Source organism: Nicotiana sylvestris, chromosome 5 (assembly GCF_000393655.2).
Source record: "Nicotiana sylvestris chromosome 5, ASM39365v2, whole genome shotgun sequence".
NCBI classification, from domain to species: domain Eukaryota; kingdom Viridiplantae; phylum Streptophyta; class Magnoliopsida; order Solanales; family Solanaceae; genus Nicotiana; species Nicotiana sylvestris.
In genome coordinates, this window is record NC_091061.1 from 38,787,408 (window position 1) to 38,859,496 (window position 72,089).

General features: G+C 37.4%; 1 protein-coding gene and 2 long non-coding RNA genes across 3 annotated transcripts; 2 read left to right on the forward strand and 1 right to left on the reverse strand.

The window, feature by feature from the left end:
* The first annotated feature begins 10,039 nt into the window (after positions 1-10,039).
* On the forward strand, positions 10,040-11,415 carry LOC104240980 (uncharacterized). The gene is made up of 2 exons (XR_714597.2): positions 10,040-10,472; positions 11,264-11,415. It is a non-coding gene; the product is annotated as an uncharacterized lncRNA (long non-coding RNA).
* Positions 11,416-29,650: 18,235 nt separating this feature from the next.
* On the forward strand, positions 29,651-31,194 carry LOC104220655 (uncharacterized). Its single transcript, XR_709555.2, has 2 exons — positions 29,651-30,095; positions 30,885-31,194. It is a non-coding gene; the product is annotated as an uncharacterized lncRNA (long non-coding RNA).
* A 1,866-nt stretch (positions 31,195-33,060) lies between these two features.
* Positions 33,061-35,490, reverse strand: LOC104220656 (chlorophyll a-b binding protein 6A, chloroplastic). The gene is made up of 4 exons (XM_009771549.2): positions 35,191-35,490; positions 34,522-34,624; positions 33,697-33,985; positions 33,061-33,296 (listed from the first exon to the last, which is right to left on the reverse strand). Exons 1-4 carry the CDS (start codon positions 35,382-35,384, stop codon positions 33,145-33,147), a joined length of 738 nt encoding a protein of 245 aa, XP_009769851.1. The 5' UTR covers positions 35,385-35,490; the 3' UTR covers positions 33,061-33,144.
* Between the last annotated feature and the right edge of the window lie 36,599 nt (positions 35,491-72,089).

Below are 72,089 nucleotides of genomic sequence, written 5' to 3' on the forward strand. Positions count from 1 at the left end.
CCTATTAATATTGAGTCCACCTATATTTAATTAAAGGAAAACGCAGTACAATACTGCGTTTAAGGAAAACGCAGTATTATACTACGTTTTCCTTTAATAAAATAAAGCCCTTCTTCCCCAAGGCAACGACAGAACGTTGTCTCCGTTAAAAAACACCCCTGCTCCACTGCTGGTCCCCCCTCAAATTAAAAGAAAAAAATTGGGCCCCACCCGTCACCCAAAAAGCAAAGAGTGTAGGTCTCGCATACAAGACAAGCTTTGGATTCCTTCATTCGGGTGCAAAAATTCGATTTGAATCAATTTCAAAAAACTTAAATCGAGGTATTTCGATTTTGTTTATGTCGAAACTCGTATAGTACATGCATATTTGTATTGTTGAATATGTTTCCATGTTAATTTGTGTTATGTTTGTGTTTAAATTTGTATCTTATTTATACCTAGATTGATTTATTAGCTTTGGGACAAAAAATTGTTAAAATTTGATAAATAATTTTTATTGTTAATGTTATGTTTTTATTTTCTTAAATAATAAATAAATATTATTTATTTAGTTTGTTGTTCATATTTGTATGTTATATTTGTTATTTTTATATGTAATAGAGACCTTTTAGCGTAGTAAAATATAGAGCCTTTTAGCGTAGTAAAATATATAGTCTTTTAGCGTAGTAAAATGTAGAGCCTTTTAGCGTAGAGTCTCTGTAGTTTAAGTATGTAGTAACTGCAAACTCTATCCAATTACACTTTACAAAATTAATTATTTAATTTATAAAAATAATCTTACAAAAGTAAAAAAATAATATATGTTGTCAAATTAACTCAAATATCGAGCCTGAAACTCATAGATAATTACTCAGTCCAATTCAATAATTAATTATTTAATTTATTAAATTAATAAAATTGTAAAAATGCTGAAATTGACACGTATAATAATTAAGGATAACTTGGTGCTACCGGGCGTCAAGTAGCGAGCCTGGAACCCATACATAATTATTCAGTCCAATTCAATAATTTTTAATTTAATTCCTTAAACTAACAAAATTCCATCGGTAACTGAAGTTGACACACATAATAATTAAGGATAACTTGGTACTACCAGGCCTCAAATATTGAGCCTGGAACCCATACATAATTATTCAGTCCAATATTAAAAATAATTAATTATTTAATTTATTAAGCTAAAAAAATTCTAAAAATGTTGAAATTGACACACATAATAATTAAGGATAGCTTGGTGCTACCGAGCCTCAAATATTGAGCCTGGAACCCAAAAATAATTACTCAGTCCAATTTTAAAAATAATTATTTAATTTATTAAACTAACAAAATTCTAAAAATGCTGAAATTGACACGCATAATAATTAAGGATAACTTGGTGCTACCGGGCCTCAGATATCGAGCATGGAACCCATACATAATTACTCAGTCCAATTTTAAAAATAATTATTTAATTCCTTAAACTAACAAAATTCTAAAAATGTTGAAATTGACACGCATAATAATTAAGGATAACTTGGTGCTACCGGGCCTCAAATATTGAGCCTGGAACCCATACATAATTACTCAGTCCAATTTTAAAAATAATTATTTAATTTATTAAACTAACACACACCATTAATTTTCTTTAAATTATAGTAGACGACATGGACTTTCCGCCTGTGCATCGTAGACCAAGCGAGGATCAGCTATTAGTGCTGCAGGGCAACCATAGGTCCTCCTTTGTATGAGAGGGATATCTATCGGATCAGCCTCTCCGCACCAGGAGACCTGACGATTTGTGGGACTTCATGGCGCATCATCATTTCTATGCCCGCGTAGTTGCGCGCCTACAGGCTACGGGCTTCTATACGATTTTTCGGATTGGACGGATGCAGCTTGATTGGTCTCTCATCACGGCCTTGGTAGAGCGGTGGCGACCGGAGATGCACATTTTTCACTTGCCCACTGGAGAGGCCACCATCACGCTAGAGGATGTTCAGGTTTTGTACGGGCTGTGCGTAGATGGACGGGCCGTTGCACTGCCCCAGTACATTAGATCCATGATGCGTAGACAGTATTTGGATATAATGGGGTAGTATACTGGTTACAAACCTCAGGGGTGACGCTGTACAGAGAGGGGGCAGTAGCGTTACTTCCTCCTCATCATCACCCTCATCATGGAAGGGTGTGTCATCTCCAGACTCATCCGTATTGTTGTCATAATCACTATCATCTTCCTCACTCTGCGCATCTGCCAAATCACGAGTCAATACGTTGTCTATGGGCAACTGTGTGAGGTCAGGAACATCAAGAAGCTCGTTTTCACTTCACAAAAAGAACAAAATGATAAGTTACCCAACTAGATAAATACTTTAGAAATAGATATATCACTTTACTTACAAGTCGTACTGTCTTGACGTTTCATGATGGATATTTTCTTGTTGGTGATGACTCCCGAATGGACCACCGTGGTCCAATACTAGAACTACGTATATTCCAACTAGGGGTGGGGTCATAACTTGTAAAATTCATATCCGGACGGTACCCCCTATGAAAAATATGAGTGTTAATACAAATCCAATTCAAACATAAAATAAACATCGCTAAAGCGTAGAAAAATTGAAGTTTACCAATCGTCTAGTGGATTATATAAAGTCGAAAAATTATTTTGTGGCTGCTCATTCGCCAGTGGTGACAAGTTTAAATCAAGGCAAGCTCTTTCATCGGCAACCTGTCCGGCAAAAACTGCTCCAAAATAACCACCCGATGATTGTGGGGTATCCCTACTATGCACGCCCTCATTATTGGGAACGTCTTCCACCTTGACGCACATTTCCAATAATTTTATTACAATAAATTCCCTGTATTCATCCGGAATTCGCAAAAAATCTCTAAGAGTTTCATCATCTTCGATGTTAAACTCAGAGTAATAAGCAAACCCCTGCGGAGTCACTGAATACGGAAATCTACCGGTTACTTTAAGTAACCGAATGCTTCCTCTGACTCATTTTTTTACGTAACAACGATACCAATTTATCGTACTCCATTGTAAGCGGCAATTTAACATGACACTGTGGAGGTGAGCTATACCTCACAGAGTTATTCTCCAGCACAACCTCACCCCCCCTCCCAATATAATGAAACCCTTAATTTTGGCTCTTCAAACATTGTAAAAAAATGATTGATAAGAAGAAGAGAGAAGTATGAACGGAAGTTTGAAGGAAAGTATTGAATGGATTTTCATAAAATTCAAACGCCTTTAAATAAGCTTGGGGTGCAGAATTTTTTTATGTAAAACGCAGTACAATACCACGTTTTATGTATTTGAATTATTGGTATGTCAGTTATCCGCAGAACACTTATTGATGGGCCCAAATTTTAAAGCAAAACGCAGTATAATACTGCATTTTCATTAAAAAAATTATTCCCAGCAGGTTTTGCAGAAGTGGGCCCAATATTAATAGGGAAACGCATTATAATACTGCATTTAAGGAAAACGCGACATTATACTGTGTTTTCCTTTAAAAAAATAATTTTTTAATAATATGCAGTATAGTACTGCATTTTACTTTAATGGCTAACTTTCCGTTAAAGTAAAATGCAGTATTATACTGCATTTTAGTTATTTATATAACTTCTTTTTTTAAGTAGTAGAAATGTATTTTTTGCCCAAAAAGACATTAGAAAAGTTTCGGACGCCCACACTTTTTGATTTAGTTCCCAATGATTGCTGTCAGCCTTTTTAACTTCTTTTTTTAAAGTGTCAATTAAGCCTTAAATATTTGAAAATATAAAGAAATTTAAAACAAGTACCTTGAATTACTATTATTATTTGGGATCTTCACGGACGAAAAAAAATTGCATTCAATTTGATAATGATCGAGTAATATTGCTTGTTCGACCCTAATATGTAAAACAACAAATGATTTATTTCGATAAATTTGGACCAGATTAACCCCTTTGAATTAGCTGATCTTACAAGAACGATCCAACGGGCTAGTTGGGAAGGGGTAATTTGTGGAGAAAAAGAATTGATGATAGATAAATTTACCATTTGGTTATTTTTTTTTTCTCTTTCCATGACCATAATTTAAGCTCCCATTTGGTCATAGAATTTGTGAGTTTTTTTTTTTAAATTATATTTTCAAATGTCAGTTTGTTTATAGATTTTAACTATTTTTTGGCAGATTTTGAAAACAAAAATTTCAATCCCAAAAACAGCTTTAGAGTAGTTTTTGAATTTTTCCACTCACAAAACCTCAAATTCTTTTCAAGTAAAATGCATGTCCAAATATAATTTTAATTTTTAATTTTTTTTTTTAAAGTTTCAAGCAAATCTATGTCCAAACGCTAGTTAAGTTATTAATTTTACAAGTTTATAGCAAAACTTAGAAGTTTGCTCCAGTTCTAAAGTTTATTTCTTTCTTCTTTACTTCTTTTTCTCTTCCATTTCTAGGTAATCTTTCGTGCTTTCACCAACCATTTAAAATCATCATTCCTTTCCCACTCATATTATTTGTTTCTTTTCGTGCAGTATAATTCATTAAAAAGGATTTTCCTTTAGTTTTGAAAGCAATATTACTCATAATTGAAACAAAACGAAGTTATTAAAAGAAGCGGAACAGGTAAACGTAAGAAGACGCTATCAAGATTCAACAACTAGGTGATAAGAGAAGATGTGATTTGAGTTATACCCAATCGTTCAACTTTTTCATTAATTAGTTATTTATATGCATCAATTAATACTATTTTATCTTGGGTTAGTTTCATGAAAGGTCACTCAAACTTCCACTTAATTAAACAAAAGTTACTAAATTATTTTTTGTAACGGTAAATTTATTTAATTTTAACTAAGTATCACGAAAGTTACTAGATATTTTTATAACAAATAAGTTATTCAATTTGCCTAAATATCATAAAAGATCACTAGGAAAAAACAAATGAAATATTTTCTGCGATAACTGGACAAACTTTAGTGATATTTTTGTTATAAAATATTTATTTGGTAACTTTTTGTTATAAAAAATTATATAGTGATAACTAGGGGTATACATAGGTCGGGTTGGTTCGGATTTTCTAATTATCAAACCAAACCAACTGTATCTGGTTATTAAATCTAAATACCAAATCAAACCAATAAAAGTCAGATTTTTTAATCTCGGGTTTTTCGGGTTTTCATTTTTTTTTTGGTTTTTTTGGTTTTTTTATAAGGTCTTCATAGCACAAAACGTAAAATTTGTGCTCCAAATATTTCTTTAATCCTAGTAAGACAGAATATGAGAGGAGTCATAGCATTGTACTAAAATATTCAACAATAAAAATAATAAAATCGCATAAAATAAATATTATTAATAAGTCATAATGAAAACAAATATAATTTAAAATTACGACTAATAAGTACTATTATTTATATGACTAACCACTAAAAGAAAAATAAGTTATAGTACATTTTATGTAAACAATGGAAAAACTAAAAAATAGATATCCAATATTATTTTCATTCATGGTACAATTGAATTCAATGTCTTTATTAGCATTAGTATTGATTTGATTTTGGTTTGAGATTTATTTAAGTTACTAACATTTATGGACTATAAAACTTATTGGAGCATCCAAAAATTACAAGCATAAGCTTGAAATAATACGTTAAAAGATAAAACTATGAAAAAGCTTAAGAAATATTTATAAACTACACTACAATAAATATTTTTATGTATTAAATATATTTAAAACTTTTATACATATAATGTCGGGTTGGTTTGGTTTCGATTTGATTTTTTGTAGTTAAAATCAAACCAAAACAAATATGGTCGAGTTTTTTTTTCAACACCAAACCAAATCAAACCAAACCATAATCAATTTTTTTTTTATCGATTTAACTCGGATTATCGGGTTAATGCGGTTTGTCGGTTTCATTTGTATGCTCCTAGTGATAACCTATGATACTTATAGAAATGTGATTTGGCTTTTTTATACAAAAGCATTACAATGACTTTTTTCTAATAAAATGAAAGTCGAGTGACCATTCGTGAAATTGCCTAATTTTATCTTTATAACACAAGAAAGCAAATCTATGTATGGAAATAAACGCAGCTGCCTAACTACTATACCGATGTATTTTGGGAATTTTATTTGATAAAATTGGAAAATAGAATAAACAAAATACATAAAAAGATTTATATATTTAAAGCTAAGAAGGGGACAATTTGTTTGAAATTACAAATGTTATTTTTATTTTTTTAAAATTTAGCTTGACCATATACTTAGCACAAAATAGGATAAGTTGCTCCGGCGTTCTAAAAATAAATTGGTGATTGGTCCGAATCGGACGACTTACAAAGAAAAAAATATCGACAATTCTGTGCGCATGGTTAAAGGAGTAAGGCTTTAAACTTATTAAAATCATAAGATATATAGTAACTAAGAAGATTACATAAATGAAACAGAACTTCAACAACTGATGGTAGTCTTGTGGTATAAATTATGTCATCATTTCAGACACAAACTTTGTACAAAAGAAACACAAATGGATTTATTTCGAGCAGATGGTCTATATACCATCTCTTAAGGCCAAGAGCAAACAGACTTCGGCATAGACGGGATTGTGCATTTGTTTGTTGAATAGCTCATTGGTAGGGCACGCTCTTGATAAATGATAATTGCATCGTTATACCTATGCCTATTATATACGGTCAAAATTAGGAATGCCTGATTTTCCGGGCTCGAGGGATCGCCTTAAGCCCGAGTTCAGGATAGATCGAGTTCGAACTCGATGGACCAGGCTCGAGCTCGATTGCAGAGTACAAGGCTCGAAGAACTAAGTGTTCGAGGAACGTCAAAGCCTAATATGGCTGACCTCGAGATAATGCAGTTATGGATTTGTAACAGAATGAGCAAGATTCCTGCCACGTCCCCAAGATCATGGCGTAAATCCCGGAATAGATTTGTACGAATTCGTACTAGGCGGTTAGACAGCTGTCCCAATAAGATTCTTTACTGTAAATAGAAATGTACCTTATTTAAGGTTCCCCTATTATATAAAGGGGACCCCAATCATTTGTAAACATCATGAATCTGTCACGTTCCCGGTTCGCCCTCCGTGAACCATCGTGACAAAACCTAGTCTCTACGACTAAGTAAGCCTATCAATGCGGAAAATAAATAAAATTGCGGAAGAAATAATTAAAAACGAAATAGTGAAATAAAACAGTGTTTAAAATACCGCTCGACATACACAATAACAACTCTCGAAACTAATAACATTTTCCAAAATCCGGAATCTCATGATCACAAGCATTTGAATGTCTATAAGCATCTAACTCCAGAATACCTAACAAAGAAACAAAAGTACATAAGGACTAATACAAAAAGGGAGAGTAGAAATGGACTCTTCAGTCTGCGGACGCGACAGATATACCTCGGAGTCTCTACAAGCGCCTCGTCTCACGCGTGATAGGTCTGAGTGGAGGTACCTGGATCTGCACATAAAAAATATGCATAGAAAGGGCATGAGTACACCACAGTGGTATTCAGTAAGTGCCAAGTCTAACCTCGATCGGGTAGTGACGAGGAAGGTCAGGGCCCTACTGAGATTAAATGAGATATAAGGTATAACAGTATAAGATAAAACAGTACAGTTGAAAGATAACAGTAAGCATTAATACAGGATAATAAGGATAACAACAACGAAAACAAAGGCAAAAGCAATCACAAGGAATACCACTCTGCACAAAGATAATAACCGGGGATCTCTCAATATCCCAAGGATCTCTTAGTACTCTCAATATATGCCAGAGATCTCTTGGTATCCCGAGGATCTCTTGGTATCCCGAGGATCTCTTGGTTTCCTCAATATATCCTAGGGATCTCTTGGTATCCCGAGGATCTCTTGGTATCCTCAATATACGTGTTGGGGATCTCTCGGTATCTCGCACTTCAGTTCAAACCATAAATACGTACAGGGGATCTCCCGGAATGTCGTCCCGTAGTCCCAAAGTAAAACACACAGCAATAGCACAAAGAATACTCAATTAAACTCAACTTCATACCAAGGTAAAATAGGTAATTCTAACCTAACATGCTTCACGTAATACAAATAAGGCAGTTTAAGCAAATAAAGCAATTAAGTCAATTAGACATGCTTCCCTAAGCCAGTAGGCTTAAATTCCAAGTAGTATAAGCACGAAAGGAAAAACACATTTAAAGCTACTTTAGTGAAAACAGGATTTTCAACAATTAACACAAGTACGCACTCGTCACCTCACGTACAAGGCATTTCAATTATCACAATACCAAATTCTAAGGGGAAAGTCCCCCACACAAGGTTAGGCAAGCCACTTACCTCGAAACAGCTCAAAATTAATCTGAAACCACGGGATTGTCATGAGTACTCGACTCCAAATGACCCAAATCTATTCAATTCAATTGCATAATGTAAATAACACTTCAAGTAATTGATTCTACAAATAAATTCTAAGCTTATACGCGAAATTAGGTAAAAATGACCAAAATGTCCCTTGAGCCCACGTCTCGAAATCGGGTAAAATTTATGTTTTCAGAATCCTCATCCTCTTACGAGTTCATGCATACCAAAATTATCCAAATTCATGGTCAAATTTCCAGTCAAAATTCGAATTCTAGGTCTAAGAACTTTCTTCCATTTTTTCCCCAATTTTCATTTCCAATCCGAAATTAAATGGCAAAACTAACAATAGATTAATGGAATACAACTAGAAAGGGTTAAGGAATTGTTACCCACTGATTTCCTCTTCAAATTCCTCCCAAATCACCCTCTCCCGAGTTCCAAATCAATTTCTAACTTTTGAAACTAAACCCTCGAATTCTGATTATTCTGCCCAGCAAAGTCGCATCTGCGGCTCAACTTTCGCATCTGCGATACCGCTTCTGCAGTCAAGAGAACCGCTTCTGCGGTTCTCGCTTAAAATTCCTCTCCTCACCTGTGACCCATACGCCGTATCTGCGGTCACGCAGGTGCGGTAACACATCCGCTTCTGCAATTCCTGCTCACTTTCCTCTTGGCCGCTTCTGCGGTTTGGTTCCACATCTGCTGGAGTCGCATCTGCGGCCTCTCAACCGCAGATGCGGTTATGACAATAGCCCAAAGACTTCAGCTGCAAACTCCAGCTTTTCAACTTTCCATTAACCACCCGAAATCATCCCGAGGCCTCCGAGACCTCAACCAAAAGCACAAACAAGTCATATACCACTATCCAAACTTATACAAATTTTACAAACACCTCAAACAACATCGAATCAACCAATTCGCATCGGATTCAAGCCTAAGAACTTTAAAAACTCCCAAATATGCTTTCGATCAAAAAGTCAATCAAACCTCGTCCGAATGACCTGAAATTTCGCACACACGTCACATCCAACACTAAGGAGCTACTCCAACTTTCGGAATTCCATTCCGGCCCTCGGATCAAAATCTCACTATCTAACCGGAAACTTCAAAAATTCAACTCTTGGCATTTCAAGCCTAAATTAGCTACGGACCTCCAAAACACAATCCGAACACGCTCCTAAATCCGAAATCACCCAACGGAGCTAACGGAACCATCAGAATTCCATTCTGAGGTCGTCTTCATACCTCCTAAAGTTATTAGTGTTTTATTATTTTAATTATTTTTCTCAATTTTTGTGACTTTAATTGCATATTTCCTATCATAAAATACTAAAAAAAAAATATAGTTCTTTCTTCATTTGTGCATTTTAAGAATTAACTAGCTGTTCAGTTGGTGAATTAATCTAGTTAATTGATCATTAGAATAAGTTATTTAATTAATTTATTTGTGTAAAATTAGTTTAATAAGTAGGATTAAAGAAGAAATTTGGCCAAATTTGAAAGAAAAAGTGTCCAAGAGTGCAAGATAAAGGGCTGTCATTGAAAGGGTCTGAAACTACGTAGTTTTGCCTCAAAACTACGTCGTTTCACTAAGTGAAACAAGATCAAATCATACCCATTCATTCCATCTTGATCCAATGGATCTCATTCACTCTTGGCCTAGGTATTTAAAGCCTCAAAAATCTGAAAATTATCCTCATTTTCACCCATAATTCTTTTCTCCTTCTTCTCTCTTCACTCTCTCTACGCCGCCCCAGCTCCGCCCACCGCCGCCGACCGGAAATCGCCGCCGGCGGCGGACCACCTCCAAACACCTCCAAATTCACACCATGTAATCTCCACAACTTCCTCCTTCCATATATCCAAACCAAATCCTTCAAAAATCCCTCAAACTCCTTGAATCTTAGATCTAGGAAACTGTTCCGTCACTTTTTTGCCCAAATTCTTGAAGCTCCAACCGCTACCACCCCACAATACTTATATCAATGGATAGAGTTCCTCAAGACCTAGCTATTGATGCCAATTTCACCATGAAAATCCTGCGATCAAAATCCGGCCAAATTTCGGCGACCTCCCCGAACACCCTCTTTTGACATACCACCATTTTTTCGGCCACTTGAATTATAAAATGGTAAAAATTCTATTATTTTTCGTGGCTGATTTTTTATTTTATTTTTATTTTTTCAGATCTTATTTTTGTCTATTATTAATTATTTTAGCATTAGTTTTTGAAGTTTGAAATGTCAAATTTTCTGTTTTTGCACTTGTTGAAGTAGTAAAATAGTTTTGTGTTGATAAAAGTGAGGTAGTGAAAAATACTTAAGAGTATATGGTACTTGTTTGATTGTTTATTTACTACTTCAAGACTCTTTGAGTACAACACTCAAAAGTCAAATTGTTTGGTAAGAAAATGTAGACCTTTGGACAGTGTTTAAATAAAAGTTTGTCTTTGAATAGTGGAGAGCAGATTTTGTTTGAAATACTTGACAAGATTTGAACCAGAAAGTCTGGCATTTTGAATTTAAGAGCAGATTTTGTAGAAAATTTTATCAAAAAGATTGATTTTTAATTTTTTTTGAAATAGCTGATTGTTTTGATATAAAAGGAGGACACTCCATGTTACTTTGGGAGCTAGACACACAAAAAAAGTGAAAAAACCAGTAGCTATAATATCCCTTAGCAGCTTTTATGAGTTTATTCTTAAGTGAAAAACTTGTTTAAGGAAAATAGAGTAGTCTTGAAAGATTTTTCTGGAATTACATAATTATACTGTTTTACTGGGGTATTTCTAGTTTATTTTCTTGGATTTGAATCTGCCGGTTGTCGCTGTCTTTTGCTGTTGTTGCTGCCCGTTTAATTGTTTTGTTGTTGATTTTGGAAAGAGCTGACTCTGATGTATTTGTTCTTCTTTCTGCTGTCCAGGTAATTTTCGGACCATGTAAACTCATAAAATCGAGTTGGAATGAAAGATAATGACGCTGGAAAATATTAGTAGCTTTATCCTTCTATTGTAATTCATTTTTATATGCTCTTGAATGTTTGATAATGTTATAACGATATGTTAGTTAATTAAATTGTGTTAAGCATCTTTAATTATTTTTATTTTTGCAAAGCATTAGATATAATTCCACTGAAATTTGGTTGTTTGAAAGGAACATATATATTAAAATTTGAACCCTTGTAGCCATGTTTGTCCCTTTGTTATCACCAAGCTAAGTTTTTATTATTATTATTATTATTATTATTATTATTATTATTATTATTATAATAATAATATTTTAGAGTCCCAATAATCTTTTTTTATCTCTTAAAAAATACTTATTTAGTAAGGTAGTTAAGTTGTAGATTAGAAAGACAATCTGTAAATTTATTTTTGTAAATAGTTGGCTACGGATTGCAAATAGCAAGATATGACCAAATCTGTAACATAGCTTTAAAAGGCCATATCTGCAGATTTAAAGTCCAAAAGCATATGGGCTTTTAGATTTTCTCTTGGACATGAGCCCATTTGACTCCATCAACCCAATAGTGGGTTGTCTCATTCAATGTCAAGACAAGCCCACATCTTACTAGTTTTAAGCAATGTCAATTGATAATTTTCTCTCATTACTCTCATCTTTTAAATTAGTATTCATAACAATAATTTTCTCTTATTAGTTAAGTTGTAGATTATTATTCAAATCTTTTCTTTAATTTTTTTAAAATAAATAAAAACGGACATAAGAAAAGCATAAAAATCAAATAAACCACAGTTTATCCAAGTTTAATTCAAGCCAAATGTAGTCAATAAAGTGACCGTGCTAGAACCACGGGACTCAGGGAATGCCTTATACCTTCTCCCCGGTCAACAAAATTCCTTACCCGAACTTTGTTTTCGCAGACCAATAATAATAGAGTCAAACCTTCCTTTGAATAGGGATTCAAATAAAAGGTGACTTGGAACACCAGTAAAAATTAATTCCAAGTGGCGACTCTGTAAATAAAATAATCCATACTTCAAATTTGTCACTTTAATTGGAAAAGCTCTTTAACCCACAATTTGTTACATTTTGCACACTTATCTCTTGGAGGGGTAAAAAGGGGTGACACTCATTCGACTCTGCTGGGGAAAACCAGAATTCGAGCTTGTACATGTTGACTTTTATTTGGTTTTATTAATTTTGTATATACTGTGATTTATTTGGATATAATGTGCTACTTGTTTGCTTTTTACCGCTTTGATATTTTTGAACGGTACATATAAACTATCTTCTCACGCACCCCCTCCGAGTCTTCTTGAATTAAAATTGGGCATTTGCTTGACATAGCCCACTTTCTTTGAGATAGCCGAGTTGTTTGTTACCCGGTGAAGGATTTTAGTCACACCTATTTTAGGCGGGGAGCACCACCAGTTAAGCCGGAAAGCAATGTTATCGGTACACTGATCCTCCTCGGCTCGAGTTGTCCGCTCGAGTAAGCCAGTCTAGATACCTATTCCACCAAGATTTAAACCTAGGAGAACACCTCATACCAGATTTTCCTAGTAGGTTAGCTCTATGTGCATCACATGCATTTAACTTAGCGAAACTCGACACAAGGGTCGGATCTGTATAAGACAGGTATCCTATTTGAGTCCATCATGTTCACGTATGTGCTACTTGATACATCATTTGGAAGACTTACTTGCATTGTCGACCGGCTTTAGAAAATTAGTGTAGCAGAATTATTAAAAAAAAGGTACCCAGTTTTACCGAACTACGCAGGTCTGATTCTCATCGGATGTGAGATACGTAGGCAAACCTAATCGGTTCCGGCCCCCAATTTTCAAAAAAAAAAAAATCAAATATATTTCCCTTTACTTCCTTCTTTAAAAAATAATTTCTAAGAGACCCCAATTTTTGAAAAAAAATTCAAAAATATTTTTTGCTTTTTTATTTTATAAGTCTTTCTTCTACAAAAAAAAAAATCAAAATCAGATTTTTTTTCCTCAAATATCACAAAAAATAAATAAATGAAAAAGAAAAAAAAATCGAAAATTCCAAAAAAAAAATTGTTGAATTCCAAAATATTTTTTTTTCTACTTCAGAAGTTTTTTTTTTTCAAAAATTGAAAAACAAATATTTGAAATTCAAAAATAATTTATTTCTTCTTTAGAAGTGTTTATTTCAAAAAATTCAAAAAAAAAGAAACTTTAAAAATGAAAAAAAAATCTTTTTTTTAATTCTTTCTTTCAACAATTCCAAAAACAAAATGAAAAAAAAATCGAATTTCAAAAAAAAAAATTGCTTTCTTTAGAAGTCTCACTTTCAACAATTCTATAAAAAAATTGAAAAAAAAAATTCTTTCTTCTTTTGAATCCTTTCTTTCTACCAAAAAAAAATCCAAAATTATTTTCCTTGTTAGGAGCTTTCGTGGAGTTATTTGTATATGAGTAAAAAACGAGAGTTAGTTTGTGTACTCTATTCCTGATTTTTTCTGAACTACGTAATGATCTGATTCATACGGCGTCATGATACGTAGGCAATCCCCATCGGATTCGATCATAACCATAGAATTAATTGGGGGGAAAATAAACTAAAAAAAAGAAAGAAAAGAAAAAAAAAAGAAACAAAAAAGAGAGAGAAAAAAAGAGAGTGACAAAAAATAAAAGAGTGACCAAAAAAAAAAAAGAAAGGAGAATGCCAAAAAAATAAAAAGCGACAGAGACGAAAAATAATCAAGAGTGATTAAATAAAGGTAGAAATAAAAGAAAAGAGGTACATACTTAAAGGGTTAGTTAAGGCCGGGATGAAATATGCAACCGTTCAAACGCATGGTAGAAATGTTTAACTATTAGGTGCATTGCATCCCCAACGTGCGATTTCCTATGTGTTAAATGTCTCAAAACTAACGAGGTTGTGGTGTGAGCAAATTAGTCAGGTTCTGTTCAGGTGGTTGGTTTTGTTGGTATACAGTGATGAACACGCAACCTTGCACGCGGCCACAACATTATACACAAAACCGAGCTCCACCTCCCAGAAATGCACATCCTTACCCAGCTCCATATAATCCTCAACCAAATGATCTCCGATACAATCCTCGCCCAAGAGAGCCTTTCAGAAAGAATCAGTTTACCCCTATTGGTGAATCGTATTCAAGCTTGTTCCAAAAGCTAATCAGGCTAGATCTATTGCAGCCAGTGGCCCCGAAATGGCCGAACCCCGAGTCCCCCTCGCACCGAGCTGATGCTAGATGTGAATATCACTCTCAAGCAGTGGGACACAGTACATAGGACCGTTGGACCCTCAAAAGGGTAGTTGAAGATTTGATTGAAACTGAAAGAATCATTTTTCGGGATGAAGAAGCTTCTGATGTGATGAACAATCTGTTGCCTGCCCACAACATTGGGCCAATGGTCAGAATGATTTGTGAAGCTGAGGAATTTGATCCGGCACCGAAAGCCGTTGCAGCCTTTGCCGAGATAGAAGAAAAGCCAAAAATGATCGCCAAGCATGAAAGTTCTCCATCAAACGGGAGTCTTAGTGGCCAGTCTTGCTATCCTTTCTGCATCCGGATTATCTTAGGGTGTGATCTGGATATTTTACCTTATTGTCTTACTTTCTGATGCAAACCCTTCTATCTTCAAAAATTGAAAAAAAAATCAAATAAAAAAATCAAAAATTAAAAATTCAAATGAAATTAATATTTCATTTTCCAGGAATATCTCTTTTCTTAATCTTGTCATTTTTCTTTCTTATTCTCTTTTTAGTTTTGTTAAATGCAGATTTCAATAACATGACATGCTTGCGTACTTCATGCCCAGATCCTGAAAGCTGTCAGGCCTCGAAATAATGAATCAAGGATTAGATCGAAATGAAGATAAAGTTTAAGGAAATAAAACAAAGAGTTGGAACAACTGAAGCAAAATTGGTTCCCAGATTTGAAAAGTCCATACATTACAACAAGAGTACTGCCAAAAGAGTGTGTTGCACTTGGGACACATCGAAAGAAATGTCCCTGAAATAACTGTCAATGAAAATGCAGTCAAAAGGTACTATGTTGGATCCTCCATATAGTACTAATATTCTCCAATTGGGATGACAAAGTCTTTCATTCTCGCTAACCAAACACTATCAACCCTTTGCAAACCCTTTGAGCCAGCTCCCATTCTTTGATCAGCCTCTTTGGAACCTGAAAGTGTTATTGAAAAATGAAATGAAAAAAAAAAGAAAAAGAAAAAGAAAAAAATGTACAAAAAAAAAGAGGAAGAAAAGACAAAGAAAAAGAAAAACAAAAGAGGAAAAGGAAAGGAAAAAGAAATAGCAAACAAAACAAAACAGAAAAACGAAAGAAAAAAAAGTTCCCTGAACTACGTTCGACTTGATTCCGAAAGGATACGTAGACAACCTCTCTCTGGGGTTCAGTCACACCAAAATAAAAATTCAAATTGTCACACCCCAACCTTGGGAGGTGTGGCTGGCACCCGATGCCCGAAGGCCCGAGCGAACCAACCATGAGATATGATCTGAAATATAATAACCTGCAGGCAGAAGAGCCCAACACGACATAAATATATATATATATATATATATATATATAAACTAGGCCAACAAGGCTGCAACAACAGTATAACAGCTATCCAGAAGGCCGATAGGGCGATACGAAAAATATATATATACAATGACCGCTAGTCTGCAAGCCTCTAAGAGTGTAAGACAATCTCAACAGGGCGGGACAAAGCCCCCGACATGCCCAAAACCACACATATACATCTGTAATAGTACCTATGGACTCAAAGTCAGCAACTCCGAAGAAGTGGAGTGCGAAACCCAACGCTGATCCTGGGGGTCCTACTGAGGAGGCACACCACTCTGTCTATTCGAACCTGTGGGCATGAACACAGCGCATAAAAATGCGTCAGTACGAAATATGTACTGAATATGTAGGGCGACAAGTGTAACATGAAAAATGTAATTAACAAGAGAAGAGACATAGAGATAATTTAAATTCTGAAACTAGCCTCGGTAGGAAACTAAAATTCAACATGGATATAAATGTATGCTCGTGAAATCGTCGTTCACTATCGCTACTTATAATATATCACATTATATAATAATAAATCCTTCTGTGGGGGCTATAATATCCATAACATACCCAGCCATAATAAAGGCTCGGTAGAATCGTACCCGGCCACGTGAAGCTCTGTAATCCCAACTGATTAGTGATTACACAATATGTGTCATACCCGGCCGTCTATAGTGCGGCTCGGTAATAAAAGTAAATACATACATATACTAAATCATGAATTATATAGGTGCAATGCGAAACCAACCTTAAAAGACGTATTCTAAGAAGAGTCAAAGTGGCCTACCATCATTATTCCTCGACTATCATGGTTGTTGCTAAAATATTTAATTTTCAACTACGAGCCAACAAGTACTAAGAACATGAGAGTTATGTATTATGAATACCTTTGAAGTAAGTGTTCCTTATTCATGATTTATATGAATGTCGAAATGAGAACGAGTAAAAAGGCTCTAGTTCTTTTTAAACAAGGAACAAGGAAAACCGAGAATTCATAGATATTCTCTGAAGTAAGCACTCTATGAGAAAGGATCAGGTCTAAGCATCTTTATAAGTTGAAGGTGAAATAACTCGAATCCGATGAAACAATTCGATAAACATTTATTCGAATTCTAGTCATGCCGAAAAGTATAGCGAAAGCCCTACATACCTTGTCGATGGAGTTATATACTGTTTCCGAGACCTCGAAAGCCTTAGGAATGATTTCCTACATAATACGAACCATTCAAAATCAAATTCAAGCTCATAGCTTATATAATTCTTCATTTAGACATTTACGCGAACAACTTGTGGCCATGAATTTGTAGACTCTTTTGTAGATTAATTTCCCCCCAACACACCACCAAATTTTACTTTACTACATCTCCTCATCGACAGGATTCCACCCATGTCTTCACAGATCCAAACAACACAATAAAACCATATAGAACAGCCCCAACAATCAAGCCATATTAAGAGAGGTTTCTTAACAAAATAAAGAACATTTCTATAGAGGTTTCAACTATTTCTTAAGAATTCTTATGGTAGAAGTTTACAAAGATCAAAGAGGAAGTTAAATCATACCTTATGTGACTAGAATTACTCAAAATTCGAAATTACTTCAAGGCGGAGTCTTGATATGAAAAGTGAAACACCGAAGAATTCACGATTCCGAAGCTACCATGGTGTTCTCCATCTTGAGGATGACTAAATTATTGTTATGCTTGGCTATATGGATGGGAGGAGTTTGAGAGGAAATCCCTAGGTTTTTGGTTCTGTTTTGGAGAGGATAAAACGCAGAGGTTCTATTTTAAAAATTGACTTAAATAAAGAAATTTTAACAAACCCGACTAGGCACACTGTTCCCGTAACAGTGTGCACCCCTGTACGAAAATGTTAATATCTCTCTACTTCGAAGTTGTATTAATGAACGGTTTGTTGCGTTGGAAACTAGACTCATAGACCTTCGATTCGGTAGGTAGAACACACCATAGCTCCCAGTATATTGAGATAAAATCTCATCAACATTTTATCCAAATTTCAGTGAAATTTAAACCCGTAACTTGCGCGCGATCTTTGTCGAATTTTTTTTAATCACAACTCAAATGACTTCCAATCTTGAGGTATAACTATCACATCATTTAAATATCTCATAGAAATTATCTTCCTATCGAATTAGCCCCTTTATAACATGATAACGTCGAATACACAAGGTGTAACATTCTCCCTTCTTTAAGAACATTCGTCCTCGAATGTTTGCAGTTAACTTAACTTCTGAACTTTTTTTTAAAAAAAAAATTTCGCCAGAGTTTCCCCTATAAATAGGAATATCCAAAACCTGTCATCAGCCTAAACATACATATCTAAGGCCACACAGGGCTACACATCATAATAATAACATCAACTTGGCCTCACACGACCATTTACTTATACAATAATGATAATAAGAAGGTTAGCCATAACTTAATTACCTCAACTGTCACTGGTTGATATATGTGCAACACCTATCATATTTGTCTCAAGCATATCACCTGAAGACTCAAATAAATGAGGGTACCTGGACTTCATATCCTCCTCGTCCTCCCATGTCATTTCCTCTACATTATTGCTCCTCCAAACTACTTTTACTGAGGCTAACTCTTTAGTCCGTAGCTTACGGATTTGACGGTCAAGAATGGCAACAAGCATTTCTTCATATGAAAAGTTCTCGAAAATTTCAATATCCTCAATAGGGCTGATGCAAGAAGGATCACCTAAGAATTTCCGAAGCATGGAAATGTGAAATACCGGATGGATTGCTTCTAATTCTGGTGGCAGGTCAAGTTTGTAGGCTACTCGCCCAATTCTCTGAACAATCTGATATAGCCCAACATATCTAGGGCTGAGTTTTCCTTTCTTACCAAATCTCATTACACCCTTCATAGGCGACACTTTCAAGAATACCCAGTCTCCCACAGCAAATTCCAAGTCTCGACATCGGTTATCTGAATATAATTTCTTTCGGCTTTGAGCTGTACGCAACCTTTCCTGGATCAACTTTACCTTTTCTACAGCTTGCTGTACCAATTCAGGTCCTAGCAACTTTGTCTCGCCAACATCGAACCAGCCAATAGGAGATCTGCATTTCCTCCCATATAGTGCCTTATAAGGTGCCATCTGAATACCGTCGTGATAACTGTTATTGTAGGCAAACTCAATAAGCGGTAAATGATCTTCCCAACTTCCCTTGAAGTCTAAGACACAAGCTCGCAACATATCTTCGAGTGTCTGAATAGTGCGTTCGGCTTGTCCGTCGGTCTGCGGATGAAATGTTGTACTAAGGTTAACAAGAGTACCCAAACCTTCTTGAAAAGACCTCCAGAAATTAGCTGTAAATTGGGCACCTCTGTCAGATATAATAGAAAACGGAACTCCATGTAGCCGAACTATTTCCTTGATATACAGGCTCGCATAGTCTTCAGCTGAATAGGTGGTCCTAACTGGGAGAAAGTGAGCTGATTTCGTCAGCCTATCCACAATGACCCAAATAGAATTGAACTTACGGCGAGAATTGGGCAATCCTGTAATGAAATCCATATTAATCGATTCCCATTTCCAAGCTGGAATCTCAATATTTTGAAGTAGCCCTCCAGGTTTTTGGTGTTCAGCTTTAACCTGCTGGCAGTTGGGACACTGAGCCACAAATGTGGCTATATCTTTCTTCATGTCGTTCCACCAGTATAGCTGATGAAGATCATGATACATTTTGGTTGAACCAGGATGAACTGAGTACCGAGACTGGTGCATCTCTGTCATAATTTGCTTACGAGGCTCCCCAACATAGGTACACACCATCGACCTTTATATTTTAGAATTCCATTATCAGATTGCTCGAACAACTACTTCTTCTGGAAAGGGATGCTCTCTTTAATATTAACTAGCTCTGGATCCTCAAATTGATGCATTTCCACCTCAGCTACCAGTGATGACCCCGCAATATTTTGTACTACTACACCCTGGTCACCTGTATCATGTAGCCGCACACTCAGGTTAGCCAATCGATATATCTCCTTAGTCATTTCTAATTTCCCAACTTCTACATGCTTCAAGTTGCCCATGGATTTGCGACTCAATGCATCAGCTACCACATTCGCTTTGCCCGGATGGTACAAAATATCCACATCATAGTCCTTCAGCAATTCAAGCCATCTCCTTTGTCTCAAGTTCAAGTCTTTCTGCTTAAATATATATTGTAAACTTTTGTGATCTGTATAGATATCCACATGAACACCATAAAGATAATGACACCATATTTTCAAGGCAAATATAACGACGGCTGCTAACTCAATATCATGAGTCGGATAATTATGATCGTGCTTCCGCAACTGCCTCGAAGCATATGCAATAACTTTTCCATGCTGCATTAGAACACATCCCAATCTAACCCTGGATGCATCACAATATACCACATAACCTTCAGATCCTTCAGGAAGTGCTAGAACAGGTGCTGATGTTAAGCGTTTCTTCAACTCATGAAAGCTCATTTCACATGCATCAGACCATTGGAACTTAACGGCTTTGTGTGTCAATTTTGTCATGGGAGCAGCAATAGAAGAGAAGTTCTCAACAACTCTCCGATAATAACCAGCTAAGCCCAAGAAACTACGAACTTCCGTAGGAGTTGTGGGTCTAGGATAGTTTTGTACTGCTTCAATTTTCTGACCATCTACCTTAATACCTTCATCGGAAACGATATGCCCAAGGAAAGCCACTGAATTCAACCAAAATTCACATTTGGAGAATTTAGCATATAATTTCTGATTTTTCAAAGTTTGCAACACCACACGCAAATGATCCTCATGTTCTGCTTCTGATCGAGAATATACCAGAATATCATCAATGAAAACAATTACAAATATATCTAGAAATGGCTTGAAAACCCGATTCATTAAATCCATAAAAGCTGCTGGCGCATTAGTAAGACCAAAAGACATCACAAGAAATTCATAATGGCCATATCTAGTCAGGAAAGCCGTTTTCGGAATATCTCTCTCCTTAACTCGCAATTGGTGATAGCCAGATCGAAGGTCAATCTTTGAGAAATATTTGGCACCTTGCAACTGATCAAACAAAGCATCAATTCTGGGTAGGGGTACTTGTTCTTGATAGTCACTTTGTTGAGCTGGCGATAGTCAATACACATTCTTAACGAACCATCCTTTTTACGAACAAACAACACTGGTGCACCCCAGGGAGATGTGTTGGGTCTGATAAAGCCCTTATTCAGAAGATCCTTCAACTGGGCTTTCAATTCTTTTAACTCAGCAGGAGCCATTATGTATGGAGGAATAGATATTGGTTGAGTATCTGGAAGCATATCAATAGCAAAGTCGATTTCTTTTTCTGGAGGAAGACCAGGAAGTTCATCAGGAAATACATTAGGAAATTCATTCACGACGGGAACCGATTGAAGAGTTGGAGATTTCACCTCCATATCATGCACTCGTACCAAATGATAGATGTACCCTTTCAAAATCATCCTTCGAGCTTTAAGGTAAGAAATAAACTTTCCCTTAGGCGCTGCAGCATCACCTTTCCATTCAATAATAGGCTCACCTGGAAAATTAAAATGAACAATCTTTGTCCAGCAATCTACATTGGCATAACAAGAAGCCAACCATCCATACCCATAATGATATCAAAATCAACCATTTCTAGCTCATGCAAATCAGCTAACGTATGGCGGTTATGAATCTTCACGTCACAACTTCGATATACCCGTCTAACTACAATAGACTCACCCATTGGCGTAGATACCTCAAAGGACTTATGCAACAATTCAGGCTCTCTATCCCATTTACTAGCAACGAAGGGGGAGATATATGACAATGTAGAACCAGGATCTATCAAGGCATACATATCGATAGAAAAGACGGATAGTATACCTGTAACCACGTCCGGAGATGACTCTAAATCCTGACGACTCGATAAAGCATATATGCAATTCTGGTGACCTCCTGAACCAGAAGCTCCAAATCTTCCCCTACCCCTGCCAGCTGATGTCTGCATACTCTACCTAGGAGGACGTATCGAAGAAGAAGAAGAAGCCCATGCAGATGCCGTCGGCTGAGCCATACCCCATCCACCTGTCATCGGACAATATCTCATAATATGACCTGGCTGTCCACATGTATAACATGCATCAGAACCCTGGAGACATGGTCCAAAATGATTTCGGCCACATCGATCACATCTAGGAAATTGAGGCCTCATATGACTGAACTCGCCTCTAAACTGTGGACCTGGGGTCCGTGAACTATGACCTGGACAGAATAAGTGGTCCGATCCTGTCGATGTCCCTGAAACTGTGGTGGTGCACTGGCTGCCGGATAAGACTGACGCCGGGGAAACTGTGGCCTAAATCCACCTCGAAACTCTCCTGTGTTACCTGCGAACCACGCCCTCTTCTGCTGCCCTCTATCATGCTCTCGATTGGCTCGTTGTTGCCTCTTGTGATCCTCTAGACCCTGTGCATATGCTTGAATACGGGCAATATCCATTCCTTGGTTTAGAGAAGCTGTAGTGCACTCATTTATCAAGTGTGCTCCCAAACCACTAACAAACTGGTGTACCCGATCACTCATATAAGCAACAATCGTAGGAGCATACCTAGCCAAAGAGTTGAACTGCATACTATATTCTCGAATGCTCATATTACCCTGTTCTAAGTATAAGAACCTATCTCGTCGGGCTCTTCGAAGCTCGATTGGCAAATATTGCTCTAAAAATGCCTCAGAGAATCCTTCCATGTCACTGGTGGCACATTAGGCCCCCGAGTCTGCTTCCAAGTCTCATACCATGTCACAGCAACATCACGTAGTCTATAAGAAGTAAACTCCACTGACTCAACATCTGTGGCATGTATAATTTGTAAGGTTTGTTGCATATGATCCAGAAAATCCTGTGGGTCAGCATTAGGATCAACCCCTGTAAATACTGGAGGATCCAAGTTGATAAAGTCCCGAACTCTCGCACTCACGGACCTATCAGCAATACCGAGGGTCTGGTGTTGGGCCTGGGAGGCCACTATTTGAGTCAGCAATTGTACAACACTCCGCATGTCTAGGTCCTAATAAGGAACAACTGGGAGAGGGACGGGAGGTATGTTAGCTCCTCTGCGCCCTTCCGGGGGTGGTAGGGGTACTGCCCCGGAAGCCTGAGAATCAGCCTCATTCTATGGCTCATGTTGATCTACATTAGCAGGTGGCATCTGACTTGTGCCCTCTCCCGCCTCCTCATCCAACCTCTGAATAAATTTCATAACCACTTGTCGTCTCCTAGTGTTAGGCATCACTGAAAAGGTAAACAAAAAGAGAATTAGGAATGAACACTTATGATTAGGCTCTATTGCACGATCAAGATCAAGAAGAAAGTAATAATCCTAAATGCCCAATAGCCTCAGGTTTATAAGTGTGGTGCACAACACACCATAAACAAGACTCTACTAGACACGGCTTGTAGACTCCCTAGGACTGACCTGCCTGATACCAAGTTTGTCACACCCCAACCTTGGGAGGTGTGGCTGGCACCCGATGCCCGAAGGCCCGAGCGAACCAACCATGAGATATAATCTGAAATATAATAACCTGTAGGCAGAAGAGCCCAACACGACATATATATATATATATATATATATAAACTAGGCCAACAAGGCTGCAACAACAGTATAACAGCTATCCAGAAGGCCGATAGGGCGATACAAAAAATATATATATACAATGACCGCTAGTCTGCAAGCCTCTAAGAGTGTAAGACAATCTCAACAGGGCGGGAAAAAGCCCCCGACATGACCAAAACCACACATATACATCTGTAATAGTACCTATGGACTCAAAGTCAGCAACTCCGAAGAAGTGGAATGCGAAACCCAACGCTGATCCTGGGGGTCCTACTGAGGAGGCACGTCGCTCTGTCTATCCGAACCTGTGGGCATGAACACAGTGCATAAAAATGCGTCAGTACTAAATATGTACTGAATATGTAGGGCGACAAGTGTAACATGAAAAATGTAATTAACAAGAGAAGAGATATAAAGACAATTTGAATTCTGAAACTAGCCTCGGTAGGAAACTAAAATTCAACCTGGATATAAATGTATGCTCGTGAAATCGTCGTTCACTATCGCTACTTATAATATATCACATTATATAATAATAAATCCCTCTGTGGGGCTATAATATCCATAACATACCCAGCCATAATAAAGGCTCAGTAGAATCGTACCCGGCCACGTGAAGCTCGGTAATCCCAACTGATCAGTGGTTACACAATATGTGTCATACCCGGTCGTCTATAGTGCGGCTCGGTAATGAAAGTAAATACATACATATACTAAATCATGAATTATATAGGGGCAATGCGAAACCAACCTTAAAAGACATATTCTAAGAAGAGTCAAAGTGGCATACCATCATTATTCCTCGACTATCATGGTTGTTGCTAAAATATTTAATTTTCAACTACGAGCCAACAAGTACTAAGAACATGAAAGTTATGTATTATGAATACTTTTGAAGTAAGTGTTCCTTATTCATGATTTATATGAATGTCGAAATGAGAACGAGTAAAAAGGCTCTAGTTCTTTTTAAACAAGGAACAAGGAAAATAGAGAATTCATAGATATTCTCTGAAGTAAGCACTCTATGAGAAATGATCAGGTCTAAGCATCTTTATAAGTTGAAGGTGAAATAACTCGAATCCGATGAAACAATTCGATAAACATTTATTCGAATTCTAGTCATGCCGAAAAGTATAGCGAAAGCCCTACATACCTTGTCGATGGAGTTATATACTGTTTCCGAGACCTCGAAAGCCTTAGGAATGATTTCCTACATAATACGAACCATTCAAAATCAAATTCAAGCTCATAGCTTATATAATTCTTCATTTAGACATTTACGCGAACAACTTGTGGCCATGAATTTGTAGACTCTTTTGTAGATTAATTTCCCCCCAACACACCACCAAATTTTACTTTACTACATCTCCTCATCAACAGAATTCCATCCATGTCTTCACAGATCCAAACAACACAATAAAATCATATAGAACAGCCCCAACAATCAAGCCATATTAAGAGAGGCTTCTTAACAAAATTAAGAACATTTCTATAGAGGTTTCAACTATTTCTTAAGAATTCTTATGGTAGAAGTTTACAAAGATCAAAGAGGAAGTTAAATCATACCTTATGTGACCAGAATTACTCAAAATTCGAAATTACTTCAAGGCGGAGTCTTGCTATGAAAAGTGAAACACCGAAGAATTCACGATTCCGAAGCTACCATGGTGTTCTCCATCTTGAGGATGACTAAATTGTTGTTATGCTTGGCTAGATGGATGGGAGGAGTTTGAGAGGAAATCCCTAGGTTTTTGGTTCTGTTTTTGAGAGGATAAAACGCAGGGGTTCTGTTTTAAAAATTGACTTAAATAAAGAAATTTTAACAAACCCGACTAGGCACACTGTTCCTGTAACAGTGTGCACCCCTGTACGAAAATATTAATATCGCTCTACTCCGAAGTCGTATTAATGAAAGGTTTATTGCGTTGGAAACTAGACTCATAGACCTTCGATTCGGTAGGTAGAACACACCATAACTCCCAGTATATTGAGAGAAAAGCTCATCAATATTTTATCCAAATTCCAGTGAAATTTAAACCCGTAACTTGCGCGCGATCTTTGTCGAATTTTTTTAATCACAACTCAAATGACTTCCAATCTTAACGTATAACTATCGCATCATTTAAATATCTCATAGAAATTATCTTCCTATTGAATTAGCCCCTTTACAACATGATAACGCTGAATACACAAGGTGTAACACAAATTCCCCCAAAAGTGAAACTGGGGCAGATGTTGTAATGGTCCGGCGATGATCCCGCCTGAATGGTTCCAAAGTTGTAATTCGATCCAAATCATTTTTACCCAAATCCTTTCAAGTCCTTCCGATCAATCGGTGAGAATGTTCAAGGATCAGAGAATACAACTACTTGGATCCGATGCAATAAAAATGAGAGAAATAAAATGAGAGAGTCTTATTGGTGAAAACTCACACGGGTATCATGAGGCGATGGTAAGAAGAGAAATGAAAAATAAGAGAGTCTTGTTAGTGAAAACTCGTAAAGAGCACTATAAGGCGAGAAGAAAAATGAGAGAGTTCAGCTTGTGAAAACCCGCAAAGGGCGCCCCTGATCGAAAAGGGGATCCTCACAGCCATCGGCACCGACAGAGTCCTGGCAAGGTTTCTCGATTTTGAGGAAAATATTGTGATGCATTTCTGAGAGTCGGACGGTTTACACAGATTAGGCATCCAGTCCAAAAGGCATGTCATGTTCATTAAAGTCCGCATGTACTCCAGATAAGTCCTTCTTTCCTTTCCCCGAAAGGGACACTTCTTGTTTTAAACTCATTCTCCATTCCATTGTTTGTTTTCTTTGAATCCCTTTCGGTCTAACACTGTTCCGAAACTAAGACAAAGAAAGGATGGCAAGACTGATTTATAGGGTTCTCATTTGGCGCGAGCTAATGTGCAGAAAGGCACCCAGCCTCGTACGGGCATCAAGTCGACCCCGACTAGCCATGGCGGCCGATGCTTCGAAATCAAAATTGTTGGAAAGAGAAAATCAAATGGAGTGCCTATAAAGGCAAATAAAGTTAAAAAGGTTGAGTCCCACGTGGCTAACCGTCTCGGCAAAGAGTTGAAAAAAGCCAAGCCATCCCAAATGCTCTGAATTTGAAGTTGGGAGAAAGAAGTCAGAAAAGAAATGGCAACGAAGGCGAAATAAAATTGGAAAAGGTTAAGTCCCACGCGACTAGCCGTTGCAGCAAAGTTTGAGGAACCGAAAGTTCCCCAATGCTCCGAAGAAAAGAAAAGAAAAAAAATGATGAAAAAAAGAATATAAAAAAAGAAAAGAAAAAAAGAGAAATCAGAAGGAAAAGGCCTACGAAGGCAAGATAAAGTCGAAAAGGTTGAGTTCCACCAACCAATCATCATGACAAAGTCTAGATAAGCTAGAGTTTCTCCAGAGTCAAAAAGGCAATCGGTATTCAGGAAGCAACCAGTTTCAGTTGAAAGGGCTGAGATCAAGTGATCAAAACAATCAAGGCCACAAAACCAACCACCACTTTGAAAACTCACAAATTATTCTTTTTGAAGCAGGAATAAAACATGCAGAATGGTGATTCTAAAAGAAGGAATGTCACCAAACGTAAGCTCCTTAAAATCTCCATTTTTCTTTTACTTTCGGCATACATCTCTATTGTTCACACCTCCTATTTTTATGTAGCTTAACCCAGGTAGAACCGTTTTGCCTAGGGGGATCTAGCTCTTAGTTTCCGAGTAGAAGTACTCTCCGCTCAGGTTATTTTTACGTAGCTTAACCCAGGTAGAACCTTTTTCTCCTAGGGGGATCCAACTCATAGTTCCGGGTAGAAGTACTCTTCCCTCAGGTTATTTTTACGTAGCTTAACCCAGTTAGAACCTTTTTCTCCTAGGGGATCCAGCTCATAGTCCCGGGTAGAAGTATTCTTCGCTCTGGTTGTTTTACATAGCTTAACCCAGGTAGAACCTTTTCACCTAGGGGGATCCAGCTCATAGTTCCGGGTAGAAGTACTCTTCGCTCCGGTTGTTTTTACGCAGCTTAACCCAGGTAGAACCTTTTCACCTAGGGGGATCCAGCTCATAGTTCCGGGTAGAAGTACTCTTTGCTCAGGTTGTTTTACATAGCTTAACCCAGGTAGAACCTTTTCACGTAGGGGGATCCAGCTCATATTCCGAGTAGAAGTACTCTTCGCTCAAGGTGTTTTACGTAGCTTAACCCAGGTAGAACCGTTTTGCCTAGGGGGATCCAGCTCATAGTTCCGGGTAGAAGTACTCTTCGCTCAGGTTGTTTTATGCAGCTTAGCCTAGGTAGAACCTTTTCGCCTAGGGGGGATCAAGCTCATAGTTCCGGGTAGAAGTACTCTTCGCTCAAGTTGTTTTACATTAGCTTAACCCTGGTAGAACATTTTCGCCTAGGGGGATCCAGCTCATAGTTCCGGGTAGAAGTACTCTTCGCTCAGGTTGTTTTTACGTAGCTTAACCCAGGTAGAACCGTTTCGCCTAGGGGGATCTAGCTCATAGTTTTCGGTAGAAGTACTCTTCGATCAGGGTGTTTTACGTAGCTTAACTCAGGTAGAACCGTTTCGCCTAGGGGATCCAGCTCCTAGTTTCCTGGTAGAAGTACTTTTCGCTCAGGCTGTTTTACGTAGCTTAACCCAGGTAGAACCGTTTCGCCTAAGGGGATCCAGTTCGTAGTTCCGGGTAGAAGTAATCTTCGCTCAGGTTGTTTAATAAAGTTTAACTCAGATCGAACCTTTTTTCACCTAAAAGGATTCAACACTTTATCAATAATACATGGTGCTAACACTCGATACTATTTCCTTCTAGTAAGAGAAAGTACCAGCCCCTAATTACATTTCCTTTCAGTAGTACGAGATACCGATCCCTGGTTACACAATCATTCGTTACCAAATTTTATCTCTTTTAGCTAGTTTATACTACTATTTCTATCTGTCTTTTAAATAAATTAGACAATTTACAGATTTCTCTAATAACTCACAAAACATTTCTAGTGCCAGACTGAGGCAGAATTTTTTTTTGTTCGTTTTTGATGGTTTTGCAGGCTCGGCCGTATAGCACAAGTGAATATTAAAGCTTGCAGTTTCAGTTTCTCATCAGAAGGAAGAAGTTTTTCGATCACAGGATAGTTGGAGTTAACTTTGAAAATGTGTCAGTAACCTAGCTTCTCAAGATTCATCTTCTCAATTTCAGATCAGGAAAGCAAGCAACTGAAATTGAGTCATAATCGTTTCTTCAAAGAGTATCAAAATCCAATCTAAGGTCAACGCAAGTGAGCAGGTCAAAAATCAAGATTTGACTCCAGAAGACGCATAGATAGGAATTTTGTACTCTTAGTTTGCAGACATATATAGTACTCTTCTCTTTTTCTTTTTTGATGTAAGAAGCGAGTAACAGTAATAGCAACAACGACAGCAACAACAACAACAGTTTTAACTCTAGTGTCCGGTAGTCCCAGCTACCAAATTTTTCCAGAACTACACTGACCTGATTCCTTTGTAGCCAAGGATATGTAGGCAGCCTCAGAAGCAAGGTTCGGTCACCTTTTTTTTCAAAAAAAAAAAAATTGCTTCTATTGGAGTGACATGTGAGCAAAAATTAGCTATGACATTCACTTTTCTTTGCACGAAAACTCTTCATGTTCTCGAGCAAAGAGGGGCAGCTGTGAACTATTTTAACACCTCCTAAAGTTATTAGATTTTTATTATTTTAATTATTTTTCTCAATTTTTGTGACTTTAATTGCACATTTCCTATCATAAAATACTAAAAAAAATATATAGTTCTTTCTTCATTTGTGCATTTTAAGAATTAACTAGTTGTTCAGTTGGTGAATTAATCTAGTTAATTGATCATTAGAATAAGTTATTTAATTAATTTATTTGTGTAAAATTAGTTTAATAAGTAGGATTAAGGAAGAAATTTGGCCAAATTTGAAAGAAAAAGTGTCCAAGAGTGCAAGATAAAGGGCTGCCATTGAAAGGGTCTGAAACTACGTAGTTTTGCCTCAAAACTACGTCGTTTCACTAAATGAAACAAGATCAAATCATACCCATCCATTCCATCTTGATCCAATGGATCTCATTCACTCTTGGCTTAGGTATTTAAAGCCTCAAAAATCTGAAAATTGTCCTCATTTTCACCCATAATTCTTTTCTCCTTCTTCTCTCTTCTCTCTCTCTTCACTCTCTCTACGCCGCCCCAGCACCGCCCACCGCCGCCGGCCGGAAATCGCCGCCGCCGGCGGACCACCTCCAAACACCTCCAAATTCAAACCATGTAATCTCCACAACTTCCACCTTCCATATTTCCAAACCAAATCCTTCAAAAATCCCTCAAACTCCTTGAATCTTAGATCTAGGAAACTTTTCCGTCACTTTTTTGCCCAAATTCTTGAAGCTCCAACCGCTACCACCCCACAATACTTACATCACTGGATAAAGCTCCTCAAGACCTAGCTATTGATGCCAATTTCACCATGAAAATTCGGCGATCAAAATCCGGCCAAATTTCGGCGACCTCCCCGAACACCCTCTTTTGGCATACCACCATTTTTTCGGCCACTTGAATTATAAAATGGTAAAAATTCTATTATTTTTCGTGGCTGATTTTTTATTTTATTTTTATTTTTTCAGATCTTATTTTTGTCTATTATTAATTATTTTAGCATTAGTTTTTGAAGTTTGAAATGTCAAATTTTCTGTTTTTGCACTTGTTGAAGTAGTAAAATAGTTTTGTGTTGATAAAAGTGAGGTAGTGAAAAATACTTAAGAGTATATGGTACTTGTTTGATTGTTTATTTACTACTTCAAGACTCTTTGAGTACAACACTCAAAAGTCAAATTGTTTGGTAAGAAAATGTAGACCTTTGGACAGTGTTTGAATAAAAGTCTGTCTTTGAATAGTGGAGAGCAGATTTTGTTTGAAATACTTGACAAGATTTGAACCAGAAAGCCTGACATTTTGAATTTAAGAGCAGATTTTGTAGAAAAATTTGTCAAAAAGATTAATTTTTAATTTTTTTGAAATAGCTGATTGTTTTGATATAAAAGGAGGACACTCCATCTTACTGAGGGAGCTAGACACACAAAAAAGAGAAAAAACCAGTAGCTATAATATCCCTTAGCAGCTTTTGTGAGTTGATTCTTAAGTGAAAAACTTGTTTAAGGAAAATAGAGTAGTCTTGAAAGATTTTTTTGGAGTTACATAATTGTACTGTTTTGCTGGGGTATTTCTAGTTTATTTTCTTGGGTTTGAATCTGCCGGTTGTCGTTGTCTTTTGCTATTGTTGCTGCCCGTTTAATTGTTTTGCTGTTGATTTTGGAAAGAGCTGACTCTGATGTATTTGTTCTTCTTTCTGTTGTCCAGATAATTTTCGGACCATGTAAACTCATAAAATTGAGTTGGAATGAAAGATAATGACGTTGGGAAATATTAGTAGCTTTATCCTTCTTTTGTAATTCATTTTTATATGCTCTTGAATGTTTGATAATGTTATAACGATATGTTAGTTAATTAAATTGTGTTAAGCATCTTTAATTATTTTTATTTTTGCAAAGTATTAGATATAATTCCACTGACATTTGGTTGTCTGAAAGGAGCATATATATTAAAATTTGAACCTTTGTAGCCATGTTTGTCCCTTTGTTATCACCAAGCTAAGTTTTTATTATTATTATATTTTAGAGTCCCAATAATTTTTTTTATCTCTTAAAAAATACTCTCTCTGTTCCAATTTATGTGAACATATTTGACTGAGCACGGAGTTTAAGAAAAAAATGAAGACTTTTGGAATTTGTGGTCCTAAACAAATCCAAATGGGGCCCAGAGTATTTGTGTGGTTATAAAAGCTTCTCATTAAGGGTAGAGTTGTAACTTTAAGCTAAATTGTTACCAAATTTAGAAAGGGTTCATTCTTTTTGGAACGGACCAAAAAGAAAATAGGTTCACATAAACTGGAACAGAGGGAGTGCTTATTTAGTAAGGTAGTTAAGTTGTACATTAGAAAAATAATTTGTAAATTTATTTTTGTAAATAGTTGGCTACGGATTGCAAATAGCAAGATATGACCAAATCTGTAACATAGCTTTAAAAGGCCATATCTGCAGATTTAAAGTCCAAAATCATATGGGCTTTTGGATTTTGTCTTGGACATGAGCCCATTTGACTCCATCAACCCAATAGTGGGTTGCATCATTCAATGTCAAGACAAGTCCACATCTTACTAGTTTTAAGCAATGTCAATTGATAATTTTCTCTCATTACTCTCATCTTTTAAATTAGTATTCATAACAATAATTTTCTCTCATTAGTTAAGTTGTAGATTATTATTCAATTCTTTTCTTTAATTTTTTTTTTAAAATAAATAAAAACGGACATAAGAAAAGCATAAAAATCAAATAAACCTCAGTTTATCCAAGTTTAATTCAAGTCAAATGTAGTCAATAAAGCGACCGTGCTAGAACCACGGGACTCAGGGAATGCCTTACACCTTCTCCCCGGTCAACAGAATTCCTTACCGGAACTTTGTTTTCGCAGACCAATAATAATAGAGTCAAACCTTCCTTTGAATATGGATTCAAATATAAGGTGACTTGGAACACCAGTAAAAATCAATTCCAAGTGGCGACTCTGTAAATAAAATAATCCCTACTTCAAATTTGTCACTTTAATTGGAAAAGCTCTTTAACCCACAATCCGTTACATTTTGCACACTTATCTCTTGGAGGGGTAAAAAAGGGTGTGACACTCATTTAGGGACTAAGTATCCCAAAACTCTCCGAAACTCCAAATAATTCCTCCCGGCAACTCACAATAGCAGAAACAAATACGGAAAAAACAGTTAATAGGGGATCGAGGCGTAAATTCTTAAAACGACCGGTCAGGTCGTTACAAAATCATTGGCAAAGAATATACTCTCTTACTTTCTTGTTCATTGTTCATCAGAATTGTCCTTTAACTTGATTATTCTTACTTTATTGTTCTTAACCCACCTCGAGGCCACCTTAGCTCGAGGTCGAGACTGGCTTGCACACTGGTTTGAATTTACTTATTTCCTTCATTTATAAATTAGCTTTCTTGGTTATTAATTAGTGTTGAATTAAATCACATATCTTTAAAACTATAAATCAAATTTAATTGTTACTCGTATTTTCGTGGTAAACAGCTATGAAAGTTGGGTTCTCAAAAACATGAATAGGTTAACGTGTTTATTATCGGTACCCAACCTTGAGATGTGGATTATCTAAGGCATGCATGCTAACATGGAGTACTCCTCCCTAGTAACTTTGCAACTCAAAAATTATTTGGCAAACTCCAAAATATAATTTATAATTAAAAATATTTCAAATGAGAGACTTTTCTTTTAGATATAGTTATAATACACTGGCATTATATATTCTGTCAATTTCCGAAGTAAGACGTGGCTTAAATTGTTGACCCAGTTGGAAATATATCCTCGTTCCAAGACTCTTGCATCAAACCCTAATTCCTTTCCAAATAGAGCTTTGTATCATAGAAATTAAACCACTAGATAAATCAAGGATGCACAAAAAAGTTCCATTTGATTACAAATCTGTCACATGGGAGAGTTTAATTTTACAAGGGGGAAATTAGGGTATATCACAGTTCAAGGTAAAATGCCTCTAGGGATAATAACATCCCCAATGTTGTTGTGCCATGGATCGGCTAAGTGAGTTGCCAAATTTTCCAATGGTCCTGTTCCTGGGTATGCTGATTGTTGTACACAAAATCCCACGAATGCTAACAACGCAAGCCGACCTAACACAAAAGTATTTGCATAATCAGATAACATATATAGTAGTTGGATTTATTTACATACATTGATAGTCTAATAAATTTACACCGTTGGTGTATGCTAACATATTGTAGGAAGTAACCTATCTTGTTTTTCAGGTGACAATTTTCACTTAACATAGATGATTACCCGTATTTATCTTTTACATGACCTGATAGTGTAAAAAATTCTTTTTCGTCAGTAATATATAAAAGGTAAACTCACAGTTTACAAGTAAATCACGATAATAAATACTAGTTAATTGATAACAATAATAAGTAAATTGCGATCACATGTTAGGCTATACTAATATTGTGTGTATAATTTGAATTCATAAAAAGAAAAATGTGAAATGCATAATTAGAGGGAAGTCAAGTTCTATACCATTTTTGATTTCCTTGACTTTGAGTTCCTCAAACTTTTTAGGGTCTTTAGAGTAGCCCAATGGGTCAAAAGCCCCACCAGGGTATTTCTTCTTCTCAGGGTCCTTTTCCATACTTCTTTGGTGCTCTACAAAAGCAATGGCTAAGAATTCAATGGCTAAAATTGTAGGAAGAGTGCCCCATGGAACGGGCTGGCCCAAATATGTAGCTTGTCCTCCTGGAATGGCAGCCCATTCTTGGGCCTTGACCCAATTGCCTAAGCCCAATGCCTCTGGAACTAGGATTCCTGGCTGCAAAGTTTTATATGAATATTAGAGAATTCAAAGGAATTTATTTAGAAGAATTAACCCAAATAGTTGTTTATTTAATTTTTTAAATTAAAAATAGCTGGCGGATGTATAATTTATATATAATACGTGTATAACTAATGTATACCGGCCAGAAAAAGTAAACAGTGAAACTAGCCGTCTATTTGTGTAACAACCTATTTATTTATTATTTATTTGTCCTAATCAACTTGAGAAATTTATTAACATGATGTGAAAAAAAATCAAGATTTACGAAAAGAACAACATCTCTTCACAATTTCTTCAGAAGTAAAAGTTACCATAACGTAATAAAACTAAGTTCTACGCCCGATACAAGCTAAGAGGACTAAGAGTTTTATTTAAAGAGAGTAAATGAAATATAACATTAATGTACAAACAGAGGCGGATCCAAAATTTTGATTATATGATTCTAAAAAAGATAGCTTACTGCGTTCTTTTATTTTCCATTTCTTAAAATGTAGCATCTAAAAGAGGGATTGGCGACTAAAAGAACTTACAACAGCAAGCATAGCCCATCTGCAGTGAATGAGTTCAGATTCTTTGTATCTCTCCAAGTTTGATGGTACTTCTCCTAGACCAAGTGGATCAAATCCAAAGTCTCTGCATTCATTCCCAACTCAATATTTATGTTCATAAAGTTAATGTTTCAAATTATATGACCAAAAAAAAAAGGTTTCAAAATATATACTTCCTCAGCCCAAAAAAGAATAATGGGGTTCACTGTGCGATATCAATGCATCTAATTTTCGTATAAAATTGGACAGCTATATCTTAATCTTCTTTAAACAAAATTTGCATACTTACAACTCGCATATAAAACAATGCAAATTAAATACAGTTAAAAATATTTAACAAATAGTCATTACAAAAATTGTTTGTCACCTAAAATAGCAATAAGTTTTATTCTTTCGAGAGAAGAAAAGGCTCCCTTCAACGCAATTTATATGACGATTTTTCTCTTTTGGTACGTCTCAGAAAATTTCATGCTTCCAGAATTTAAATCTATTAAACTATATTTTAAACCTTAATGCCTATCAAACTTACTTTTACTTTAGTATTTTCCATTCAGTCAAATTAACGTCTTATACCTCGTGTCAGATCAAATGTCATCATGTCAATAAATTAAATTAAAGGTATACAATTTCATTTTCAAGTGATGAGCTTACCCGGGGGCTGAACCGTCGAGGTAGGAAGGGCGGGGTTGGCCGGGCATCCACTCGGCGGACATGGTGAACCTAGATGTAGCATTGGTGGCTCCGGCAGAAAACGGCACGGCGGCAGCGAATTTAGACTTGGAAGAAGAGAGGACAGAGGGGCAAACAGCTGCTATTCCGCAGCTCATCAATGCTTTAGAAGCCATATCTTCTTCCTTTTTTTGACTAAATGAGTAGAGAAAATAGAAAATGTATGTGGTGATGAAGAGAGTGAACAATAATAATGGGGAGTATAAGGAAGGAGTTTGGGATATAAGAGAATCTGAATGTAGATTGTTACTGGCTAAGGCGACTGGTTTCTGTTTTGTCATTGGACCACGTGGTAGATGAAGTGGATATATGTGATTGTGATTTTGTGGAGGTGGTTTTCCTAGTTGGAGACACGTGGGGTTTCACTATGGCTTAGATTCTTGTCTACGTGGAAAATCTGGCATTTCTTCTAAAGTGAGATGATGAGAGAACTTAAGTGACATTAATCATTGATTCGTTATCCAACTAAACAAATCGTTCAACACAACAATTGGAATTTCCAACTTTCCTAGATGTAATCCTACTGACTTGCTAACCACTAATGGTTAGTTGGCCCGCCCTTATTCTTTTTCTATAATGGTGTTGTTCAAATTAATTTAACAATATTACTCCTTATGTTTCAATTTTGATGACACACTTTCTTATTAGTCTATTTAAAAATAATGACACACTTCTATAATTGGAAATAATTCAACTCTAAACTCTTCATTTTACCCATTTTAGCCTTAGTGAGAATCTTTTATAACTACATAAATTGTCACGACCCAATTTAGGATCACGAGCGACACTTAGGAGCAAGCGCTCCCAAGTAAACCTCATCGGTAATTTACAGAAAATCGGACATAATTTTTCCCATTTTTGGACTATCAAAAAAATTTTCCTGTCTCAAAATCAACATCCTAATATCAAACCAACCAACAACAACTTATCAACTAACCAAAACAAGTCTCAACCATTAATAATCCACCCACTAACAGCCAGAAATACTAATTTATCTCCAAATCATATTTGAAAGTGCAATACTCATCATAAGTCTAAAAAAACGAAATAATATTCATGACACTAAAAGAATAACTATGGAGCAACTCTAAGAGTTCAAAGAAAAGACCATAACAATTAACTAAACTCCTTGCCCATTTGAACAAATACGGGGCTCACCAAGACCTATCAACCTGTGTGTTCTAACTAACGAAATACTCGCATGCGTCAACTACTATCTCGGTAAGAAAAATAGCAAGGAGTGATTGGGTGACCGGCCATGATGGAAGCCACAAGAACTGCCCGGGCAAGAGGAAGGTGAGTCTCATTCTGGCATAGATCCAACCTACTACAAATAAAGGTCTGCCACCTTTTGCCTCAAAGCTCAAAGTGTTTCGCTGAATGGGAACTCTAACGGTAATCCATGGTGGTGGTGGCCCTGGTGGTGCCAAATAGTGCCAGAATCTCAGCTAGTCAAGGATGAACTTCCTCTTTCAGTGCACACTTCTCCAAGTACTCTGTTGGCTCAACATCCCCAATAAGTACGTGTTTAATGTATGCTGACCAAACCTTACCTTGAGTTTGCGTACTTTGGTCACCTTCATCCCTTTCATTATATGAGCCATATTAGCATATAATACACGGACGAGGTATTCTTTGGCATCCTCCACACTCTGGGTGAACCACATCCACCCCTTTCGTGCCCTGAACTATCTCAATATAGCTAGGTTGTACTTTTCCAAATCTTTCAATAGAAATTGTCGCTCAAGAGTTAACGACCTTATTGGCCATCATATACGGAAGCTGGTGAAGTTGGCCAGGCTGACAAAGCGATCCTCCCAAACCTCTTTCTTTTTTGATCTTTCAAGCCCTGAAGTTGTAGCATCACCCCCTCTGCCATCATCGGGGATATCATGTGTAACCTGTGCCTTAGGGACTGGTGTAGCCGATGGCTCAGAAGCCTGACTAGCACTCTCCGATCCCTTGGAAGTGCTGTGAGATGAAGACGGCTCGTCCTTGAGCTGGTGTCACACCTCCCTTTTTACTACACCCCGTAAAGGGGTATATGGGGAGTTTTTTCAATTTAAGTGACATTATTCGAAATGAGATTATTTTATTTATTTTCAGAGTCGCCACTTGGGATAATTTTATGGTGTCCCAAGTCACCGGTTTAAAATCTCGAAGCGAGGAAGTTTGACTTTCCTTTTGAAGTCTGCGAACCAGAAATTCTGAATAAGGAATTCTGTTAACCTGAGGGAAGGTGTTAGGCACCCCCGGATTCCGTGGTTCTAGCACGGTCGCTTAACAATTTATACTTAGCTTAAATTGTTTAACTACTCATTTTTAAGACCTATGTGCAATTATCTTTTTACCGTTTTTAAATTACTTGAATTATTCATAATCAAAGAATTGAGTTACGCGTACGTATACTCTTTTATTTTGGCGCATTAAAAAATCATGTCACGTGAACGTGTCCACAATTAATTAACGCTTTATTAATTATTAAAGAAAATTTCGATCAAAGTTGTGCGAACGCATACCTCGATTTTGTTTTAGAACATAATTCGTAATTATGGTACGCGAATGTATACATAATCACAATAATATATTAAATCGCCTTTTCATTGTTGTCGTAGGACCAATTCAATCCTAATACAAAATGCTATTCTAAAATAAGGAAAGAATTGCCTAAATTTCCGGGTAATCAAAAGTTGTGCACACGGAATGAAGTATGTTATATTATACCACGAAAAGGACATGTAACAAACAAACAAAAAAAGAAACACGACTCTAATATGATTCAACAATTGTACCATATCATAAAATGGTTAGGCACTAAGAAAATAAGGCATTATTCGGTGTTTTAACTAACACAATAAAACGATATAAATGTTAGTACTATAAATTTGCTTTCTTCTTTTTTATTCTAAAAAAAAATCAAAACTAAAAGCAGAAACCCACTTTCAAAAGTAGGAGCAATCAATGAATAAAAATAAATAAAAAATACTTTGTACTGATCAGCAAATCATATTACAAATATAACAAGATGAAATGAAAGCATTATGTGTATATGACCACAAACATGGAGTATAATAGTCAAAAGCAAAAGCAAAAGGTGCTATTGTTTTAGCCGCTTTTAATATTTCAGGAAAAATTTCAAGTTATTTAAAATACATCGTAAGTCACGCTACATAAATGCATCCGCGGTTCGCAACACATTTTTATTTAACGTTGTTGAGATTTGGATTTGGGTTACATGAAATGCACACCCGAATTTAAGGAAGTTAATTTAAATTACGCGCCTAAAGCAACTACGCACTTTCAAGTTTGCGAGGACCATGGAAAATTCAACTAAATGGCACGCCTCGATTGATAAGGATTAAAATTAATTAAATGAGGGCCATGAGTTTTGGGATTTTATTTGGCACGGCACGCCTCAATTTTTTTTTTTTAAAATTTAAAATATTCGAAGTTGTTAGGATCGGGTTACATGAAGTGCACCCCCCGATTTTGGGAACTATGTATCATAACTATGTCACGGGAGCCGTACCCATAGTCACGATAATTAAGAAAATAAAAATAAAATTAACTAAAGTAAATAAAACTCGTTTCATGCTCATCTTCTTTTAATTTTTCATTTCATGTTTTTGGCCGAGCCCAATTACTAAACATAGAAATAAATTAATTATCAAATGGGCTGATTATGCCCCCAATCCCCATGACCCCGCATTTTATTTAAAAGCACATATCAAACGAAACAAAGCATGGCAGATAATTCAGATAAAGAAATAGCGAAAATGCGGGCGACTAGCCAAGAGAAGTAAACTAAAACACGGTAAAAGTTGTTCTTTAATCCCATTCTACACACTCCTCTCCACCGCAATTAAGACCACACCATGTGATTTTATATCCATGTGCTATAACTTTACAATTTTATTCAAATACCACTTAAAAAATATCAAATCCACATCCATATGGACACTACATTTAAATATGCAAATTCTATTATGAAACCCATTTTTACCATAGAAATATGCCAAGCATCCAAATTCAAAAGCAAAAGCTCTTTTATGTTACTGAGGTAGTTTACCAATATTAATTAAATGAACCAAGTGTTGAATCATATGACAAGTGCTTTCACAGATTCAACGGTGGGAATAAATTTCCAAACAAGCAACCAATTCCAATTCCTACTTAGCAACTTGGGATCTAATAGTGAGAACTTTTTAAATAAAAAAATCATGATCACTCGAACAAACTCATGATCACGTAGGCATATATACACACTGTGTTGTATCATGTACCTAAACAAATCATAAAAGTAACGTAACAGAAAGAGCTAAAATCAATCTTAAAATCATAATTAATCAAACACAACTAATAAAAGAGATGAGTGAGAGAATGGACCTTTTATATTGTCGAATTTTTGCTTTAAATATTACATCGGCGTTTCCCCAAGTCGAATATGTCGCACCTCCTTTTTACCGCGCCCGCGGGGCGCGTGGGGAGTTTTCTCCAATTGAAGGACAATCGAAACGGGATTTATTTAATTATTTCAGAGTCGCCACCTGGGAATTTTAAGGCGTCCCAAGTCACCGGTTTTAATCCCTGAATCGAGGAGAATATGACTCTGTTTATTATTCTGCGAACCAGAAATCCTGAGTAAGGAATTCTGTTAATCCGGAAGAAGGTGTTAGGCATTTCCGAATTCCGTGGTTCTAGCACGGTCGCTCAACTGTTTTTATTATTGGCTTAATTATCTTGATTTTTACTAAATACGTTTTTATTGCATGATTTTACTACCGCTTTTACTTATTGTTTACAATTATATAAACGAATTACGCGTACGTATATTCGTATTATATACCTTTCATAATTACGGGGATCATGTCACGCATACGTGTACACAATATAATTGATCATATTATATCCTTTATTACAAATTCATATGTTCGTGATTTAAAATAGAATTAAGAACGTCACCACCCTTATATTTAAACAGTGAACTGCACATCCCGGGTTATATGAAATTATTTTTTACATCCTCGAAGAAATCCCTTTTATTAAATATTCGCTCGAAATTGCGCGTACGCATAATTCGAATTGCTTTTATCAATATAATCAGGTTACGCAAATGTATCCCTAATTACGCCAAATATTCTTAATGGTATTATAGGTTTTCCACGAATTGTTTATTATATCTACACATTTTGTATGAAATTCCTGCGAAATTCACATTTAAGGGATGCCTTCAAATTCTTTTAAAAGAGTTCACAATTTATTAAATGTTGTCCGTTGATTGTAATTTCCGCGTATAAATTATATTCTTCCAGACTATTCAAATTCAAAGAAAAGAATAAAAATATGATTAATACTATTTTTAGCAAATACAACATATGTATATATATACCAAAGAATGAATTGCATATAAAACTAAAAAAAATGATTTATAAAGGGAAGAGATATTTTTTGAAGAATTTTTATTATTTTATTTAATGCAAACTATATTTCTACGTATCATTGATATAAAATGTTGCAACTCTCGCTTATACATCCCATCTTATTCTCACATGCTTGTTTTTAATCCAAAATTATAATTGCTTAGTTTATTTATAACGATAAATAATCAAATTGATGAGAAAGGAGTTATTATTCGAATTGATTCAATAAAATTGTATTACATGCAACATAGTTGTGCGCCTAAACATTCATAATATTCTTAACATCATAACGAGCTATACCAACTCACCTTACTCATATGATTATAAATATACCTGTCATCATATCATATAATAACTTATATCAATCTAAACAAAATCATATTTTTTACAAGATATACTAATAATGTAACTTCTTAATACTTCCATTCTACTTTACATTTAGCTAAAGGTATTGCGGGATGTAATCAATGGCCCATTTTTATGTCATACTCCCTGTTTTGACAACTCAAATATAACTATACTAATGAGAAATTCTGGTATAGATAATACTATTACAGCACTTATATAAGTTTTAAAAGAGAATGATCAACTACTAATTATCATGTCAAACATACTACTATATTAACCAAACATGAAACAAGACTGAACTTTTAAAATAATGAACTTAGACGAAATAAAAATAGAATTGCAATTCAAGCTTCATTGATTTGTCATGCTGAATCTCTTTCCAACATAGAATTTAAGAGATAAGTACCTGGAAATGAAGGTAGAAGAAGTAAATTTCAGCAGTTGCAGCAGTAACAAAATACTGGCAGAATATCAGTACTTCCACAGATTTGAGCAATAATAAGACCCGAGGAACCCAGATGCACAGTAACAGTATTTTTAAAGAAACTTCAGATTTAACTGAACAATGGAATCAAATAAATCCGAACAGATTTAACGAAAGAACAATATTTCAGATTTCAGTTTCTTTTCTGTTTCTTCTTCCTTTTCAGAAAATCATTTCTGATTTTCTGCTTGATTCTCTTTCTTTTTATCTCACTCTAGGTGTATTTTTTCTTAAAATCTCTCTCAAAATCTGATCTAAATCTCCTTAAATCCCTCTGAAAACTGATCTCTAAACTCTCTGCCTGAAAAAACTGATTTCTTTCTCTCCAAATTCCCTCTTAAAATCTGATCACAATCTTTCTTCAAAATCTGCATTTCAAAATCTGACCCCTTAAAATTGTTGGCTTCCTGTATTTATACAGGTCTGTCCCTTTCTTTTTAAGTGCTGGCTGGACCCTTTTCTTCTTTTAAAATCAGAAAGTTCCATTAAAAACTGCGTTTGAATACTTTAAATGATCTTATCCTGATTTTAAGCAGCCCCATTACCCTTTGTTCCCCATTATTATCTTAAACTATAGCCACTAACATTCCACTTTCAGCTCACTATTATTATCAGATTACCTTCACTGTTTTACCCCAGAAATGCCCCTGAAATCTTGCTGTAATCACTGTTATTACTGCCCTTAAATTCAGAATCTATTACAAAACAGATTTTAAAATCTGTCCAGGCTTAATTATCCTTCTGATTTAAACAGCTAGAACCAATCCTAGACAAATTCTTAAGATAATTGTATCTACCTAACCCTTGTAAACTTGAATTCAAACTTAACATCACAACAACATTACACTGAATTCAGTATAATAATTCAAACTGAACTTTAACTTTGAACAAAAATCAAACAAACACAGGAGCATTGTCAATATACTGACAATGCCCTGAAACTCAATGTTCAGAAATCAACATATACACACAATTGGCAAACTTTCTGACTTATTAAACGAGAATAAATTAATTGGGAGGAACTAATTGACTGATTTCAATGATAATAATCAATTCCAAACAGATAAACAGGGTATTACAAACAGCATTAATGGCAATAAGAATTTACAAAACAACTAATCGACGAACTTAATCGAGTCGATTACACATATTATAAACACTCATAAACAACAGAAACAATAGTATAATTCTGATCAAATAGACGAGTATGAGACAGTATAACAGAATTGACTAGAAAATTATGAAAAATTAATTAGACTAATGAAACAAACATAGAATACATGTAGAATACACATAAGAAACAGAAAAATTACCTCTGAACCTTCAAATTCAAACGGACTCAAACTCAACTTGGGTTCGGGCTTTTTGAAATCAAACAGACCTTAGTCAAAGTATTTTCAACTGAAAATACTTTGACTAAGGTCGATTAAACCTCAATCTTTCGTCTGAAGTGAAAAAGATTCCAATCTTGGAAAATTTAGGGTTTCAGATCTTGGATTTTAAATCCGAACACTTCTGGGTAGATTCGAATCAAACCAACGATGACACAAGGGTGAGGGAAGCCTAGGGGTGATTTGGTGTTAATTTGAACGGGATCTGAGTGAATTCATTTTTGATTCGAACCTTCAAAAGAAGATTCGAAGAGTTCTGAGGGGATTCAAACCAAACCAACACTAGATCCATAACGAGGCATGCTAGGGGGTGCTATGGTGTTAACTAGGGGCTGTTTGGTTTAGATCTGAGCTTGGCTCGAATCTTCAAATAAAGATTCGAGAACCTTCAGGGAGATTCGAGCCAAGCGGATAACATATTCGGATAGAGGGTGTTTAGGGGGTTCTGGGGTGTTAAGGTGGTGACCGGCGACGTTGATGCCGCCGGGTTTCAGGCGATGGGATGCTAGGGCGGCTAGGGTTAGGGGTGGGTTTGAGGACGATGATGAACAGGGAAGGAGGGGGGTGTTTGGCTAGGGGGCCGGGGTAAGGATTTGAGGTTTATATAGGGGGAATGTGGATTAATCTTGACCGTTGGATCAAGGAGAATAGATGGCCAGGATTAGTTCATTTAGCCAAACGATGTCGTTTGGTTTACTGCTGGGGTCGGGCTGAATCGGGGCATTGGGTCGGGTAAGGGCTATGGGTTAAGGTTCGTGGGATCTCAGCCGTTGGTTGGCTTTGATCCAACGGTCACTGATAAACTACGACCAAACGCTGTCGTTTTAACTCGTTTGAATAAGACCGGATCTGGGCTGTTTGGATTGGGCTGTGGGGGGGGGGGTAACTTGACTTGGGCCTGGATTTTAATCCAGGTCCGAGTTTCATTTTACAACTTATATATTTTTTTCTAAATTTATTCTTAATTATAAAAAATCCTAATAAAATTTATAAAACAATTTTTTAACCTTACACAAAATATTAATTACTTTATAACAAATATTTAACACATAGTCAAAACATTAATCACACAGTGACATATTTAAAAATAGAATGAATGCATATTTTTTGTGATTTTATTTAAATTATCTTTTAAATGCATGATTAAATCCTATATGCATGCAACATGTATTTTATTTTATTTTTCATTTTATTATGACAACGTAAACATTTACGTACATAAGACAAATATTTAACAAACACCACGCAAATTCAAAAATTACACAGTAAAAGAAATTTTTTTTATTTTTATTTTTTGGAGTAGTTTTCGTAAGGCAAAAATCACGTGCTCAAAGCTGCCCCTCTTTGTGCGGAAACTCGAAGAGTTTTCGTGCAAAGATAAAGTGAGCGGATACGAGCGATTTTTGCCCGTTCAAATACTCCGTGGGAAGCATTTTTTTGAAAGATTTGACCGAACCCCCGCTTCAAAGGTTTCCTACATATCCTTGGTTATAAAGGAATCAGGTCAATGTAGTTCGGGAAGTTTTGGGTAGCTGGGACTACCGTGGGACTGTGATGTTACTGCTGCTTCGTGCTATTTTTACTGCTTGTTGACCTCCTTATTACACCTTACTTCAAAGGTAATACAAAAAGCTAAACTAGACTATGGTACATGAATTATAAAATCTTATCTAGATCATGCCCTTGCGTTTCTTGTTGTCTTGATATCTTGGTGACTCTTGGGCATTTGGCTTATTCCGTATTCCTTTTCATTGTGTCCCGTATTTTCTTCATCTGTTTGGGACTCTTGTCGTTTCCTGCTGGGGACTTTGTTGGATCACTCTGCTTTATTGATTCTAAGTGTACTCCTTTCTCATATGAGCGGGCTTTTGACTTCAATACATCAATTGTATTCCCTTGTTCTCCAGGTGGGTGCCTGACTTCTGTCTGCTTTAATTGTATTCCCTTGTTCTCCAGGTGGGCGCCTGACTACTTCTTTTCTTTGTCCTCATTCTCCAGGTGGACGCCTGACTTCTTCAATTCTTTGTCCTCATTCTCCAGGTGGACGCCTGATTTCTTCAATTCTTTGTCCTCATTCTCCAGGTGGACGCCTGACTTCTTCAATTCTTCATCCTCATTCTCCAGGTGGACGTCTGACTTCTTTAATTCTTCATCCTCGTTCTCCAGGTGGACGCCTGATTTCTTCAATTCTCATCCTCATTCTCCAGGTGGACGCCTGATTTCTTTAATTCTCATCCTCATTCTCCAGGTGGACGCCTGACTTCTTTAATTCTTATCCTCATTCTCTAGGTGGACGCCTGACTTCTTTAATTCTTCATCCTCATTCTCCAGGTGGACGCCTGATTTCTTTAATTCCCATCCTCATTCTCCAGGTGGATGCCTGATTTCTTCAATTCTCATCCTCATTCTCCAGGTGGACGCCTGACTTCTTCAATTCTTCATCCTCATTCTCCAGGTGGACGCCTGACTTCTTTAATTCTTCATCCTCGTTCTCCAGGTGGACGCCTGATTTCTTCAATTCTCATCCTCATTTTCCAGGTGGACGCCTGATTTCTTTAATTCTCATCCTCATTCTCCAGGTGGACGCCTGATTTCTTCAATTCTCATCCTCATTCTCCAGGTGGACGCCTGATTTCTTTAATTCTCATCCTCATTCTCCAGGTGGACGCCTGATTTCTTCAATTCTCATCCTCATTCTCCAGGTGGACGCCTGACTTCTTCAATTCTTATCCTCATTCTCCAGGTGGACGCCTGACTTCTTTAATTCTCATCCTCGTTCTCTAGGTGGACGCCTGATTTCTTTAATTCTCATCCTCATTCTCCAGGTGGACGCCTGATTTCTTCAATTCTCATCCTAATTCTCCAGGTGGACGCCTGACTTCTTCAATTCTTCATCCTCATTCTCCAGGTGGACGCCTGACTTCTTTAATTCTTCATCCTCGTTCTCCAGGTGGACGCCTGACTTCTTCAATTCTTATCCTCATTCTCCAGGTGGACGCCTGATTTCTTTAATTCTCATCCTCATTCTCCAGGTGGACGCCTGATTTCTTCAATTCTCATCCTCATTCTCCAGGTGCACGCCTGACTTCTTTAATTCTCATTCTCATTCTCCAGGTGGACGCCTGACTCCTTCTTTAATTCTTCATCCTCGTTCTCCAGGTGGACGCCTGATTTCTTCTTCTTTAATTCTTCATCCTCGTTCTCCAGGTGGACGCCTGACTTCTTCAATTCTTATCCTCATTCTCCAGGTGGATGCATGACTTCTTTAATTCTTCATCCTCGTTCTCCAGGTGGACGCCTGATTTCTTTAATTCTCATCCTCATTCTCCAGGTGGACGCCTGATTTCTTCAATTCTCATCCTAATTCTCCAAGTGGACGCCTAACTTCTTCAATTCTTCATCCTCTACCAAGTGTTTCCTGACACAGATGTTTTTTTTGCCCCTGTTTTAAATCAAAGAAAACTTCGTTAGTTTAAAGTAGGGTGGTTAACTGGGGTATTCTTGCCGATGGTGGGGCTTCTTCTTCGTCTTGTTTTATTGCCTTGGAATGGTTGAAAAAGACTGTTTTGTCTTTGTAATTGATCCTTGACTATAGGATTCCCCTCTGTATGTTTTCCTTCAAACCCTTTTAACTGTAATCATATGTCCCTCCTGACATTGCTGATCCACTTTTGATTTCACTTTTCTTCCTCCCATATCTTATTATTTTTATCTCCCGCCTTTCATGGCCGTATTTTGCATCATGTAACCTTGAATCTTGGTAGTATACCTTGACATTCCTTCTTATTTGTTTGGAATAAAACTTATCTCAAAGCTTTAGAAAAGTAAGATTATTAGTGACGAAACACGCTGATTTCGACAATTATAGAATGAAAAGAAAAATCCAAGTTTGGATGACTGTTGGAGAAAGAATAAAAACTTATCTGATTGGAGTTACTGGCGCCAATGATCAGGGTATGCATTTCGGATTAATCAACCCAGTCTTTTAATCAATCTCCTTTCAATTGTCTCATTTTTGTTTTCCCCCAAAATTTCCATAATCCAACTTCATTTTACAGACCTGTTGGACTTGCAATATCTCAAAGAGTTTTCACCGATAAACCTTCTTCATTTGTTCATTTCTTACTTCTTTTTTGCCTTACGGTGCCTACGAAGGTTTTCACCAATAAGACTCTCTCATTTTACTTTCTCTCAACTTTCATCGCCTTATGGTGCCCGTGTGGGTTTTCACCTATAAGACTCTCTCATTTTTACTTTCTTTTCTTGTTTGTACCAGAGTGTTATGAACCATCTTCATTTGTTTGTCTCAGCATTTTTCTAAGATTGATCGAAAGGTCTTTTTGGTATATGGTTAGAAATGGAAAAGGTATTAAAAGCTTAATAGCTTTGGTATGGGTTTAAAATTACAACTCTTGGAATCTTTTTCTTATTTCCAATACAATTCTTTGCCCCAGTTTCTTGATTTGGGGTCTCTTGATGTTTCTCTTTGTGCACATTATGCATATTGTGCACCCTATGACCGAGCCGTGAGGCGCATACGTATCCTTCTTTGAGGAATCAGGTCAAACGTAGTTCACTAAATAATAGTGATTTTCTTTTCTTTTCTTAATTTTTTTATTTTGTCACTCTTTCTTTTTTTTCTTTTTTACTTCATATTTGATTTTCATTGATTCCAAGAGAGGGTAAGAAAGAAACAAATATGGCTCGAAGGGGAAGCAAATGGTATAGTGTTTGGATAGCAGAATAAATTGTCTTTGTCATTCCAATCTTCGAAATAATGCTAAATACAAACATTCAAAAAGTTATGCATAATATCTCTTTACCGCATCAGAATTGATCGCCATGTCTATGCATTTGCCTTCAATATCTGTTAAGCATAGTGCACCATTCGATAATACTCTGGTCACAATGAATGGTCCTTGCCAATTCGGGGCAAATTTGCCTTTTGCCTCAACCTGATGTGGAAGAATACGTTTCAGCACATGTTGACCCACTTCGAACTTCCGTGGACGCACCTTTTTATTGTATGCTCTTGCTATTCTTCTTTGATATAATTGACCATGACATACTGCGGCCAATCGTTTTTCATCAATCAAGTTTAACTGTTCTAGACGGGTTTTGACCCATTCATCATCATCAATCTTTGCTTCGGCGATGATCCGAAGGGAAGGAATCTCAACTTCTGCAGGAATTACTGCTTCAGTGCCATATACCAACAAATAAGGAGTTGCTCCTACTGAAGTGCGAACAGTAGTGCGGTATCCCAATAATGCAAATGGTAATTTTTCATGCCATTGTCTTGAACCTTCTACCATTTTCCGAAGTATCTTCTTTATGTTTTTGTTGGCTGCCTCGACTGCTCCATTCGCCTTGGGCCGATATGGGGTAGAGTTGCGATGTGTAATCTTAAACTGTTGACATACTTCCTTCATTAAGTTGCTGTTAAGATTAGCACCGTTATCTGTGATGATCACCTTTGGGATTCCGAATCGACATATGATATTTGAGTGGATAAAATCGACCACAGCTTTCTTGGTCACCGATTTAAATGTCTTGGCCTCAACCCATTTGGTAAAATAATCAATGGTTACCAGAATGAACCTGTGCCCATTGGATGCTGCCAACTCAATTGGTCCAATCACATCCATGCCCCAGGCAACGAAAGGCCATGGTGCCGACATTGTGTGCAACTCGGATGGTGGAGAATGAATCAAATCTCCGTGTATCTGGCATTGATGACACTTGCGCACAAAACTGATACAATCTCGCTCCATGGTAAGCCAATAGTAACCAGCTCGGAGGATTTTCTTTGCCAACACATATCCACTCATGTGGGGTCCGCAAACTCCAGAATGTACTTCAGACATGACAGTTGTAGCTTGTCTGGCATCTATGCATCTTAATAATCCAAGATCTGGTGTTCTTTTATACAAAACTCCTCCGCTTAAGAAGAATCCATTTGCCAATCACCTAATGGTCCTCTTTTGATCTCATGTGGCTTGTGCGGGATATATCCCCATCCTGATATACTCCTTGATGTCGTGGAACCATGGTTCACCATCAAATTCCTCTTCAACCATATTGCAATAAGCGTGCTGATCATGGACTTGAATATGTATTGGATCCACATAAGCTTTGTCTGGATGGTGCAACATTGATGCTAGGGTAGCCAATGCATCGGCAACTTCATTATGGATTCTTGGAATATGTTGGAATTCCACTGATTGAAACCGCTGACAAAGATCATGTAGACATTGTCGGTATGGTATGAGCTTCAAATCTCGGGTTTCCCATTCTCCTTGAATTTGATGTACCAAAAGATCCGAATCTCCCATGACTAAGATTTCTCGGATACCCATGTCTGCGGCTAGCCTTAACCCCAAAATGCAAGCTTCATATTCAGCCATATTATTGGTGCAATAAAATCGCAATTGAGCCGTAACAGGATAGTGATGCCCTGTTTCAGAAATGATTACGGCTCCTATCCCGACTCCTTTCATGTTAGCGGCTCCATCAAAGAAAAGTTTCCAGCCAGGTTTTTCAATTCGCTCCACCTCGTCGATATGCATTGTTTCTTCATCAGGAAAATAGGTTTTCAACGGCTCGTATTCCTCATCGACCGGGTTTTCGGCTAAATGATCGGCTAGTGCTTGGGCTTTCATTGCAGTCTGAGTCACATAGATGATGTCAAACTCTGTGAGCAAAATTTGCCACTTTGAAAGTCTTCCCGTTGGCATAGGCTTTTGAAAAATGTATTTCAATGGATCCAAATGCGAAATGAGGTAAGTAGTGTAGGACGACAAATAGTGTTTCAACTTCTGAGCCACCCATGTTAGGGCGCAACATGTCTTTTCCAGATGAGTATACTTAACCTCATAAGCTGTGAACTTTTTGCTAAGGTAGTAGATGGCCTGTTCTTTTCTGCCGGTGAGGTCATGTTGCCCCAATACACAACCAAATGAATTTTCCAAGACCGTCAAGTAAAGAATCAAAGGTCTTCCTGGCTCTGGCGGGACCAACATGGGTGGGTTCGACAAGTACCCTTTTATCTTATCGAACGCTTCTTGACACTCATCGGTCCATTTGACCGCAGCATCCTTTTTCAACAATTTGAAAATTGGCTCACAGGTTGTTGTGAGCTGAGCAATAAACCTGCTGATGTAATTTAACCTTCCCAACAAACTCATTACTTCAGTTTTGTTCCTTGGAGGTGGCAATTCTTGGATGGCTTTGATTTTTGATGGGTCTAGCTCGATGCCTCGCCGACTGACTATGAATCCCAGCAACTTTCCAGATGGAACTCCAAATGCGCATTTGGCAGGGTTAAGCTTGAGGTTGTACCTGCGAAGTCTTAAGAAGAATTTCCTCAAGTCCCCAACGTGGTCGGACTGATGCTTTGATTTTATGATCACATCGTCCACGTATACCTCAATCTCCTTGTGTATCATATCATGAAACACTGTGGTCATCGCTCTCATATAGGTTGCTCCGGCGTTCTTCAAACCGAATGGCATTACCCGGTAGCAATAAGTTCCCCATGGTGTGATGAATGTCGTCTTTTCTGCGTCTTCTTCATCCATTAGAATTTGATGATACCCGGCATAACAATCCACGAAAGATCCTATATCATGCTTGGCACAATTATCGATCAAAATATGGATATTGGGTAATGGGAAATTATCCTTCGGACTTGCTTTGTTGAGATTGCGGTAGTCGACGCATACTCTAATTTTGCCGTCTTTCTTTGGCACAGGAACGATATTAGCTAACCAAACAGGATATCGAGTGACTCGAATGACCTTTGCTTCCAACTGTTTGGTGATTTCTTCCTTAATTCTCACACTCATATCAGGCTTGAATTTTCTCAGCCTCTGCTTGACAGGAGGCACCGTTGGATCGGTGGGCAATTTGTGAACCACTAAATCAGTGCTCAGGCCCGGCATGTCGTCATATGACCATGCAAAAACATCTTTGAATTCTATGAGTGCTTTAATTAACTCTTCTCGGATCTTTGGTTCGAGATGGACACTTATTTTAGTTTCCCGGATATTACTCGTGTCCCCTATATTGATGTCCTCGGTATCACTCAAGTTAGGTTTGATTTTTTCCTCAAAGTGAATTAACTCTTTACTAATCTCTTCAAAAACCTCATCTTCATCATATTCTGATTCATAATCACAATATATTTCTTGAATTAATATTTCGGAACCAGATTGATTTTTAAGACTGGGCTGAGGATTCCTCATGCATGCCATATCACTAGAGCCAGCGTAAAAAGAACTGTACAGGAAAGAAGAAAAAGAAAAGAAAACTATCAGGAATGATAATAAAAAGGAAACTGCTTTTTATTGGATGATGAAAGATAACAAGGTTTTGCACACTTCAAACAAACTGTAAGATAAGCTTTGGGATTACAACCCTGAAGTAACCCAAACAAACTGAAAGAAAATCAAAATAAACTACCAAGACTCCTTTCGAATTGGGAGAGGAGTGGCTTTCCAATTATTAAGCTTTGTTTCTGGCCCAACGAATTGAACTTCTGCGTTGCTACACCCTTCTCCGCTTTCCAACATATTCACATCATTAAACAATTTCTCGAATCTTTCAATTAATTCCTCCTCAGGATTGACCCGGGATTTAGGAATTGTTGTTATCGGGCGATTTTTAGCACCGGTCTTGACAAAAGACTTTGATAGAGGTGGGACTGGTTTTGGAAGATCCCATGCCTTGTGTTTCAGCTTTCTGGCCTTTTTCACATCGGTAATAGTGGGTATAAATCCCAAACCAAATGTTCCCCAGTTCTCGGGGAGAGATACTGGTTGTATAATTCCTTGCAAAGATGAGCCCAGACCTTTGCCGGGTATAAAACCGTTTTTTAACATTTCATAGGCTACCATGACTGATGTAGAGGATATCTTTGGATTCGGAAGGTATTTCCCCTATGAAATTTTCTCTACCGACACTGTGTCGGACACTTGGTATACCCATGGTCCCTGGTCATTTTCTATCCCCTCGACCGGTACAATGGCACTGCTGCGAGCATTTAAACTTTCTTCCCCATGTACAACTATTTCTTGATGATCCCATTCAAACTTGACAGCCTGATGTAGTGTTGACGGGACTGCTTTAGCAGCATGGATCCATGGTCGACCCAACAACAAGTTGTAAGAAACAGTTATGTCCAACACTTGAAATTCCATTGTGAATTCAACTGGCCCTATTGTTAGTTCCAACACTATGTCGCCAAATGAATCTCTGCTTCCACCGTCAAACCCCCGTACGCAGATACTATTCTTCTGGATCCTCTCCTCTTTAATTTTTAATTTGCTTAAAGTGGAGAGAGGGCAGATGTTTGCACTTGACCCATTGTCAACCAATACCCGGGTTACTACGGAGTTTTCACATTTCACGGTGAGGTAAAGAGCTCTGTTGTGCTCGGTACCTTCCACAGGCAATTCATCATCAGCAAATGTAATTCTGTTTGTCTCAAAGATTCTGTTGGCTATTCTTCCCAAATGATTTACAGAGATTTTTTCAGGAACATGAGCCTCATTCAGGATTTTCATCAAAGCCAGACGGTGCTCCTCTGAATGGATCAGTAATGACAACAATGAAATTTGAGCGGGCGTCTTCTTCAATTGATCCACAACAGAATAATCATGGAGTTTCATTTTTCTTAAAAACTCTTCCGCCTCTTCTTCCGTCACAACTCTCTTTATTGGTGTTGGATTATTTTTAGTTTTTCTTAACTCTTCGGGCGTAAAACATCTTCCCGAACGAGTCAAGCCTTGCACCTCACACACTTCTTCCTTAACTTCTTTTCCCTTGTATATTACAGTCACCCGTTCATAGTTCCATGAGATGGCTTTGTTGTTGATGACTGGCAGCTGGGTTACAGGTGTGATAATAACCCGATCTGTACGGGCTCCTTCCACGAATACAATGGGTTTGTTAGCAACCCCTGGTACTATCACTTTCGGCCTTTCTTGTTTTGTGGCAACTTTGCTCGATGATCCCTCCTCGACTATCATAGATGGTTCATCACCATTTCTGTTCTGCTTAGGTACCGGCTTCTCCTCTGTTAACTGCTTATCTGGCTTGGCTTCATGAGACTTGATCATCATGACAGTTTGTGACGGCTTCTTTGTCTCCCCATCAGCTTGTATGATTTCTATCATATTGGCCTCTTGATGGGCTGGCATTGGATTTCTATTGATATTGGGAGCTTCGGGGGTTTGAACCTCGATTTTATTAGTATCAATCAGCTCTTGTATTGCATTTTTCAAATGCCAGCATTTCTCCGTATCATGGCCTGGTGCACCGGAGCAATACTCACAGCTAATGGTGTAATCCAGATTCTTTGGAGGAGGATTGGGTAGCTTGGATTGTATTGGTCTTAGCATGTCTAGCTGTCTCAGCCTGTGGAACAGACTAGTGTAAGACTCTCCCAATGGAGTGTAAGTTTTCTTTTTTGTTCCCTTTCTCCCCTGAATGCTGGCCTAGGCCTGAAACCTGGTCCGGGATAGGCTCGTGGGTAAGTACTTGGTATGGAAGGAGCACGCCAATTGGCGTGAATAGGTGGCTGATTGTATGCTTGAGCATGGTTAATGGAAAAATGAGGCTCCGAAGGGTGATAGTAATGTTGGGATGAATCGTGGTGGTAAGTTGATTGGCGAGGTCGTTGTTGATTATAGTAAAGCGGTGAACCTCTGGGTCCTGACCAAATTCCTGAATCAACTACCGCTGCTTCCTCCCTCTTCTTTCTTCTGATTCCTCCTACCCCGCCTTGAATAGCTTGAGTAGTCGCCTTAATTGCTGAATAGCTCATGATTTTATTTGTCTTGAGGCCTTCTTCCACCATACCTCCCATCTTCACTACTTCGTTGAATGATTTCCCAACCGCTGAAACCAAGTGGGCATAGTAAGTTGGTTCCAAGGCTTGGAGGAAGTAGTCTACCATTTCACTCTCCTTCATAGGAGGATCCACTCTTGCTGCCTGTTCTCTCCACCGGAAACCATACTCTCTGAAACTTTCATTGTGTTTCTTCTCAAATTTTGTCAAAGATAGTCGATCTGGGATGATTTCCAGATTGTATTGGAAATGGTATGCGAATGCCTGTGCCAGGTCATCCCAGGTGTACCATCTCCCATGGTCCTGGCGTGTATACCACTCCAAAGCTGATCCGCTTAAACTTTGACTGAAGTAAGCCATCAATAATTCATCCTTTCCCCCAGCTCCTCGCATCTTGCTACAGAAACCCCTTAAGTGGGCTACTGGGTCGCCGTGCCCGTTGTATAGGTCAAATTTGGGCATCTTGAAGCCAACTGGTAATTGTACATTGGGGAATAAGCACAAATCTTTGTATGCTACACTGACTTGCCCACCTAATCCTCGCATGTCTCTGAACGATTGTTCTAGACTCTTGACCTTCCTGAACATCTCTTCTTGTTCAGCATTTTTGGCTGGCTTGTCAATTTCGGTTGGGAGATCAAAACGAGGAGCAGTTGAATGGATTTCGGAGGCTTTGAGGGTGGGCTCCGGGGGTAATATTGGTTGTCCTGGGCCTGGAATGTAGGCTCACTAGGAGATTTGTGGAATGTAGCCGGGGGAGGTGCTACAAAAATAGGAGTCATAGGTGGAGGAAAATATGGAACTGGTTTCGGGGGTGGAGACTGCGGTGTCTGAGAGGTGGTGCCTCGGTAGTGCTGGTAAATGGGGAAATTTGGGGATAATTCAGTGGTAATATTATCCTGAGTTTGGGTCATTGATGGAGCAGGGTTAGTTGAGTAAGACGGGGGTAACTGTCCTGTAGACCAGGCTTGGTACATCTCAGCCATTTGCTGCTTGAGTTTAAACATCTCTTCTTTCATTTTCCCGACATCCATCTCCTCTAGCTCCATACCTGTGTCAACATCTGGGATAGACATACTTTCGGGTAGTGGTCCTTTTGATCTCGTGTGATAATGATAATATGCCAGTATACTCTTTAGAGAAACTAACTGCTTGAATTCTGGAAATGAACAAACTTGTTAGTTTTGAGAGTTTAACACATATATAATTACACGTTGAGATGCAATGCTCCTAGACAAATATCCCCTTTCTATTATGCATTTGCTCGGTTTCTTGTGTCGTCCCAGCTTTTTTATTGTTATTCACTTTTAATTTTATTTATTATATATCTTTTATTGTGGTGGTCGAATCTTATAGAGATTGCCTACGTATCATGCCCCCGCATGAATCAGACCTTGCGTAGTTCGGACATGAGGCAAACACTTTTATTCATTATACAAAGATGAACAGACATTACATTTGAAAACTTTGTAAGAAAATGGCTTGAAACACACACACTTAAATCAAAACAAAAGATACAATTTTTAACATCTCACAACGTGCCCCACTTTTCACTTGTGTTGTAAATAAATAGATTATTTGCTCAATGTGGGGCTTGACCTGGATGACCTCCCAGCGTACGATACATCCTTTCCAACTCCATTGCCAGATGACGAGCAAAAATGGGTGCATGCTCTGTAAACCTTTCATAATCCATTCCTTGGCAGTTTACGTAACTTTGAGAGGTGTAGATCGCCAGGTCGTGGATTTGTGCCCTAAAATCTTGGAGACGTTGGTCTTGGTCCTGCAATTGCTGCTGGCGAGTGGTGGCTATATCTCTGACACGGTTTTCACGATCTAGAGCTGACTCTAATAGAGCTCGGAGTCTGGCCTGCTTTAATCTTGCATGCGCTCTTTCCCTGTCGATATCTGCTTGTTGATGTTCTCTGTTGCATCTTCTTGCCTCTTCTATTTGTGCACGAAGCTGATCTTCTGATCGTATCCAATGGTCTTTTTCCTTCTTGAATTGTGCCCTGTCTTCTTCGGATTGCCTTACTTGGTGTTCCTTATTAGATCTGGCCTCTTCGTTTAATTGTTGGATCCTTTCTTTTGCTTTGCTCAACGCCCTTTCGTTTTCCGCAAGAATGGAATCATAATCTTGCATTCTTTCAAAAAGATTGGCGATGGTTTTTTGATCCTTCCAGCTCCTCTTTGGTGTCTCAGAAACTCTTTTCATTTTTTGGAATCGAGCATGAAGATTTTCATTCTCACAAGCTAGACTCTTCTTCTCGCCTTCGGCTTCTTGTGCTTGCAAATCTTTCTCCAAACTGAGGCTTCTCAGATTTTCTTTTAGGGCATGGATAGTTGCTTTGTACCCTTTTTCCTTTTCTCCCCAGATCAACCGCTCTTGGATTTTATCATTGAAGTTTTGAACATGGGGTCTTTTTGTTGGCCTTCTTAGCTCAGGCTCTGGTACATCATCCACGCGAGACCGTTTTTCAAACCACCTTGCATATCCAGGATTTATCTCACCCTTTGTAGTGTCTGGGACTTGAGTATCACTTTTCAAGTATCGACATCCATTCCACATCTGCTGAAGTAGAGCCTCGGGAATAGTGGCTTCTGGGTGTAATTCGATTACTTGCATACTCAAATCTTCATCATCAGGAACTACTTGATATCTCCCTAGTTGTCTTAGGACTCTTAGTGGCGCATACGGCTGGATGCTTCTCAATCCCAATAGTAGCAGATAACTATTTGAGGTTGACATGTGTATCACTTCCCTCATCGGGAGCCATCCCAAAGTCCATTCAATCTGATTTGCCGTTAAAGCCTTTAGATGAGATACCCATGCTTCTATCCCTTCTGGAGCCTGATAATTTTTTATTCTTTCCTCATAACTCTCGATGCAATTATCATTGTTTGACCCATACTGTATGATCTTGGGCTGTTGTTGGAGATGTTCAATCACCCACATTTGCAACAAAATTTTGCATCCTTCGAAGACTTTTGCTCCTGATTTACATAAAGTCAAAGCCCGATAAATGTCTGAGAGAATGATGGGGACAAGGGTGTGATTTTCTTTGGTGGTGAGGATTTGCACAACTTTCGCGGTGCGAATATCAATTGTTCGCTCTTTGTTTGGGAAGATCATGATTCCTAGAAAAGCCACCATGAAGGCAAAGCGACGGTGAATCTGCCAAGTGTCTTTGTTTTGCTTGTTAGTAAGGCCTTTCTCATGAATTTCGAACCCATCTGACTTTCCGAACCTTGAATACAAAAAGTTGAAGGAACAACATCCATTGATGACATTGCTTTTCCTGATTTGACTGCTGATGTTCAGAAGACCGAAGAATCGATGTACCGAAGGAGCCTTTGTGAATATCAGGCTTTGATTTCTTAGACTTCCGTCAAAACCAGCATATCCAGCTATCTCCTCTAATGTAGGAGTAAGCTCGAAGTCAGAGAAACGAAAGACATTGTGAACAGGGTCCCAAAAAGTTACTAACGCCGCAATCAGATCATCACGGGGTTTAACTTTCATAATATCCGTGAGATTTCCCAAATGCTTGACGACCCATTTTTGACCATCTTCGCCTAAATCATACCACCACATTTGAAGCTGAAATAGAAACTCTTCTGTATTCGTGGATGTGAGGTTTTGCGTGGTGCTCATTTTGTATCTGAAATTTAATTCAATAAAGTCAAGACTCATTTTAAAAATATACACTAAAAAATCATTTTCAATTTTTTATTTATTTATTAAACACCTTTATTTCAAGATTTAAAACTATTTTTTGGAAATTTTTAAAACAACCCATTTTATTCCTCGGTTCTCACCATGATTTCATTTAAGCTGGTCAACAAGCATGTTCGAGGCAAATGAATGCACAAGTAGCAAGTAGGATGCATCAGGATGGTCTTTTTGTTTCGGGTTCACCTGTCCTAGACAGACCCAACCCCTGTGTTGAGTCTCCAAGGCCAAATGTACATGATGCAAATAGACGTTCCTACTAGGGATCCGGTACATGGCTGAGTTATTCTAGGTGAAAAACCTGAGGTTGATTGTTCTAAACCTGGCTTACCCAAACGGACAGTTTGAGCTGAAGCGGGGGCAACGTACCGGGAGCACGAAAGTCTACCCGGCCTAGTTACTTGTCCCAACTTCGTCTTATTTGGTATGACCTTTAACAGAAAGGTGGGCCACGCGCACGTGTGCACCATAAATTCAGAAGACTCAGAAAGAAGGGGGTTTCGTAGCAATTGTATATGCACAATTCAAATAATATTAAAGCAGTAAAAAGCAACATTTAGCATATTAGCATATAAACAGGTGAAAATCATATAGTAAATAAAGCCAATTAACACAGATATTTTAAGCTCGAATTCTTTAAACCCTGAACCAATGGTTCTGGGTTACAGTTTACACTGTAGCCCTATTGTCCCCAGCAGAGTCGCCAGAGCTGTCGCACCTCCTTTTTACCGCGCCCGCGGGGCGCGTGGGGAGTTTTCTCCAATTGAAGGACAGTCGAAACGGGATTTATTTAATTATTTCAGAGTCGCCACCTGGGAATTTTAAGGCGTCCCAAGTCACCGGTTTTAATCCCTGAATCGAGGAGAATATGACTCTGTTTATTATTCTGCGAACCAGAAATCCTGAGTAAGGAATTCTGTTAATCCGGAAGAAGGTGTTAGGCATTTCCGAATTCCGTGGTTCTAGCACGGTCGCTTAACTGTTTTTATTATTGGCTTAATTATCTTGATTTTTACTAAATACGTTTTTATTGCATGATTTTACTACCACTTTTACTTATTGTTTACAATTATATAAACGAATTACGCGTACGTATATTCGTATTATATACCTTTCATAATTACGGGGATCATGTCACGCATACGTGTACACAATATAATTGATCATATTATATCCTTTATTACAAATTCATATGTTCGTGATTTAAAATAGAATTAAGAACGTCACCACCCTTATATTTAAACAGTGAACTGCACATCCCGGGTTATATGAAATTATTTTTTACATCCTCGAAGAAATCCCTTTTATTAAATATTCTCTCGAAATTGCGCGTACGCATAATTCGAATTGCTTTTATCAATATAATCAGGTTACGCGAACGTATCCCTAATTACGCCAAATATTCTTAGTGGTATTATAGGTTTTCCACGAATTGTTTATTATATCTACACATTTTGTATGAAATTCCTGCGAAATTCACATTTAAGGGATGCCTTCAAATTTTTTTAAAAGAGTTCACAATTTATTAAATGTTGTCCGTTGATTGTAATTTCCGCGTATAAATTATATTCTTCCATACTATTCAAATTCAAAGAAAAGAATAAAAATATGATTAATACTATTTTTAGCAAATACAACATATGTATATATATACCAAAGAATGAATTGCATATGAAACAAAAAAAAATGATTTATAAAGGGAAGAGATATTTTTTGAAGAATTTTTATTATTTTATTTAATGCAAACTATATTTCTACGTATCATTGATATAAAATGTTGCAACTCTCGCTTATACATCCCATCTTATTCTCACATGCTTGTTTTTAATCCAAAATTATAATTGCTTAGTTTATTTATAACGATAAATAATCAAATTGATGAGAAAGGAGTTATTATTCGAATTGATTCAATAAAATTGTATTACATGCAACATAGTTGTGTGCCTAAACATTCATAATATTCTTAACATCATAACGAGCTATACCAACTCACCTTACTCATATGATTATAAATATACCTGTCATCATGTCATATAATAACTTATATCAATCTAAACAAAATCATATTTTTTACAAGATATACTAATAATGTAACTTCTTAATACTTCCATTCTACTTTACATTTAGCTAAAGGTATTACGGGATGTAATCAATGGCCCATTTTTATGTCATACTCCCTGTTTTGACAACTCAAATATAACTATACTAATGAGAAATTCTGGTATAGATAATACTATTACAGCACTTATATGAGTTTTAAAAGAGAATGATCAACTACTAATTATCATGTCAAACATACTACTATATTAACCAAACATGAAACAAGACTGAACTTTTAAAATAATGAACTTAGACAAAATAAAAATATAATTACAATTCAAGCTTCATTGATTTGTCATGCTGAATCTCTTTCCAACATAGAATTTAAGAGATAAGTACCTGGAAATGAAGGTAGAAGAAGTAAATTTCAGCAGTTGCATCAGTAACAAAATACTGGCAGAATATCAGTACTTCCACAGATTTGAGCAATAATAAGACCCGAGGAACCCAGATGCACAGTAACAGTATTTTTAAAGAAACTTCAGATTTAACTGAACAATAGAATCAAATAAATCCGAACAGATTTAACGAAAGAACAATATTTCAGATTTCAGTTTCTTTTCTGTTTCTTCTTCCTTTTCAGAAAATCATTTCTGATTTTCTGCTTGATTCTCTTTCTTTTTATCTCACTCTAGGTGTATTTTTTCTTAAAATCTCTCTCAAAATCTGATCTAAATCTCCTTAAATCCCTCTGAAAACTGATCTCTAAACTCTCTGCCTGAAAAAACTGATTTCTTTCTCTCCAAATTCCCTCTTAAAATCTGATCTCAATCTTTCTTCAAAATCTGTATTTCAAATTCTGACCCCTTAAAATTGTTGGCTTCCTGTATTTATACAGGTCTGTCCCTTTCTTTTTAAGTGCTGGCTGGACCCTTTTCTTCTTTTAAAATCAGAAAGTTCCATTAAAAACTGCTTTTCAATACTTTAAATGATCTTATCCTGATTTTAAGCAGCCCCATTACCCTTTGTTCTCCATTATTATCTTAAACTATAGCCACTAACATTCCACTTTCAGCTCACTATTATTATCAGATTACCTTCACTGTTTTACCCCAGAAATGCCCCTGAAATCTTGCTGTAATCACTGTTATTACTGCCCTTAAATTCAGAATCTATTACAAAACAGATTTTAAAATCTGTCCAGGCTTAATTATCCTTCTGATTTAAACAGCTAGAACCAATCCTAGACAAATTCTTAAGATAATTGTATCTACCTAACCCTTGTAAACTTGAATTCAAACTTAACATCACAACAACATTACACTGAATTCAGTATAATAATTCAAACTGAACTTTAACTTTGAACAAAAATCAAACAAACACAGGAGCATTGTCAATATACTGACAATGCCCTGAAACCCAATGTTCAGAAATCAACATATACACACAATTGACAAACTTTCTGACTTATTAAACGAGAATCAATTAATTGGGAAGAACTAATTGACTGATTTCAATGATAATAATCAATTCTAAACAGATAAACAGGGTATTACAAACAGCATTAATGGCAATAAGAATTTACAAAACAACTAATCGACGAACTTAATCGAGTCGATTACACATATTATAAACACTCATAAACAACAGAAACAATAGTATAATTCTGATCAAATAGACGAGTATGAGACAGTATAACAGAATTGACTAGAAAATTATGAAAAATTAATCAGACTAATGAAACAAACATAGAATACATGTAGAATACACATAAGAAACAGAAAAATTACCTCTGAACCTTCAAATTCAAACGGACTCAAACTCAACTTGGGTTCGGGCTTTTTGAAATCAAACAGACCTTAGTCGAAGTATTTTCAACTGAAAATACTTTGACTAAGGTCGATTAAACCTCAATCTTTCGTCTGAAGTGAAAAAGATTCCAATCTTGGAAAATTTAGGGTTTCAGATCTTGGGTTTTAAATCCGAACACTTCTGGGTAGATTCGAATCAAACCAACGATGACACAAGGGTGAGGGAAGCCTAGGGGTGATTTGGTGTTAATTTGAACGGGATCTGAGTGAATTCATTTTTGATTCGAACCTTCAAAAGAAGATTCGAAGAGTTCTGAGGGGATTCGAACCAAACCAACACTAGATCCATAACGAGGCATGCTAGGGGGTGCTATGGTATTAACTAGGGGCTGTTTGGTTTAGATCTGAGCTTGGCTCGAATCTTCAAATGAAGATTCGAGAACCTTCATGGAGATTCAAGCCAAGCGGATAACATATTCGGATAGAGGGTGTTCAGGGGGTTCTGGGGTGTTAAGGTGGTGACCGGCGGCGTTGATGCCGCCGGGTTTCAGGCGATGGGATGCTAGGGCGGCTAGGGTTAGGGGTGGGTTTGAGGAAGATGATGAACAGGGAAGGAGGGGGGGTGTTTGGCTAGGGGGTCGGGGTAAGGATTTGGGGTTTATATAGGGGGAAGGTGGATTAATCTTGACCGTTAGATCAAGGAGAATAGATGGCCAGGATTAGTTCATTTAGCCAAACGATGTCGTTTGGTTTACTGCTGGGGTCGGGCTGAATCGGGGCATTGGGTCGGGTAAGGGCTATGGGTTAAGGTTCGTGGGATCTCAGCCGTTGGTTGGCTTTGATCCAACGGTCACTGATAAACTACGACCAAACGCTGTCGTTTTGACTTGTTTGAATAAGACCGGATCTGGGCTGTTTGGATTGGGTTGTGGGGGGGGGGGGTAACTTGACTTGGGCCTGGATTTTAATCCAGGTCCGAGTTTCATTTTACAACTTATATATTTTTTTCTAAATTTATTCTTAATTATAAAAAATCCTAATAAAATTTATAAAACAATTTTTTAACCTTACACAAAATATTAATTACTTTATAACAAATATTTAACACATAGTCAAAACATTAATCACACAGTGATATATTTAAAAATAGAATGAATGCATATTTTTTGTGATTTTATTTAAATTATCTTTTAAATGCATAATTAAATCCTATATGCATGCAACATGTATTTTATTTTATTTTTCATTTTATTATGACAACGTAAACATTTACGTACATAAGACAAATATTTAACAAACACCACGCAAATTCAAAAATTACACAGTAAAATAATTTTTTTTTTTGATTTTTTGGAGTAGTTTTCGTAAGGCAAAAATCACGTGCTCACAGAATAAACAACAGACACTTGAAACCAAACTTCAACGTCAAGATCGACGGATCGGAGCTGTGAGCGAGAGCCTCGAATGACTTCGAACTTGCCAGAAAAAGAACTCGAACTTCGGGGTAGAAAGAGCTGCTGTTTCGGAGTGGTTTGGTGCTGGTTTTTACGGTGTTTTTTTTGGATCTTTGGTGCTGATTCTGGGATGGCTTTTCTGAGATTTTCGGACTGGGTTTTCAGCTCGCGTTTCATTGAACCTTCAGCTGGTTTCTCGCAGATGTTGCTGCTGCGTTTTAGCTGGTTTATGGATGATTTTCGGGGATGATTTGCTGAGTTTCTAGGACTGTTTTGGGATGAGAAAGGGGTGGTTTTCGAGCTGGATTTTGGGGAGCTGCTAGTGGTTGTGCTGAAGGAGAAAGAGGTCGTTGGCTTGGTTAGGAATCAACCATGGAAATGGCTGCTTGAAGAAGATGATCCTAGGGGTCGTTTCTTGGTTAGGAATCAACCATGGAAATGACTGCTTGAAGAAGATGATCCTAGGGGTCGTTTCTGCGTGCAGGGGTCATCGGAGATGATGGAATCGGGGTGGGGTGGGGTCGTTTTCTGTCAAAGCTGCGCAACCTTCAGCTTTTTCCTCCTCCTTTGTTTTTCAGCTCTTCAATCTCTAAATAGGCAGCAATTTAGTGCATTTTTCATTACAAATCACCTTTTCCATTTTTAATTATTTCCACTTAAACATTCAGTGTATTTCTAACCCTACCACTTATTAAAAGCTTCTTAAGTAGGTACAAACCTCCTTTTTTTTTATTTTATTTTATTTTAAAATAAAGCCTAAATTAATTCCTAACCCCAAATTATCTTAGAAAATTAAATAAATTAACCCTAATAATTATTACAACTAATTAAATACCAAATTAAAGGAAAACCAACAAAATTCAAATCTAAAAATTGAATAATACAAACTATTTTTTTGTGATTTTTCCATTTTTTGTAAAGCAGATAAATTACTAACTCATTTAAAAATTCAAAATTAAATCCTAAATGCAAATGCAACATATTTTTTTGTATTTTCAAGATTATGTAAAAATAAAATAAGGTACTATTTTTGTATATTTTTATTTAAATTTAGGAAAGATACGTAAGCTAAAAATATTTTTTTTGTAATTTTCTATTTTTATGACAAAAATAAAGTAAAGAAGTCAAAAATAATTGAAATAGCTATATTAGGCCTACATTAAATATTTACATGCTAAAATATAAAAAATCTTGGGGAGGGTCAAAAATCACATGTCTACAGTTGCCCCTCTTTGACTGGAAATACGAAGTGTTTTCAGACAAAGAACGACTAGACAGGTTTTTTGACCCGACCCTTATTTGAGGAGACAGAAAAAACTAAGAGGAAGGAGAATGTGACCGAGCCCTGGTATCTGAGCTGCCGACATATCCTTGGCTATAAAGGAATCAAGTCACGTGTAGTTCAGACGTGAATGAGATGATGGAGTACCGAGGTGGAGAGCCAGTCGAGGTGCCGTTCCGCCGAGGCTCCGGTCCGCAGTCTTGTTATTACATCAAAATCAAAAGAAATGAAAAAGACTAACTAAGCCTGTCAACTATGAGTTACAAGATTCCTATCTATAAGTCTTCTGAATCTTGATCTTGAGTCTTGAATGGTTATTCATGCAGACTTTAGATTTGAACCTTAGCGCTTGTTAGCTGCATGTGCTAGTTCATTCTTCTTCAGCCTTTCGGATCAAAACTGGACATGTAGTGCTTGTGACCTCAACCATGTCTTGAGAAGCTCATATCTTTCATCAACTTCTATATTTGGATTAACTTCTTGATTTTTTTTTTTTTATTGTGACTAACTTTTGTTGATCACCTCGAACTGTTGACTCGCATTCTTACCACGAACTTCTTTTGTTGATGACTTGAATTGTAATCTGAGATGTTTTCCCTTTCCTTTAAGTAGATGCCTGGCCGCTGAACTTGAATTATACTCCCATGCTCTCCAGGTGGGCTCCTGATTGCTGAAACTTGAATTGTATTCCCTTGCTCTCCAGGTGGGCGCCTGACTTCAAATAAACAAAACAAAGAATTTGAAAGCTAAAACTTAAATTGTACTCCCTTGTTCTCCAGGTGGGCTCCTGACTGCTACGCTTGAAAGTATTCCCTGCTCTCCAGGCGGGCTCCTGACTGCTGACTTGAAATGTATTCCCTGCTCTCCAGGTGGGCTCCTGACTTCAACATAGACAAAACAAAGAATTGGAAAGCTAAAATTTAAATTGTACTCCCTTGTTCTCCAGGCGGGCTCCTGACTGCTGCGCTTGAATGTATTCCCTACTCTCCAGGCGGGCTCCTGACTGCCGACTTGATATGTATTCCCTGCTCTCTAGGCGAGCTCCTGACTGCCGACTTGAAATGTATTCCCTGCTCTCCAGGAGGGCTCCTGACTGCAACTTAGACAAAACAAGGAAAACTTTTCTGCCCCAGTTTGGTGGCTGGGCATAGATGTAATTGTAAAACTAAATCATATTACCAAGTATTACTAAGGATTTGAAAGCTATGTCCCATTATTCAGAGGGGTCCTGACAACTCTTAACTAAACACCAATTTAAAATCTAAGTTATATCTTCTAAAGGTGTGACTTCTGCTAAATCTTGTTATCTAAGAGGGTCTTCAAACTACTCCCCATTATCCAGGAGGGTCCTGAAAATCAAATGTCAATTTTTATCTTAAGGGTGACAACTTTCATGGCTGAATTACTGCCCTACAGTAGAGTTTAAGCTAAATTGTTGTTATCTAATCGAAATCTTAAAGCTAAGTCCCATTATTCAGGAGGGTCCTGGAAACTCCTAATTGAATTCTATCTCGGACATGCAAACTTCTAAGCTAACTTATATTCTTTTTGGATACATTTATGCTAGATTATGCTATTTCTGAACATTTAAACTAGGTCCCATTTTCCAGGAGGGTCCTGAAAGTTTACGATCAAACCTGTCTGGTGCTTGCTTTTCCTTGCGGAGGGTTTCTCCGAAACAAACGAAATTTTCTGCCCCTGTTTCAATCAAAGAAAAATATTGTCAGTTTAAAATGTGGTGGTTGGTTTGTGGCCTTGACTTTGAGGGCGATTGCTCCTTCACTTCCCATGATAACTGATTTCCAGTCGAGGACCTTGCTTGCTTATGGACTAACCACTTTCTCTGCATCCTTATCACAGAAAATACCTCTTCTCCGTTCAGACCCAAATACCCTTCATCTATTGCATTGTGCTCTTGCATTTACATGTACTAAACCTTTGTGTTTCTCATGAATCTCAAAGCACGACAATTGCCACCCACTCATCGCGCATGTTGTTTTTTCTTGACTTAAACCACTAGCCCTGGCCTTGAGGTCTGTTGCTCCTTCACTTGCCCCGATAATTTTGATTTTTGCTCGGATGACCTCTCTTGTCACTGATTAAACACCTTTTGTCGATCTTACCACAGAAAATACCTTTGATCCGTTCACCAAACCCATCCATCTTGTTGCATGGTTTATGAATTGATATGTACCAAACCGTCGTGTTTCACCGAAAATACCTTTGATTCATTCACCTAACACCCTCCATCTGTTGCATTGTTCTTGTATTGATGTGTACCAAACCTTTGTATTTCATAAGGATCCCAAAGCATGTTGATTATTACCATCTCAATGCGCTTTGTTGTTCTTTCCTAACTTATTACACTTTGATGTACTGGCCAAATCCCGTTTTGTGCAATTGAAAAGCTGGTGGCAAATTTTGAAGTCATTTCTCACTTATTTTGACCAAACAGACTCAGGAAGAGGAAGTAAACAAGACAAAAGGTACAGAGTAAAGGGCAAAGGAAAGAGATGATTCCTAACAAGAAAACTAAAAAGTATAAACCTATTAGATGTGGATACCAACTCTAATGACCATGACATACACCTGTAGCCTATTCTGTTGAGCAAGTCTGATGTTCAACCCCTGTTATACCTCTGAACTATGAAACTGGGTTTCAATGCTCCGATCATCCAATCTGATTCACAATCCTTATTCGACTTGTTGTGCCCGAAGGGTTTTCACCATCAAGCCTCTCTCATTTTGTTCCTTCTCTCAACTTACCGTCGCCTTATAGTGCCTGCGAGGGTTTTCACCAATAAGACTCTCTCATTTTTGGATTTCTCTCAGCTCCCGTCGCCCTACAATGCCCATGAGGGTTTTCACCAATAAGACTCTCTCATTTTCATTATTTTCTGCTTGGACCAGAGTGTTGCCCCTGATATGAATTACCTCTCCTTGCTTGACTTGGCATTCTTCGAAGACTGATCGGAAGGTCTTTCTTTGGACCGTAACGTGGGCTTTTGGATAGGGTTAAAAAAGAAAGGATATCAAAGGCTCAAAACAATTCACATGGGTTCAACATTACAACTTTCAGAATCAGATTTCTTACAACAACCACAACTTCTGCCCCAGTTTCTTGCTTGGGGACTTTTGGATTTTTATTTTGATGAGACCGAACCGTGAGGCTGCCTACGTATCCTTAAAAGGAATCAGGTCGAACGTAGTTCATGACATAGGAATTGCTCTGTTGTTGTGATTTTTCTTTTCTTTTCCTTTCTTTTCTTTCTTCTTTTTTCTCTTTTTGTTGTTTTGTTGTTTTTTCTTTCTTCTTTTTCTCTTTTTGTTGTTTTTGTTACTTTTTTTTCCTTTTCTTCTTCTTCCTTTTTTTTCTTCTTCTTTTCTTCTCTCTCTTTTCATTCTTTTTCTTTTCTCTTTTTCCTTTACTTATCTTTCATGCTTGTGTTTCTGATCTTTGTTACTGATTCCAAAATAGGGGTATGAAAGAAAATAAATAAGGCTCAAAAGGGGTAACAAAGGATAAGGTGTTTATATAGTAGAACAAATCGCCTTCGTCATCTCGATCTTCAAAACATGTCAAATACAAACAAACACATTTAACCAAGGAAATCATACATAATATCTTTTTATTGCATCGGAATTGATAGCCATATTTGCACATTTTCCTTCTACATCTGTTAAATACAAAGCACCATTGGACAACACTCCCACTACCACAAACTACCCCAATCAATTTGGGCAAACTTGCCTTTAGCTGCATTTCAATAGGGTTTCTTTATGTTCTATCTGCCCCAGTTTCACGCAATTCGGGCTTGAAGTGATCTCAAAATGCTTTTACTTATTTCCCTCAAATGTCCCTATCATTTATAAAATTGTTTCATTGCTTCATGACTAAACTGACTTTTTTTTAAGACCAGGCTGAGAATTAAGCATGCATGTCATGTCGCTAGAGTCAACAAGAAAAGGACCATAAAAGGAAAAGAGAACTAAACAAAAATGTCTGGAAATAACAGAAAACAGAAACTTGCATTAGATAGATGGTGAAAGGGTTTGGATAACAAAATAGACAAACTAGACTGGGGTTACAAACCTAGAACAAACCTAGAAAACACTAAGCATTCTACTAGACTAAACAAACTAGGCAAAATAAGAGGACAGAAGGGTTTGAGTCACAAGACAATATCTGGATTACAACCCTGAAATAACCCGGACAACAGAAATGACAACAAAATAAACCACCAAAACTCCCCTGGCTAACCAAGACAGGAGCGTCTTTCCAATTTCCAAGCTCGACATCTTAGCCACTGAATTCTGCATCAACATTATTAGGACCTTCACAAACTTCCATCACATTGTTCTTAACAAATTGCTTTTGGGTTCCCTTTGCTGGCTCGTTCTTAAGATCAGCCTCTGATAGCACTGAAAACTTTGCAGTGCGTGGACCTTCGAGGATATCAGAAGAATTTTCATATTCCTTTTCAAAACAAATCATACTCACCATATGTGTCTTATTGCGAGCAGGTGATGGACTTTGGCTAGTGTCTGCTGCATCTGGATTTTGCACGACAATGTCACCTGCATCAATAAGCTTCTGAATTGCTTTCTTCAGATTCCAACACTTCTCTATGTCATTCCCCGGGGCATCTGAGCAATATGCGCACCTTTGAGAAAAATCAAACTTCTTTGGAAGAGGATTTGGCATTTTTGTCTGGATCGGCTTCAACATGTCCAATTGCTTCAACTTTTGGAACAAACTGGCGTATGACACTCCCAATGGGGTGAAAGCCTTTTCTTTTTTCAGCAACCTCTCATTCTTAAATGCTTGATTGGGTCGAAAACCTGATCCAGGGGGTTTTCGGTAGGCTCGTGGGGGTGGATAGGCATTTCGTGGAGCTGGGTACTGAGAGAGTGATGTACTACTTTGGGAGTTCCGTGGAGAGAAGTGGCATTGGGGAGGATCATCTGGTGCATCAGGATATCACCGGGGACGATGTCGAGGCTGGAAGTGTTGATTGGGAAAGCCCATCGGATTATCTTTTCTGTTTCTCTTTCTTCCACCCAAGCTTACTGGGATGTTTTGAATGTCTTTCGAACAACTCATGATTTTGCCTGACTTGATTCCCTCTTCTACTAGCTCCCCCATTTTTAACACATCTTTGAAAGACTTTCCCAAGGCCGGGATCAAATGACTGAAGTAGGTGGGGCCCTGGGATTGTAGGAAAAGCTCAACCATTTTTCTTCTTCACCAATCGGGGTATTGACTCGAGCAGTCTGCTCCCTCCATCTAAGTCCAAATTCTCTAAAGCTTTCCTCCGGCTTCTTTTCCATTCTGGATAGGGAGGAGCAGTCCAGGGTAACGCCCGATCTATATTGAAAGTATCGAACAAAATCTTGCGCCATGCCACCCAATGTAGGCCAATAACCAACATCTTGATGATTATGCCATTCCAAAGCTGCCCCAGTCAGGCTCTCACTGAAGTACGCCATCAACAAATCATCTTTCTCACCAACACTTCTTATTTTACTGCAATAATCCCTCAAATGGGCTACCGGATCTCCACACCCATCATACAAGTTAAACTTTGGCACTTTAAACCCCGGGGGCAGGCGAACGTCAGGGGACACAGACAGTTCTTTGTAGGACATGCTGCCCTGATCTTCCCTTCCTTGTTTGTTCTTTGAGGATTGTTTTATGCCTTTCAGCCTCCTGGGTATCCCCTCTTTCCTTTTTCTTCCCGTGAACCTTTCATTTACAACATGCAACTTATCCTGAGGGCTCTGTTTGTATGAGTTGGGAACTTTGTGGGCAACCTCTGAGGGGTAATATCGGGCATCGTGAGCTTTGAGTGGGTGTTCATTGTTGGGGATGGTGGAAAAGACAGGAGGGCAATTTTTAGGAAAGGTAATTGGAAGATGAGTGACAGAGCTACTAGGGTGGTTGGGAAAGTCATGGTAAGCGGGTGAATCTGGAGAGTATGGGGGATCATCTGGCACTGTGACCGGTGTTTGGGTAAGGGTAGCATTTAGGAAGCTAGGTGGTGGCGGGGGTGGTGCCTTCCCAGTCATCCAAGTCTGATACAAGTCCTCCATGTTGTCACACCTCCTTTTTCACTACACCCCGCAAAGGGCATGAAGGAGTTTTTCCATTTAAAGGACAATCGGAACGGGATTCAATTATTAATTATTTCAGAGTCGCCACTTGAGAGATTAGTGGTGCCCAAGTCACCGGTTGTATCCCGAACCGAGGAAACATATGACTCTGTTAACAGTCTGCGAACCAGAAATCCGAGTAAGGAATTCTGTTAACCCGGGAGAAGGTGTTAGGCATTCCCGAGTTCCGTGGTTCTAGCACGGTCGCTTAACTGTTGTATTTAATTTTATCTGATCTTAATACATGCTAGCTTATGTGCCTTTTATTTGTAAACCACTTTTTATCATTATTTATTTTAAAAGAATTGTGACGTCGTGAAAACGCGTTTCGAACCACGTCGCAATCGATGCACCCGTGATTGTCAACCCATTTCGACTTCGTCGAGATTTAGATTTGGGTCGCATCAATGCGCACCCGAGTTTAAGGAAGTAATTTTATGAAAATCGCGCCTAAAGATTCTAACGTAATATTATTTTGGGGAAATCCGTGAAGTTCGCTAAATGGCTCTCCCAAATTCTAATCATTTTTAATAACCATTTATTGAGGGCCCCGCAAGTTTATATTTTAGTGGGCGAGGCTCGTCTCATTTAATTTTAGAAAAGGGCAAACCTAAAAGCAACTATATTGTCCTATTTTTATTTGTCTCTAAAACGCAACAAAAGGGAAAACTTAATTGACTAGCCCGTGAGAAAGGTCTAAAATTCTATAATTCGATCTTGACCGATTAAGCCCATGAGCTGAAATAAAGAATTTAAAATAGGCCAAGTTCTGTTTATAAAACAACTCGAGCCCAGCAATACCAAGACTGTTTCAATGCCCAAACACTTTCACATCCAATAGTATGCCAATTCATTTAACAAGCAGTTACTGAACTTACCTCTCTTTATGTCCAGTGTTCAACGATTGTTTACAGGATATTGATCATTTGGATTCTAATTTTAACTCGAATTGTCCTTATCTATTTATCTATTAGTGAGTTCCTGAATACCTGGTGAATACACACGTTGGTAATTGGGTTGGTATTTGGCCCAGTTTGTTTAACAACTTAAATGGAAACGGACAAAACACTGCCTAAACTATGAACAACAGAACTAATGGAACGTTTAGAATTAAGTTGCTACCTATAAGTCAACAATTTACATCCTTCATGTTCGTCAACATATTCATTTAAAGATCCACACAGATGTACTATTGATTGAACACCAAGCAACTCAACTAGCATTTAACTCTTTACTTCTATACAAATCTGAGGGAAGAAATAGTCCTCATACAGTCCGGATACAAATCCAAACAATTCAGCTCAACAGAAATAAGTCTAATTAAACGTTTCCCAATCAATATTCAATATATGAATTACTTTCTCAAATTTCCACTATTGTTATTATGTAATTGACATTTAGATTAACACAATATCAAGCAGACTAACAACAGATTAGCACAAACTATGTCTTCTTCTTTCAATCGACCATGTACATATTGATTAGCTCAAGCCTTCACGTGTCAATTATAGTGGGAGAAAATACCTGGAAATTGGAATGGAATAGGAAGAAGGAGATATTAGAAACAGCAGTATACAACATATATCAACCACAGTGCAATCCCACAAGGACCCAGAAATCTACCCAGAAAGAATTCGAAACCAACAGGGACCAAAATATCAGTCACAAACTACTTGACTGCACTCAAACAGATTCTAAACTGAACTCAAAACTTCTGAAATTTCAGCAATGCAAAACTCAACCAAAAACCACCTAGAATCACTTGAAATCATCCTCTGAACTTCAGCAACCAGGGATTTAACTCAGACGCAAACAATCCACACAGAATTACTACCAGAACTCATAATTACTCA

What these genes read in the sequence shown, in the direction of transcription:
- LOC104220656 (XM_009771549.2), bottom strand. Translation starts at nt 35,384, where the DNA reads ATGGCTTCTAAAGCATTGATGAGCTGCGGAATAGCAGCTGTTTGCCCC. An exon ending in GATGGGCTATGCTTGCTGTT is followed by an intron (nt 33,986 to 34,521) that starts GTAAGTTCTTTT and finishes AAAACTTTGCAG; the next exon opens with CCAGGAATCCTAGTTCCAGA. An exon ending in AGTCAAGGAAATCAAAAATG is followed by an intron (nt 33,297 to 33,696) that starts GTATAGAACTTG and finishes CTTTTGTGTTAG; the next exon opens with GTCGGCTTGCGTTGTTAGCA.